General features: G+C 35.9%; 1 protein-coding gene across 1 annotated transcript; it reads right to left on the bottom strand.

The window, feature by feature from the left end:
• Positions 1-32,113: 32,113 nt before the first annotated feature.
• PI15 (peptidase inhibitor 15) lies at positions 32,114-61,244 on the bottom strand. Its single transcript, XM_047074056.1, has 5 exons — positions 60,972-61,244; positions 41,443-41,561; positions 40,283-40,415; positions 40,048-40,163; positions 32,114-36,905 (listed from the first exon to the last, which is right to left on the bottom strand). Exons 1-5 carry the CDS (start codon positions 61,242-61,244, stop codon positions 36,770-36,772), a joined length of 777 nt encoding a protein of 258 aa, XP_046930012.1. The 3' UTR covers positions 32,114-36,769.
• Positions 61,245-72,089: the final 10,845 nt, after the last annotated feature.

Below are 72,089 nucleotides of genomic sequence, written 5' to 3'. Positions count from 1 at the left end.
TGTCTCCACTGTCTTACACAGTGACCTCAACTCCTGGTGCGTTTGCTGCCAATGTCCATGGTCTTGCCACAGCCCCCACTTCTTAGAGCCACATGTTATTCATCTTCCTCTCCCCCAGTGAATGGTCACTTCTTCTCTACTGGCCCTCAAAGCTATTTCCACACCTTGCTCAAAGGGTTTTAGAATTCTCCAGTGTTTTCCCTACACCATAGGCTGAAACTTGTAAGCCCACACTGCAGACACCTCCCACAGACTTACGAACTCTGGCAACCATGTTGAACCCTAGGCTTCTCCATAAAAATCAATAGCGATCTACAAAATAACCCACTTTTCTCTCTTAAACTGGTGGAATTGTTCTTTATTTTTCTCTGATTGAAACAGACTTATTTCTTAAGGATTTATGAGCTCTCATTTGTTCTAGCTATGGAGTTTTTTATAGAAATATTGCATGGCTACTAAAAACACTAAGTTATGTTTCCAGGACAAAATGATTAATTGTTAATTATTGTATTTAGGTCTTATGGATCTATACTTACTTTTCTTTGCTAATCCACTGAGCCAATGTTTTTATTTCAATTTGTGGTATATAGTCTCTCTATACATATATCTATCAATAGATAAATATAGATACAGATACATAACTATTTCAAGTAAACAAATAACTTTCAATTATATCCTTTAGTGGGGATGAGAAGGTCACAGTACACATGAATCTGACAAGTGGAGGCAATGGCAAGCAATGGATATCAACAAAAATGCACTAAGGACTAGGGGCACCTGGATGGCTCAGTCGGTTAAGTGACCAACCTCGATTCAGGACATGATCTCATGGTTCAGGAGTTCAAGCCCCTTGTGGGCCCCTTGTCGGGTCCCATGTTGGACCCCTTGTTGGCCCCATGTTGGGCTCCACGTTGGGCTCCTGGTGGGGCTCTGTGTCAGGCTCCGTGCTGACAGCTTGGAGCCTGGAGCCTGCTTTGGATTCTATGTCTCCCAATCTCCCTTCCCCTCCCCTGCTTGTGCTCTGTCTCTTTCTCTCTCAAAAATAAATGAACATTTTAAAAAATTAAAAAATAAAAAAACCACACCTTTAAAAAATGCACTAAGGGCTGAGACTAATGGTTAAAATTTGGAGGACAGAGTTCACTTTACCGAAGGTCAGCAAGAACAAATGATGGCATACATATCACTCCACTCATGATGATTTCAGGACACATCACGATTCCCCTTATACTCCATGGTGAAGAAAAATAGAAGGATGTTTAGGGGAGAATTCAGAGTTAACTAAGTAGTTACACAAAACAGAGAGTCATAAAAGAGACCATAAAACTTGGTCATAAAGACAATTTTCATTTTTTCAAAGAGTAGAAATAGTATGCATATTCTTCTAACAAAAACAATATATATGTGTGTGTGTATATACATATACATACATATATATATATACATATATATATGGAACTAATAGCAAAATGAGACAAGACATACAATGCACAGCCTTCCACCTGGAAACTTAGAAGAAAATGTTTTCTTAAATAATACATCATTGTGAAAATTTACTAAGTGAAAAGTATATCAAAATATGTATGAAGTTAGACAATAATGAAAATTCTACATATCAAAACCTAGCAGATACAGCATACTAAGATTAAATTAATAGCTTTAATCATTCACATAAACAAGTGAAGCATAAAAATGAATAAAAATTCAACTAAAGGATTGAAAAAAATAACAAAATCAACCCAAAGGACAAAAGACAAAAGTGATGATAAAAATAGAATTATTTAAAAAGCAACAAAAATATAATAATACCAGAGTAGTAGTTGAAAATGCGAAAAATGTTAAAAATGTAGATAATCTAAACAAATGTAGCTACACAAATACACAAAATGCACATGCTGAATGTGTAATCACAGCTCCTCGGGGATGAAACAAAGTACAAAATATTGCTGTTCAAAGTCATGCGGTAACATTTGAAAGTCTAATTAAAGTGAAAATTTTCTACCAAATCTACCTGAGAAGAGCCAGAAAATGGAAAGATATAACAGCTACAGAAAAAGTATTTAAAAATCTGCTCCTCACACACAACATAACAGGCCCAAATGGCAAAGTAGACAATTCCTACCAAAGCTTTATTTACATCATTTCAGAATATTGCAAGAAGGGAAAATGTTCATATTTTCCCATAAATCCCATACAATGTTGGCACGAAAAGCTATTAACATATAGAAAAAGTCAATTTTATTTCATAAAAATTTAGCAAGTTCTGCTTGAAAACAATGCTAAAAAGAACTTCAAAAAATAAACTTGTGAAAAGAGCGATTTTAATAGGTATTCCATACAAAGTGCTAATATATTTGGTAATCAAGAGGATATTCAAATTCAGAAGCAAAAAACCAATAAGCAAATAGAAAAACAGGTAAACATTTGAGATTACTTCAAATTAATGTTAAAAAGCACCCACAATATGAAAAGCACAATTTAATCTGTATTAAGGTATCATTATTTTCTAATCAAATATGCACAAATTGAAAATTACTGATAAAAAATTGTATTTTGACCAGGGTGTGGATGTGAATTAGAGATAAATTAGGCAATATCCATTAAATTTTTTAAAGCCTTTTCTCTTTGACTTAATAATTTTACTTTTATGCATTCAACCTGTAGATAAATGCCCAGCATGCATTTCAAAATACATTTTAGCGTTTTTATAGTAATGAAAATCAGAAACAACTAAAATGTTTATCACGAAGTTAAAGTATGTAAATTCATATAAATGTGTACATTTTATATTCCTTAAAAGCAATCAGTCAGGACTGCGCTATTGGTGGGGACTGATTTCCAAAATATATTAAAAGAGAAAGCAAGGGGCGCCTGGGTGGCGCAGTCGGTTAAGCATCCGACTTCAGCCAGGTCACGATCTCGCGGTCCGTGAGTTCGAGCCCCGCGTCAGGCTCTTGGCTGATGGCTCAGAGCCTGGAGCCTGTTTCGGATTCTGTGTCTCCCTCTCTCTCTGCCCTCCCCCATTCATGCTCTGTCTCTCTCTGTCCCAAAAATAAATTAAAAACGTTGAAAAAAAAAAAAAAGAGAAAGCAAGATGCAGAACAGTCTGTATATGTACTTGCTGGTGCCACAAACGGGTAACACACATACATACATCCTTTCATTTGCCTCTAATGTCTATGGGAGGAAACACAAGTAACTGGCAAGGACAGTTGTCTCCGAGGAATTGCTTTGTATTGATTAATTTTGTTCTTAATGTGTGCATGAATTATCTGTTTAAATAAAGAAAAAAGGAAAGAAAGAAAGAAAGAAAGAAAGAAAGAAAGAAAGAAAGAAAGAAAGAAAGAGGAGGAAGGAAGGAAGGAAGGAAGGAAGGAAGGAAGGAAGGAAGGGAAAAAGTAGCCACTGGAGGAAGGCAATGAGTTAAGTTTTAGACCAGCTAAATATGTGCTATGTGCCACCTCCAGGGATAAATTTTCAGTAAGCAGATGCAATTCCTGTCTAGCGAATGAGAAAGAAGAGAGTTAAAAAAGTAATGATTTTTCAGTGTAGGTGAATTGGGAGGAATAGGTAAGATCATCTTGAGAGAGAATAGAAGTAATACAGGAAACGTGAGAAACACAGCAATTAAAATGCAGGCAGAGGAAGAGAGGCCAATAAATGTCACAGATGAATGGCCAGAGGAAGGGACACTACAGCAAGAGGGATGGAGTTTCAACAGAAAACACACACACTTCCACATGTTTTAATGCCACTGAGAACCATATGCTGTACTGTATGAACAGTGAATGGAACCCAGACCAGAAATTCTTTTGTATATATGTTAAATAAGACTATAGTGGATCCATGCTTATGTGCAGATAGAAAATACTACATTTTGAATTGTATCCCTATTTATGATAGTTATTATTTTTGCTTTGTTAGGAGACTAACAAAGAATCTTACAAAACCTGGCATTGGGTCTCATGAATCAAAGGGTGAATAAATTCACAATGTATGACATATAGGAAGGATATCAAGAGGTAGCTGTTGAGTGAATGTTGAATAGCACAATCACTTTGTCAGTCTCAACATACAAAATTTTCATAGTTCAATAATTATAATATATCCTGTAACCATAAATTAAATCAAGTATCTATTAAATTGACAAGTAATTAGCTATGAGACAGAGTTCCACTTATATCCTTTCCTCTACCTAAATATCGGCAATGAATTTAAGACACATGTCAATTTTCCAGCTGTGTTGCAGGATAGCCTGGGAGGGGGAAAGGGAGATTGGGATTAGGGGAAGGGCTGTTTGTGAATCACTACCATTGTGTCACACATAGATAGTTGCGCAATTCACAAAGAAAGAGTAATCATTTAATTGAACATTTTCAAATTTCCATATTTAAAGTGATTTAAGATGGCATTTAATAAGTAGCTATCATCAAAGAAAGGAGGCACTTTGAAGACATTTTGGCAGATCTTACAGAAGTAAACATATTCTCACCACATGACCCAGTAATCAGTCTGCAAGGTATTTGAATTGAAAACATACATTTACTTAAAAACCTGTGTACAAATGTTTACCGAAGCTTTATTCATAGTTGCCACAACTTGGAAGCAACCAAGAAATCCTTCACTAGGTCACTGAGACAACTTTAACAAGGACTTGAAAGCTGTTCCTTTAAAATGGAATGATTAAGAAAGATAGTGATCAATCAAAATACATTGAATACTTAGAACCTGACATCATTCTTGAGCCTCTAAGTATGAAAAGAACACATTTTTTTCTTTTTACATATTTAGGCAATTTTAAGAAATATTTGTTCTTTTATTTATTAGTTTGTGTTTTGAATAGTTTGATTTTGGACACTTAAGGTACCTTACAACTGACTATATTTCAGGTGGATATGGACACAAATGATTTGTACAAAAATGTTTCTTTTTAGATACTTCCTTTTTGTCACAGTTTTTATTCTTACATGACCAAAATACATCATAGACTGTGAATTCAAACAAGGCCATAGTCCATTTATAGTTCCCCCAACTATGCCCACTGTAAATTACCCAGTAGTTGATTGGCTTTCCAGTTTTAGAACTGGCAATGTTAGGAGAGATCTTGTGCTTTGTGCGGTGGGTGCCGTTGGATGTCAGTGAAACATGACTTCCTCGGAAGGGAAAAGAACTTTTGGCCATGAGATAACCCTTACCAAAGTTTTGATGAGTTAAGTGTAAATGAATCGGAAATGTATCATATTTCCCTTGAAATGTTCAAGGATTTAAAAATTAAGGAGCAAACGGCTTGGTAAAAATGTGTTAGGAGGCTTTGCCAAGCCCAAAACATTAAAAAAAAATGGTCTGGATATTTTCAGAATTCTAACTGCCACCAGTTTTGCCTATAACTGATGTTTATAGTTTGATATTTAATCATGGAATCTAGTGGAATAAGACTGAAAATTTCTGGAGAAAAGTAGGTTTTACTTTTTGCCATTTATTCAGCATTGTGTTTTCTTATAACTAGTTTCTAATACATTTTAAATCTACATTCAAAGCAAAAATTTTCTATTCCATCTGGGTTCGCATACTGCCTCCTCCAGTTACTAGCTGTTTGACCTTGAGCAAGTAACCTAACCTCTCTGTGCTTCAGATTCCTTATCTTTAAAATGAACATATTTGTGATGAACTTTCGGTATTCTATGTAAGTGATAAATCACTAAGTTCTTCTCCTGAAACGAATATCACTCTATATGTTAACTAACTGGAATTCAGGTAAAAACTTGAAACAAACAAAAAAAAAAGAAAATGAACATAATTATACAGTATTACTTGTATATATATTTAAGGCTCCTAAGCAGTACCTGGAACATAGTATATGCTCAATAAATATTTTTAGATTGTACAACCACTTTGGTTACCAAAGATAAGCCACTTATAAATAACTTTGCTTCCCTGATCCCTACTGAAATTGGAGGAATTAAATAATCAGATTCTGGTTATGGTATTTGGCTTCTAGCCCCTACCCAGTTTTGTTTATGAACTCTCTAGTTCCTTTTCTCCTCTCTATACTTCTTCTGTGAGGTTGCTCTTGGACATTCCACCTGCAAGAAGGAGTTGTGGCCATTAGATGTGTACGGGCAGTTGGGACCATGTTCCATTTCTCTATTCCTGCTGTTCTGAGATTTATAACATGGCAGTAACTCTAAATCTGGTTCCTTCTGGTGCTCTTTCTGGGGAAGAGAGGTGCCATCATAACACAACCCCCAACTCCTCCATACTCTCCCACCACAACCCTTGACATTGTTAGTAGAAGCACTGATACCAGAAAGTCATAATCTCATCTTGAGGTGATAGCAGTTCCCTGAGATAGTGCTCAGAGCTGATCTTTTGTCATTCATGCATTTATTTATTAAATATAAATACTGAGCATAAATTAGTATTTGATCTATTAGAGGAACTAGATTTTGTGAAAGACAGGCAAGTCAATTTATCCTTGCCATTCAGAAATATGCTGTGTAACTGAAGAGATGATACACCTGTAAATCATGGTGTTATAGACAGACTGAGAAGAACAGCCATGTAACAGAAGACGACAAAGGCTGGGAGCTCTCTGCAAGCTGAAGGGGTCCAGAAAGGCTTGTGGAAAAGGTAGACTTGAAAGCTAAATCTTGGGAAGTCAGACAATTACTAAATAGATTGAGGGAGAAGGCAAGGAGATTCTGAGAACTGAGAAGACACAAACTTGAGATTAAAGGGAGGGAATTCATGTGGGACAATAATAAGGCACAACTGCTGGAAATGGATATGGCATACAGTCTAAGAGTACAGACTGAGGTCTTTGAGGATAGTCTTCTTTGGGGAATACACACAAAATAAATCACACTTGAAGTATACATAGTCCTAACTGAAGCAATTAGCTGGTGTCAAATGACTAAGAACACCCAAGGTTCTGTGTGCACTGAAATTCCTAGACTTGTATCTTTCGTCCTCTGGGTAATGTCCAACAGCTGGTAGAGTCTAACATTATTTTTTTTATTTTTTTAAATGCTTTTATTGATTTTTGAGAGAGAGAGAGAGAGAGAGAAAGAGAGAGACAGAGCATGAGCAGGGAGGGGCAGAGAGAAAGAGGGAGACACAGAATCAGAAGCAGGCTCTAGGCTCTGAGCCGTCAGCAACCCAGTGCGGGGCTCAAACTTGTGAACTGTGATATCATGACCCTAGTGGAAGTCAGACACTCAACAGATCGAGCCACCCAGGCACTCCTGGTGGAGGCTAACTTTAAAGCATGCTGTCTGATCAATGACCGCAAGTAATGTATTTGGGTAGTCTGCAATGACCTGCAAGCTACTTCTCTGCCTGTCCAGCTGCCTTGCTAGTCCGGGATCTGAGTGAAAGCACTTAACCACTGCCGTCTCTTCTCCTTTTAGGCTCTGAAATTCCTTTTTTTCTTTCTTAGTCCATATACTTTGTTTAACAAGAAAAAAAATGGAACTGTAACTTATACTGAAAACTGTGTATCTGAGTTTATCTACCATTATGTTGTGTTGCATGTTCTGCTTTTTAGATCATTGCAAGCAATTTGTACCCCTTCCCCCCATATACAGATCATGCTTAGTGCTGTGAGAAGGAAGAGTGAAGAGACGGACTTAAAACCTCAGTGATTTTGTAATGAGCTCCCATCAACCCTTCAACACACACACACACACACACACACACACACACACACAATTAGTACATATTCATTTCATTCCATTAATACTTATCAGGCACTTAATAGTGCCAGGCACTACTCTAGGCACCAAGAATGTAGCAGTGAACAAAACAAAGAAACTCCTGGAATGTTCATTCTAGAAGGGGAAGGAGAATAGAAACAAACAGGATTAGATCTTTTGTCTTGTGACAATAAGTATTATGAAGAAAACAACCCTGAGAAGGTGGCGTGGGGGGATGATCACCATCATATACTACTCTACTATTACTTTGCTATTCTTTGTTTACAGGATAATTTTTTGTCTCTATTCATCTAAAGGCTTTCATTTCACCCAGAGATAGGACTGCAAAAGATAGATGAGTGACTCATATTCAAACGTTTTCCTTTGTGGATGATAAAACTGTAGCTCATGACAACAAACAAGTATTTCAGATCCATTTGAACTCAGGGATTATATATATATGTATGTATGTATGTGTATATATACATGTATGTATACACACACATACACACACACACACACACACACACACACACACACACACACACATATATATACTTCCTAGTGGAATTAAAATGCTCAAGAGTCTTAATTTTGGTTCTTTGAGAGTCTGAATATTGGCCTCAACTCTCCTGAGATTTTCATCCACAGTACAAGGGTGTTTGTATGTAAATGAAAATCCAAATGACCCCCTTGACACACCAGGTTCCTCAGTTTCAAGGCAGGAATTTCACAAATGTGTGTGATTAAATACAGGGAGGGAGCATGTGACAAAAGTATCTAATGTCAGTTGGGTCTCGTCAACTTTTGTAGGAGAAAAAGATATTTTATTAATGAAGAAGTGACATATACCAATTGATTAATAAAAGTGCTTTTTAAATTCTGGTGACATAAATCTAACTGTAAGAAATGTTAACAAAATTTTACAAAGGTTTACAAAACAGGCCCAGGAAGAATTGTGTTACTAACCAGGAGAATTTGTTCCATAAACTTTTCAAATACACTCCTTGTACATGCTATTTCTTTGGCTTGGGATGCCCTTCCATTTAATTAGTGAAATTCTTACCACTTACAATTCATTTTATGATTTACTTCTGCTTAATTGATATCACCCCTATGTAGATTTCAGTGCAATTCTGTGTTCTCATCAAACACTAAGATTTCGTCTGTTGCTGACTTTTTTTTTTAGTTTTATTTGTTTAGTTTTGTTTTGTTTTGAGAGAGAGAAAGAGAGAGAGAGAAAGAGTGAGCCGGGGATGGGGCAGAGAGAGAGGGAGAGAGGAATCCCAAGCAGGCTCTACACTATCAGCACAGGGACTCGGTCTCATAAACCATATGATCATGACCTGAGCCAAAATCAAGAAGTGCATGCTTAACCAACTGAACCACCCAGGCGTCCCTGTTGCTGAATTTTAAATCAGAAGCATAAGAACTCCAACCTGACTCTCATTTCCATTTTTCGTGGTTGGTGGAAGTTGTCCTGAAATTCATTTGTTTCTCAGTTATATGAAAAGGGAGGCTCATTCAGAAGTCACATCATCCAATGTTTCCAAGCAGATTTGGAAGTTATAGGATCAGAAATTATGATCACCATTGTTAGACTGAGGTATAGGCTGAAAAATAATATGAACCTTAGGTTAAGGTGGCACATTCACTATAGAAGCAATGAATCAAATGGAGATTAATTCATGCATGCATGTGTGCACTCATGCATTCAGACATGATATTAAGCAGAATAAAGAGTTATAATTTCTTAAAAATTATCTAAACACATGATATAGGAAGGCAGAATGGCCTGCCATTAAAGAAGTTGAGCATTTTGGTCAGAATTCTCATGGAAAATCTGAGATCATTGAAATGAGATGAGACATCTACAATAAAAACATAAAATCATATTTTAATGGTTTTCTCAAGATGAAAGAGAAATTGCTCTTCCAGGCTTCTAATAGTTTTGCTCACTGGCAGGATTTTACTAAGAATCTTATAAGTCAGTTTCAATATTTGCCCATAAAGAGAAAGAAATTGAAACTGTGACTTTTAATTTTCATTATTCCCCTCTGAGATATTTGGCTAAAGTTGAACCATATTATTATAAAGTATTTAGCTGTTATTATTATTATTGTTTAATGAAGGTGGCTAAACTGTAAAGTATTGAGATTTAATTTTAATCATATCTAAGACATTGGAGAATCCAACTTGTTGATTTTACCACTTGTATTTAAGATTATAATTCCTTTTCCTTCCTAATGTTGTATAATTACTAATTAAAATTTTGAATTTTTCAAAATTAACTGAAAAGATTCATGAAACAAATTAGGAGGTCTTCTTTTGATAAAACATGAGCATAAATATTACCAAAAACTCTCTGGATTTAAAAGCTCCTGAAAATACACCTTTTTTTTTTTTTTGGTCTGGCTTTTTCCATTCAGTATAATTATTTAGAGATTCATCAGTGTGTGTTTATCATGTGCAGCATATAATTTCACTTACATAAAACTCTAGTAAATTATACACAGAAAGCCAATAGAGGTGCCTGAGATCAAGGGAGGGGCTGAGGAAGACAGCAGAAAACAACATGGGAAACTTGAGGAGTAATAGGGACATTGTGTACCTTATCTTACTGTGCTGGTAGTTTCATAGGAATACACATATGCCAACGCTTATCCAAGTATATAATTTAAATATGAGGAGTTTATTGTATGCCGACTATAGCTCAAAAAAGCTGTCAAAATGTTGTTTAAAACTCATGTATGTTAAGATTTTCACATTCTTTTTTCGTAAGAGAAATCACTCTGATACTTCTTAAAATTCAAGTCCATTAATTCATTATTTATATCATATTTTCAAAAATTTTGCCTCAGAGTCTATGAATACAAGAGAAAACAAAGATTCAAAACTTTCGCTAAACCATACATGAGCACACACACATCTACATGACAAAACTTCAGTCCAATCTATGGCTTATTTTTAAGAACAAATAAAGCTGAAAATAATGACTCATGCCCTTCAAAAGGGCATAATAACCCTCTAAATCGGCAATTCATCATTATGTGGTCAAGTTCTACTCCTTGTAATATTTGGGGCCACCTGGCTCTGTTCAAGTCCCTTCTATGAAAGCGCCGTTGAAATAAAAAACTGAGAGAGACCAATGGTTAACTAACTAGATATTAGAATATTCTCCAAGAATGTCAGTTTTTCTTAAGTATCAGTTTTCTAACACCATCTAAATTAATCAATACATAGCTTAGTTAATCAATAGTTAGCTTATGATGCCTTAACCCCAAATAAACAAAATCTTGGAGTATTTTGACATGCATTGGTATTGCTATTAAAAATATATTTATTGGGGGGCGCCTGGGTGGCGCAGTCGGTTAAGCGTCCGACTTCAGCCAGGTCACGATCTCGCGGTCTGTGAGTTCGAGCCCCGTGTCAGGCTCTGGGCTGATGGCTCAGAGCCTGGAGCCTGTTTCCGATTCTGTGTCTCCCTCTTTCTCTGCCCCTCCCCCGTTCATGCTCTGTCTCTCTCTGTCCCAAAAATAAATAAACGTTGAAAAAAAAAATTAAAAAAAAATATATTTATTGGGACATCTGGGTGGCTCAGTCAGTTAAGCATCTGACTTTGGCTCAGGTCATGATCTCACAGTTTGTGAGTTTGAGCCCCGCGTCGGGCTCTGTGCTAATGACTCGGAGCCCAGAGCCTGCTTTGGATTCTGTGTCTCCCTCTCTCTCTGTCCCTTCCCCACTCGTGCTCTGTCTCCCTCTCTCAAAAATAAATAAATATCAAGTAAATAAATAAATAATAACATTATTTATATATCAATATAAAATTAAAAATATATTTAAGTACACTACTACTAGTAACCCCAATACACTATTGGCATTCCCAATAGTATCTTATGGTAATACTAGTATGTTTTATTGAAAAAATTGTTGTGCAGTCTTAACACATGCATTTTTGGTAGATAGATGCTTCTGGCCAACAGAAGTTCTGGATTATTTGTCATGAAGTGGCTCTCATGCAGCCAACCCTCGCAGCCTCAGCTCCTGCCTCAGCCTCACGGAACCCTTGCTTCAATCTCATTGTTCTCCTTGCAGTCTCTCCGATGTACTGTGCACCTTTCTAGTTGTCTTTCTTTTCCTATGCTGTCCTTTATCTCAAGCCCCAGAGTACATATGGAGAAAACAGGTTTCAAGCACCAGATTTAAATGTCGAATGAAATAAGTTAAATAAGAAACAAACAGTGTCCAGAGGCTCTATGCACTGTGTGATAAATGGTAGTTAAGTAATATTTTTAACTGTACTTTCTTGGCTTTTGAATAGCAATGGAATTATCATAATATACTTAGCAATGTGTTTTATTATCTTTTTGGTGTATTTCAAAAAATTTTAATATTTATTTATTTTTGAGAGACAGAGCATGGGCAGGGGAGGGGCAGAGAGAGCAGGAGACACAGAATCTGAAGCAGGCTCCAGGCTCTGAGCTGTCAGCACAGAGTCTGACGCAGGGCTCAAGCTCACAAGCCATGAGATCATGACCTGAGCCAAAGTCGGCCGCTTAACCAACTGAGCCACACAGGTGCCCCTCTTTTTGATGTATTTAACAACTCTATTAGACTCTATCCTTGTGAAGTGTAGGGACAGACTGCATCTTACTCACCTGTATCCTTGACAGCTCACTGCATTATGCCTGCTCTGAGGCACTTAATAAATATTAACTGAATCAAGTTGACATTTAAAAAAGGGTTTGAAGATATAAAGTGACTCCTAGAGCATATAATCTTGGTGGAATATAAAATACAAAATCATCTACTCTAGCTTGTCTCTTTTGTTACAAGCAGGTAATTAACCCAAGAACAAGAGTATGAAGACGCTGAGATGCATTTGCCCACTTGGAGAAGAACATGCATCACTTATAGTCTGGCTTCATCAGTCCCAAGTTTTCTTGGGTCAGGTGTAGAATTTGCCAACTGATCATATTTTAGACAATGCCTTAAGTACACTGCAATGTGATATCAAGTTTCAGTTCCAGCTCACATATAACAAAGTTAGAGTTTAGATTTCAGAAAGATCAATAAGACTATAAAATACTGAATCAGTGTAGGGTTATTTGGGGGGAAAAACAGGTGAAACATCCTGAGGATTTTCTGAACATCTTCATTTCTCCAATTTTCCTCAAAGAAGCAAGTGTAACGTGGATGTTCTGTTTTGAAATTTCTGATGGTCTTGTAATATTTCAATATTTATTCAGTACTTATCAATATCTCTTGAATCTATTGTTCTATGTAAAACTTGGTCCCCACTCTCATTAAATTTGCTATCCAATGGAGGAAAGAGACCAAAAAGTTAATTATCAAATTGATGAAATAGGAATAAAGTAAACTGTGAGGAAAAAATAAAGACCAGAGATAGAAAACAATGAGGTAAAACTTTAGACAGCATAGCCAGGGACAGCGTCTTTTAAAGAGGTACCATTTAAGTGGTGCTATGAATGATGAAAGGTAATTTATGTAAAAGTCTGGGGAAGAGAGTTGCAGGCAGAGGAGAATAGGTCTAGAACTGAGGATGGAAAGCCCCAAAATAACTTTCTGGACTATTGTTAGCTTAGGCTGTGCTGTGAGATGGGTAGATCTACCCAAGAAATTGCTACGTTTTCTTCAAGATCAAAGACCATATAAAATAGCCAACATTTCTTGAGAGATGTCTCCAGATCAGGCACTGTTTCGAGTCCTTTACATATAACTTTCTTAATTATCCCAATAATCCTATGAGGTTGTTTTTATCCCCATTTTATAGATGAGAAAACTGAGACACAATAAGGATGAGCAAATTCCTCAAGACTCAAAGCCAGATTCAAACAAGTCTTTTGTCTCCAGAGTCTATGCCATTATGCTATTCTGCCTTTTTTGTGTTCTGTAGCTTTTAGGAAGCTAGTATGGAAATAAAATCAAGCTTGCTTGGATAGTAGTGGAATAGACCAGAGAGGATATGGTGAGATGAAGTAAAATCTACAAAGGAATCTCTCTCACACACACTCCTCTTCTCTCCTGATTTTCCTCCAGGACTGAAAGAAAAAAAAAGGGGGGGGGCATGAGGCTTAGTCCATTAGTCCACAGGATATAAATCTGAAAGGAGATCTAAAGTGGGGATAGTAATTAAAAGAGGAAAAGACATGTGTACACAAACTGTTAGTAAGTCATTTCACATTCTGGTACCCAAAAGTTCATTTATCTAGCAGTGGTGGATTGAACCAAAAAGGCAGAGCCAAACTCAGGGTTTCAAGTTTAATTGGATATGCATGGTTTCACAGAATTTTTCCAATTGATAATGGCTGAGTAATGACAAGATGACTGGAGTTGAGAGGTGGAACTTTATTCAATGGGAGAACTAAATTTTTTTTTTTTACATTTATTTATTTTTGAGAGACAGAGTGAGACAGAGCACGAGTGGAGGAGGGGCAGAGAGAGAAGGGGACAGAATCCAAAGCAATCTCCAGGCTCTGAGTAAGCATTCAGCACAGAGCCTGATGAGGGGCTCGAACCCATGAACCATGAGACCATGACCTGAGCTAAAGTCAGACACTTAACCGACTGAGTCACCCAAGAACCCCTCAATGGGAGAATTAGAAGGACAAATTAGGAACTGAGTCAAAAGAGACCTGAGGGTGAAAAGGGAGACCCAGGAGAAAAGATGAGCTCTAAAGAACTGGGATACCAAGGCCCTAGAATATCTAGTAGTGTGAATGGAAGTTAACCTATACTGATCTAAGTTCCTTTATGGTCTTCTTGCTTAGATAGAAGGTACCAGACCCTCACTGTTACTCTGTATGTCTCCTGACCCAATCTGAGAGTCATGACACTTGAAGACTGAAAGGACAGTTGACATCACAGGCTATCCAATCCACACATCTGTTCTGAGACCCACCATGTGCCCACTAATGGGTGCTCCCTTTGTAGCTGTCTCTCCAGACAAGCCAGTGGAGAGACAAAGGCACCCCTTGGACTTTCTTTGGCTCTCTTCCCCAAGCTGGATCCTTACAAATAGGAGAAGTAGGCACAGTAAATAAATACTAGACTAAAATGATCATTGCACACAATGTGTACCTCTGCCAACTAGATGTTCCTGAATGGATCGGAGCCAAAATTTGGGGAATACAGAGCAATAAGAGAAGCCAGCAGCCCAAGAGCATTAGAGACTGCCAGGACAGGGGGATATCACAGTGTCACAATATCTTACTCTTAACTCATCCCAACTCACTTTCCAGAAATCTGCAGTCTGTTCTTCCATCACCTTGGCCTGCCACAGGTGTTGAATCTATGTAAAGGAAGTGCAAAGTATTCAAGAACATACCTTTTCCCACCTATTCTCCTGGACAAAGTAACTGTGACAGACTTCACTGGAAAAACCTCTCCAGCTCTCTTTATCCATGACATCCAAAGGAGCTATTTTTTGCGTTGCTGTGAGCTGAGACTGCAGAAATCTCCACAAAAGTGTCCCCAAGACAATTGTGTGTGCACAAAGACAGAATATAACGGCAGGAGTATTCTGTAGTGCGTGGAAAATCTCATATACTTCTTGGAAACTGTACCAGTATGGACAACAATACCAAATGAGAAAAGGCAGATGGGATAATTAAAACAATACACAGTGCCGAAGCAAAGCCTAAGCATTGTGTTTAAACTTAGAAACGGTACAAATCATCTAGTCACTGAAACACTTTTCCAATCACCGTTTCAATAAAGTAAATAGCTCCTTAAAGAACATGAAGAGCTAATACAACTTCAGAGAGCGGAAGCTGTCCAGTTTTCCATTCAATGTGGTGGAGAGAGTGCAGAGAGGGGGAACTAGTATATTAAAATCAGGTGAGCCCATAGACTGTAATTGGAAGATTGAGGGCGAATCCCCAGCTGTTTAAATCCTCAAAGAAATAATGGGCTAATATCCTGTATGCACAGATATGTTATATGTAGGTCAAAGAGAGGGTAAACTTTTTTCCAAAGCTTCCCCTAAGCCAGAAGCTAGCTCTCTACCTTTTGAAACAGTGTTGTGTACAAGCAGGCACTGAGATCTCTGCTCAAGAACCAGCCAAACTGCCGGCCGTGGTTAGTGGAAATGCTTATTTGTTCTGGGAAGCAAAACTAGTGGGAGAAAAAAGGCAACTTTTGAACAAAACCCTAAAAAGAAACAGATCTGAGGAATCTGGTGAAATTGAAACTTTTAATCCAAGGAAGATAATAATGACTGAATGGAAAATAATCTTCGTACCCTCATATTTTGATTTCAAACATTGGAAATTATTTTACGGTCTAGAGTTGCTGCCATCACAGTGGATAATTGTGCTTGATCCGCAGTTGCTTATTGGAATTATTTCTTCTCTTAACCTCAGGTTAACTGACGGCAGCAAAAGAGTTAGTTGGGGAAATTACTTTAAAGATAACTGTTTCAAGTGAAAGCCTGAAAACTAATTTTAGTCTCCTCCTTTAGCTTCCACTGGAAGAGTGATCACATTGTAAATGAGGAAAAGAACTATACATAGGCATGGCTAGTTTCTACATGGAGCAGCTAGCTCTCTTCACCAGGATCTCTTCCAGGTACTCACATGATCTTATTCATGAACAGACTGGCTTACATTTTGGGGAAATATCAGTGTAGATATTTGTCCATTCATAGTCCATGTCCAAATGTGCCATGCCCCTTTTGGCAAATGCAGGTGGGGAAAAGATAGGTGCCACAAATTAGAACAGAAAAAAGCGCCTTTCCATTTATTGGTCATATTGAGCAAGGTGCATACTCTGTTTTTAGTTTAATGAGCTTTTCTTCCCCCCATTGGATATAATTTCTTGTTTAAATATTTTTAGCAGGAATTTAAATTTTTCTCTAAAATCCTCTTAATCCAATTCTCCATGGAAATATATCTTCTGTCTCTATCTATCTATCTATCTATCTATCTATCTATCTATCATGTGAAGACCTTAAGTGGAAGTGTAGTGAAAATTGTATCCACTTTTTTTAATGAATTAATTTTTTAATAAAATGAACTGATAGCAGTAAAGATATCTTGTGTTCACTCCTTACATTGTTTCTCATATCATTCACTCTATCAAAGTGTTTGTTTGAATTATTCATTTATACAAAATGTAGTGCCTTTAAGGCAAGCCTCAGATTCAGATCTTTCTTTAAGTAACTGTGAACCTGAGATAGCCAGTAGAAAAATTCTATTTCATGATGAACGAAAAAGTAGTCTAGAGAAAATGTGAATCCATCTGGCAGAGAAGGAGCTAACATTAGTTTTCTTTTCTTTTCTTTTTTTTTTTGTCATTATAAAAATGTTAACCTTGCATATTCTTTGACTTCTAGTTAATGTTCCCCAACTCTCAGTCTACCCTTTGTCCAATCTAGATGTCCAGTTAGTCTTCTGGAGTAACAATATAGCATTTAGTCAAAAATCTAAACCTATGTAAATTTTATTGCATTGTGCTTAAATTACATATTATTCCTATTTTTATATTCCTATTGGAATCTGGTTAGTTCCAGCAATGGATGGGAAGCTATTCCTACTCTTGAAATTTTAGAATGGAAAAAGGTATTCAAAACAACTAAAATCAAGTTCCAGTTAAGTGCTAAAGTCTTTTTAACTGTACTTAAATGTGAATGCACTTTCATTATCATGTTAAAACATTATGTTTGGGATTGTTTCTCAACCATCTGTTCATGAAAATTCAGATTACTGGAACATATTCTCTTTTAAACTTGTAGGGGAAAGGTCTGTTTGACAAGAATATTAGAAATTTGATGAAATCTCTAAAAGGGAAAAATTTTAAGGGGAAATTACCTACTAATATTTCAACGGAGAATGTGGGTAAACTAGTAGTTTCATAAATGTTTTACAAAATTAAATCTGCAAAAATGAAAGATTTATTTTGATTTGGGAGGAGGAAAGTCAAAATGTAAAAAATGTTTTATTTTACAAATGATATGATTATACCAGAAATTGAATTACACAGAGCAAAACTCTTGACTTCAGAAGAGGATCAAAAATATTAATGAAAAACTGTTTGATGATTTAGAGTCAAATAGTGGATCCAAAGGCCAGCTCAATTTTCTTGATGTGATTATGGGTAAACACAGCAACACATGGAGAATATTTGTAAGACATGGTTTTTTGTTTTTCTTTACGACAACTATTTTCGCTTCTATAATCACTTGGGTGTTACTATCTATGATAACAATAGTCATTATTTACAACCAATTATTCGATGTTTAACTAGGGGCAATGTCATTATTCAATATTTATCTACTTTTTACTAATTTACTAGTCTTTCTGTCAAGAAATCTACCTATGAAATTGAGTAATGGTTTAACAACACAGTCTGGAATTAATTTGCCTAGGTTCAAATCCTGACTCTGCCACTTACTAGCTAAAGATTCTCAAGGATTCTTTCAAATCCTATTTGAGAGGGGAGGAATCTGAAGAATGTGATAACCAAAGAGGAAACAGGTGGGCAGTGGGCAGTTTCCTAGGGGACTTTACATAAAGCTGGCCCCCATCAGTGTAAGAGAAGATGAGAAATAAACCCACCACACAGGAGGGGACAGCTTGAAAACTTGCCTGACTTCATCTTGGCACTAGGTGGTAAGAAAATACAATCGTCCTTGAGAATTGCAACCACAAACAAGCCCTTATTCGACAAACGTTTCAGGTCCAACTCTACTCTGTCTTTGTGGTCTGAAAAATCTGAATCAAGGAACTTAATTTAAGGTAGTTCAAGATTCGTAGTGTCCTAGGAGACTAACTGAGCAAAGGAAGCTCCTATTGGAGGAAGTTGGCTTGAACCCAGGCCCCAAATAATCTACAGATAACATTCCTGGTTGTATGCATGACGTGGAGGAGAGAATCAGCAGATACAGAGTATAAAATAACTACACTTAATTCCTGCAAGAAATAAATGAAGCCTAAAATACCCATAAAAGGAATAAGATGCTTCAAATAATAACCAAGAAATTTTGAGTAAATGCCAATTGTATCTTTGAAAATAAAAACTCAAATGTTTTGTTACTTACAATTATGCCTTTTTTTATACTGATTTACTTAATAGTTCTGTATACAAAAACTTCTAGAAGTGCACTCTAAACTGTTTCTACCAATTCATGCTTTGCCTTTTTATTCTCTTGATACCATCTTTTGATAAGCAGGTCTTAATTGTAATGAAGTTCCATTTATCAATCTATTCTTTTAGTTTTATTGCTTATTTTGTTCTGCCGAAAATGTCTATCCCAGGGTTATGAAGATAGTCTCTTTTCTTCTGGAAATATGATTGTTTTACTTTTTGCTTATATGTCTATCAATCTATCCCAAGTTAATTTTTGCATATACTAATTTCTGATTTGTTTATCCTTGTACCACTGTGACCTAACTCTACTAATTGTAAAATGTTAGTACTGGAATTTTAAGAGGGATATCATTGAATTTGTAGATCAATTTGGAGGGTATTGATGTCTTTTTTTTTTTAATTTTTTTTTAACGTTTATTTATTTTTGAGACAGAGAGAGACAGAGCATGAACGGGAGAGGGTCAGAGAGAGAGGGAGACACAGAATCTGAAACAGGCTCCAGGCTCTCAGCAGTCAGCACAGAGCCCGACGCGGGGCTCAAACTCATGGACCACGAGATCATGACCTGAGCCGAAGTCAGACGCTTAACCGACTGAGCCACCCAGATGATGTCTTAAAAATATTGGGTATTTTGGGGTGCCTGGATGGCTCAGTTGGTTAGGTGTTGGACTTTTGATTTCAGCTCAGGTCATATTCTCATAGCTTCATGGGTTCTAGCCCCACATCAAGTTCTCCACTGGCAGTGTGGAGTCTGCTTGGGATTCTCTCTCTCCCTTTCTCTGCCCCTGGTGCTGTCTCTGTCTCTCTAAAAATAAATAAGCTTAAAAAATTATATGTTGGGTTTTCCAATGCATGAGAAAATATGTACATTTTAATTGACAAACTCTTACAATTTCTCTCAGCATTTTTTATGCATTTTAAATTGAAGTCTAACGAACATGCCGTGTTATATTAGCTTCAGGTGTACAGTATGATTCAACAATTTGATCTACATCTTAGTGCTTATCAAGATAAGTGTACTCCTAATCCCTTTTATCTGTTTCACTCCTCCCTCATTTTTTGGATTTTTTAATAGTAAAAATAGTAAATTTTTTATCTTGCATATATTTCTTTAAAGACTAGACATTTGGTATTTTGGTACGATTGTAAATGAATTTTTCTTTTAATTTTTTTATGTTTATTTATTATTGAGAGAAAGTGAGAGGGAGCACAAGTTGGGGAGGGGCAGAGAAAGAGGGAGACACGGAATCTGAAGCGGGCTCCAGGATCTGAGCTGTCAACACAGAGCCTGATGCGGGGCTCGAACCCACAGGCTGTGAGATCATGACAGCCTGTCATGAGAGTCGAAGTTGAACGCTTAACTGACTGAACCACCCAGGTGCCCCTGTAAATGAATTTTTAAATTTTTATTTACTTTTGTTGCTAATAAGAAGAAATTCAAATGGACATCTATGTGAATAGTGACTTTTTATTAATTCTAATTATTTGTAAGTTCCTTTGGCTTTTCTAGGCACGCAAGCATGTCTTGCATTAATAATGACAGTTTTGGGGTGCCTGGGTGGCACAACCACTGGGTGGTTGAGTGCCTAACTCTTAGTTGGGCTCAGGTCAGCTCATATAATAATCTCAGGATTGCTGAGATGAAGCCCCTCTTCTGGCTCCCTGCTGACAGCACAGAGCCTGCTTGGATTCTCTCCCCTCTCTCTCTGCCCCTCCCTCTGCTCATGCTCTCTCTTACTTGCAAAATAAATAAGTAAACATTTAAAAAAACAGTGACTGTGAAAAGATTCTTTTCTATTCTTTTTATCTTTTATTTCCTTGTCATTTTACACTGGGTAAGACTCAAGTACAACATTGAATAGAAGTGATGGTAATGTACATCATTGTTTTATTCTTAGTAGAAAATTGTTCAATATTTAAGCAGCTTAAATATGATGATAGCAGTAAAACATTTGTCAATAGCTTTTATCATATTAAGGGAAGTTCCCTTCTTTTCCAAACCAATGAGAAGTGTTTTGATTTTTGTTTTTTATAATAGTGTGCTAATTGTTATCAATGATCTTTGCGCCTCTATTCAGGTGATATATGAATTTTCTTTTATTTTAATGATAATAAGAATTATACTGATTGATTTCTGAGTGGTAAATAAACTTTAAACTGTAAAACTTAATACCTATTGGTCATAATGTCCACATATACTGTCTTTTACATATGTTACTGGATTCTAGTGTTTTTAGTGTTTTGTTTCTTGAGAGGTATTGTCCTGTAGTTACTCTTTCATGTAATGTCCTTGATTACCTTCATGTATCAAAGGTTATACTGGCCACATAAAACAAACTGGAAAGTGTCCCTCATTTTACAACTTTTTGGAAGAGTCTTTGCAATTTTACTATTATTTCTTTTTCAAATGTTTAGCATAATTCACTTGGGAAATCATCTAGTCCTGAAGAATCCTTTGAAAGAATGTTTCAAAGGAGCATTAATTGAATTAAATGTTTAATTACAGATTCAATCCATTTAATAAATATGCTGCTATGCAACTTTTTCATTTCTTCTTATGGTAGCTTTGTTGATTTTTTTCAAGTTTTTTCAAGTAATTTGCCTATTTTACTAGAATTTTCAAATACATTGGCATAAAGCCATTTATAACATATTTTATTATTTTTTAATACTTATAAGATTTATAGTGGGTTCTAGTTTTTCATTCTTGATATATCTTGTTAAGGATATATCACATTTATTAATATTTGCAAAGAAAATTCTTTTTGATTTATCTGTGTTTCCTATCATACACCTGTTTTTCTTTTCATCGATTTCTGCTCTTACATTTACTTTTTTTTTCCTTCTACAATCTTTGAGTTTACTTTGCTGTTTTTATTAGCTTCTTGTGATAGAAGCTTAAGTCATTAAAGTTTGACTTCTCTTCTGCTACATGCATTTAGAGCTGTAATTTTATAGTTAAACACTTTTTTGGTTTTTGTTGCAGCACCCAAGTTTTTATGTCATTGTTTCATTATCATTCAGTTTTAAAAAATCCTATAATTTCCATGTGATTTAGTCTTTGACCCATGATGAACTCCTTAATTTCCAAACATTCGGGATTGTTCTCTTTATATTTATCTTTTTTTTCCCCCTAGTTTAATTCCCTTGAGACAAACGGACATACTCTGTGTTATTTCAGTCTTTTGAGATTTGCTAATTCTTGCTTTCTTGCTCAGCATATGGTCCAATTTGGTAAATGGTCACACGTACAAAACATTATTCTGCAGTTGTTGGATGAAATCTTCTGTATGTAGCAAATAAGTAATCTTGGTTGATCAGAACTTCTATGTCCTTCCTAATTTTTGTGTGCTGATTCTGTCACTTGAGACATGTGTTAAGCCCTCCCTCCCCCCATGATTCCTGAATTATCTACTTTTTCTGTTAATTCTATCATCTCTTGATATTGAAGCTATGTTATTTGGTGCAAAAAAAATATAATTCTTATATCTTTCTATAGGATCAAGAATAATGAGTCTTTAATGTAATTAAAGACTGAGATAATTGGATTTTAAAATAAGCATGTAGCTGTTTATTTCCTATTTGTCCAACTTTTCTTTGTTGAATTCCTCCTTTCTTGACCTCCTTCAATTAATCACTGTCTTTCCATTTTCCTTTTCTGTTGGGCTCTTATTTTTATAATCTTTTATCATTCCTTAAATGATTGCTCTAGAGTTTAAAATATGATTTCATAATTCATTACTTAAATTAATACTGCTATCATTTCCTCATGATACTGCTTACATTTCCTCAATGCAAGAAACTTAGGACAGTTTAATTCCATCTATCCCTGAAGGGGAACAGAATACACCACATCCAAATATACCATTTCGTATATTGATTATTTTGAATAAAAGCTACTTAAGCAAAATCCAGGGCAAGAAAGACACTGTGACCCTCCTTTGTCTTCCTGAAACTAGTAAATAAATGTCCTTGTGAAAGGTCCCTTCCCTGTCTCAGGAGGAAGAGACACCCTTATGATCAAGGATAGCGAATTTAGGGCTAAGAAGGCTGTAAGCCTTGTTACTTCTTACTAATTTATTACTCCAAGCCCAAACCCTTCTGTCTTGTCAGTTCTTCACAAATTTATTGTTTCTTTCTTTAAATGATATGAAAGCTGCCTACTTCGGCCACGTTTTTTTATTTCCATATTTTAATGAGCTCCCCTATGTATGAAATTAAATTTGTTTTTCTCCTGTCAATCTGTCTGGTGTCAATTTAATTATTAGACCAACCAAAGAACCAAGAATGGAAGAAAGGAAAGTTTTCCTTCCCTAGACTATTTGCATTATTACATTATTGTCGCATATATATTATTGTATATATTATAAACTACATGAGACATTATTATTGTATTTTAAACAGTTAACATTCATTTACATTTATTCCAATATTTACTTCTCTGACACTTTTTATTTCTTCATGTAGTTTTATTTTCCAGCCAGGATTACCTTCTTGTACTGTATTTAAAGAACTCCCGTTAGTATTTTTGAAAATACAGGTATTCAACAATAATTCTCTCAACTTTGTTGTCTTTTAATCTGCAATTTTGTTCATTTCATCTTCATTTTTGAAGGATATTTTCTATAGGTATAGAATTCTAAGTTAGAGGTTTTCTACTTCTAATACAATACTTTAAAGACAATATTCCTTTGCATTCCATGTTCTAGAGTTTCTGTTGGAAAGTCACCCATCTGTCTTATTGTTGCTCTATTAATGACAATGGGCCTTTGCTTCCTGTTGCTTTTAAGATCTTTTATTGTCTTTAACTTTTAGCAATTTGACTATGATGTCCTTAAGGTAATATATATATATATACACACATATATATATATATATATATAGTATATAGACACATATATATATACACACATACATATATATATCACATATTATATGAATGATATAGGTAATGTATATATGATACATATATGATATGTATTGAGGTTCTTTAATCTCTTGGTAAATGTCTCATATCGCTTTGGGAAAAATCTCAGTAAATCAGAGGAATGTAAAACCTGCATTATGATTATGGATCAGAGAACAGGGGTATAGGGAAAGAGGACTTAATTCAGATATCAGATCTTTTAGAAAGTCTTTGGACAGTCCCATACCTACTCATAAACCCTATGTCTCCCCTAGGTGTTATTTCCTAGAATGTTGCATTATAACACATTTAATAACGTACTGTGCCTGTCTATTTCTTTCACTAGAAATGAGCAGAATGCAAATAATATGGACCTTTTTTTCCCAATATGCACAAATGTGTGTGTATGCAAACATATGAAAAATAATTTTTATTAATCATATAATCATATTCATAAAAATAACTTTATTATGCCATTATTTATTTGTTTTTTGTTTGTGTGTTTTTGCTTGTTTAAAAATTTTTAAAACTAGACGATTGAATACGTGCTTTAAAATGCCCTGAATAGGGGAGCCTGATTGGCTCAGTCATCTAAGCGTTTGACTTCGGCTCAAGACATGATCTTGTGGTTTGTGGGTTTGTGCTGACAACTCAGAGCCTGGAGCCTGCTTCAGATTCTGTCTCCCTTTCTCTCTGACCCTCCCCCACTCTCTCTCTCTCTCTCTCAAAAATAAATAAATATTTTTAAAAACTATTTAAAAATAAATAAATAAAATAAAAAAGTTAAATGCCCTGAATAGTATTTACAATTAAGAGCTACTTATTAAAATTGTAAAGTTATGTTTTCCCCCATATCATTGAATTTACTGGATAAGGAGATCAATGCTTACATTGTAATTGATTTCTAAATTTTTAGTAAGTATAAAATGCCTACAGTAGATTCACCTTTGAAATTACTTTTAATTAAGCATAAAGTATAACACTAACCCATTATTTAATATTTACAACTCTATATCAATTATTCAAACTCTTAGTGTTTCTCTTCAACTACAACGTCAAATATCTTCAAGAATATCACCATCCACTTGCTTGTCCACCTGTGGAATGAATTACATTATTTTGTCAATGGCTGGGAATCTTAAAATCATTTGCATATTCTTGGCATAGATTTTATTAACATGTATTGATCATTGCTTCTATATTTAATATAAGTAACAGAAGAGAAATACTAAATGTCCTATGATTAAATTCTTCTAAGTTGCTGTGAGTTTTTTAACAGAAGTATGCTCCTACAGATAGTTACAAGAGTGGCATCTGTAGGTTACTCATGTATATCTGCAGATATGGGACTATAGCAAAAATAATGTAGCACCTTAACCACAGTCTTACATAAAAAGCGTTAATTATCTAAGTAGTGAAAGGCTATTCTGTGCTAATACTTTGTGATACAAAGATGACCCTACCATAGGCCTTGTAGCATAATAAAATAAGAGTTTTGGAATATTTTTGAATATGCAATAAGGGAGGCTAAGAGGTAATTGCAGTATTGAGATGCAGTTCAGTGCTATTGGTGCTTAAAGAGAACAAGCTTGTAAGGACAAGCTTGAATCCTAAGATTGCCAGAGGAGGTATTAAAGCTATGTGAGAAGGACGTATGTCATGGAGGGCACACACATACATACACACACACAAGCATCCAGGAAATGTTAACGATACAAGACTAGACAGAGATGTTGAGAAGTTTAGGTTAGTTCATCTATAGGACATGTGTATGAAGCACAGCAGGAAAAAGCTATCAACAAAAACTGTCATCTCCGCATAGGGGAGGTCAACTGTAAGGAAATGTTTGCATTTATTCTATGGGGGCAAGAAGCAAAGGAAAGTATGTGAACAGGGATGTTACGTGTCAGGGTTGGCCTCAGAAAGACTGATTTAGCAATAAGATGTGCCATAAATTCAGTTCCACATCATATTTAAGAACCTACTTATTCCTCACTTGAACCACAAAAAAGCACCAAAGACAATAGAGGTCAAAGAGAGTACAGAACCCAAGCAGAAGAATTAAAAACAAAGAAATAAAAACAAAACAGAATGAAGAGTGCCTTGAACCTAACAGAGTGAAGAAAATAAGTACTCGCTCTTTTCAATAAATAGATCACAGATCTTCCCAGTCAGTTCCAATTTCACCTCTTCAGGGAGACCTTTTTTGACTGCCACCATCTAAATAAAGTACCCTGTAACAGTTGGGGAGAGGGGCAGAGGAGCAGAGGGAGAGAGAAATCTTTAAGAGAGAGAATCTTTAAGCAGGCTCCATGCTCAGTGTGGATCCAAGCAGGGGGCTCAATCCCAGGACACTGGGATCATGACTTAAGCCAAAATCAAGAGTTGGTGGCTCAACCAACCGAACCACCCAGGAGCCGATACTTTTGATACTTTTGTTTTTTTTTTTTTCTATTTGAACGTGTTTCTTCTTCAAATTGGTTTTATGGCTTCAGTTCATGAATCCAGTCAAAATAGAATTCTCACTATCTCGGTGTTTTGTGTACAAGAACTCCCTAAGTGCTTTGGGGAAAAGACCCAGGTTTCACACACAATTAATTCTGTTATTTCCAGATTGTTCTATTTGATTCACATGGCATTACTGAGCAAATGCAGATGTTGACATACTTCTTTTTACTTATTGCTTCTTTCTCTTTTTCTGTAGCCTACTCTCATTTTTAAGTACAAATAGTGCAGGAAAAAGCTGAAGAATTTGGTGCTGTTCTCTCAGAACTAGCATTCTTTGCCTCATTCTTTCCCATATAAGGGTGAAATCAGGGGTAAACATAAAAATGTTTCTCTAGGCAATCTCTATCATAAGTTGACTATTCATACTACATGGACATGTTCCCAAAAGGATATTAATTTAATTCTGATTTCAGCTACAGATTAAAAAAAAAGGTAACTTAGATGAAAGATATTGGTTTTCTGGAAAAACAGGCTTGGGTAACTGGTTCTGTGGTAAATTAATTCTGTTAGCAGAGATTCTCTAAGGATATAGATCCCATAAAGCACAAACTTACATTTATGTTGGTTTAAAAATGTTTGCTAATCATAAAGCTTCGCTGTCACCAGCTAATATATCAAGGCAAATATTCATTATTAATGAATATTTAATAGCATCATCACCATTCCAAGTAGGTTTGGAAAATTTTAATTCTTTGGCCAGTCTGCCATGTGTGATTGGATCATCAATATTTTTACATCATTGTGCAGTTGACAGAAAGCCTATTATCATAAGCGTGGTAGTTACAACAGTTGAACTTCCTTAGGGTTAACTTGGGCTTTCATTAGTAAATGATTCTGAATATTGGTTCTGCAGGAATTTTCCAAGAACATTTATTAATGTTCAGTAAAAGTTAGATCTCAAAATTAGATAATTCTCTACCTGACTCACGAAAATACACTGAAAGGCCCTGAGAGCAAATAGCCAGATAAGGAGCATGGCAATGCTGCCTTGGACAGCTCCTTATTCCTTCAGGTCACCCCACTTTCCTCAGAAGACATGCAATCCTTATATGTGTGGACCTGGGTAGGGGGATGCTGTCTACCCCATTAGCCTGTAGAAAATCTTAACAATATTTTTTTTCCTAGGTAAAATTAAATACAAATAGAAGTTCTTGATAGAAGTTCTTGTGTTTTTTAAGTACTTTTCTAAATGGTTCTTCTTGTGCACACTCTGGGAGCACAAACCCCACACTGGACACCATTAATCTATGTGAGAAACTATGGCGACTTGGATTAGGTCAATGAAAGTTGAGCTGATGCCAAGCATTACGTCTAGTGGTGAATGGTGTCAGAGACAACAATCTGTGCAGCAAATGGCACTTATTGTTATTGGATTGCCATATAGCATCTAGGGCTTTTTACCATTCAAAACTAAAAATATATTAATTTTCAAAAAGAAGATGCCTTGAGTTAATAATTCATATTTAATATTTCAAATTCTTATTTAACATTTTAGTGTTTCTTAACTTTTTGGAAAGTATACTTCTTTTCTCTTACATTGAAAAACTGAAAAAAAAGTACCCTAATTCCTTATTTGCATTTTTCTCCCTCAGTTTCCCACTAATACTACTATGGATGGACTACTGAATAAAGTTAAGTGCTTCTTTGCAGCTCTGTCTTTACAATATATTCTGCCAAAGATATACACTCATTGTGGGGTTCCTGGGTTGCTTAGTCTGTTAAGCGTCCAACTTTGGCTCAGGTCATGATCTCATGATTCGTGAGTTTGAGCCCCACGTCAGGGCTCTGTGCTGACAGCTCAGAGCCTGGAGCCTAGTTCAGATTCTGTGTCTCCCTCTCTCTTTGCCCCTCCCCCCTTCCTCCCCCCCCCCCGCCCCGCTGTCTGTCTGTCTGTCTCTCTCTCTCAAAAATGAATAAATATTTAAAAAATTAAAAAAAGATACATGCTTATTGTGTTTCAAAGTTATTTGATGTTTTTGTCCTCTCTGTCCTGTTCCCTTCTTATTCCCATAGGTAATCATTTTTATTCTTCTTAATTTATAATTCTACCTCCATTTTTGCAAATAAGAACAAATGTATATTATAACTGCATGTGTATTTAAGTGTATTGTTTCTGCTAATATTTCTTACAAGGGCAACATTCTAGTTTTATAATTGTGTACCATGCCTTTTCATTTAGTATCATATCCTGGAAGACAACTCTCTACCAGTATACAGAGATTTTTCTCGTTCTGTTTTTTATTTGCATAGTATTCCCTTATGTGGACGTACTATTCAGCCATGTAACTTTCCAAATATGTGGATGGGAAACTGGAGGCTTAAAAGATGAGAGAGTGAAGTAAACAGTCAGGACCAGCAGGAGAAAGAAAAGCAATTGACAGAAAGCCACAAGACTCCTGGGGAGACCCTCTGAAAAGGCTTAGGTTAGTGAGGCTTTCTTGTCTTGGGTGAATTATGGTAAATTGGTTGTAGTACCAATGCCAATGTATGTGTGTTAGGGGGTAGGAGGCTTCCCATACATCACCAGTCAATTCTCAGGCACCGGCAGGGTATCCAGGAATTCAACTCAATTCTGACACTGTCTAGCAGGAGGTAGCATCGGATCCCACAGGTGAAGGTTCAGTCCTACAAAATTGCCACCCCCCCCCCCCACTTCAGATGCCAGCTGGGAGCCCTGTGCTTCCAACCCACCCAGCTATAGACTGGGATTCCCATGACTCCCTCCTTGTAGTTCAGATGCCAGTGCAAGTCCAGGTTATTACCTGCACTTCTAAGCAACTGGCTATAAAAAAGAGGTTCCCACCACTTCCTCCTTGTGCTCAATTAATTTGCTAGAGCAGTTCATAGAACTCAGAGAAATTTACTTACTAGATTACCAGTTTATTATAAAAGTATGATAAGAGAAGATAGGACTCAGTAGGCAGAGAAGGAAAGATTAGGGACTGAGGTCCCTGGGTGGGGAAAAATGCCAATTTTGGAACAATGCTGGGAGTGTCTGACCACAGCAAACCCCCCCAAGGCATAAGGTTTCTCTTAAGAATGTAACAGATCCTACCTATTCCCCCTCAGGTTTCCCCTCAGGAATTTTACAAAAGACTTAAGTCTGGCCATAGACCACCCCTCATACAATGGAAATAACCCAGGGCCTAGAGCTGTCAAGCCAATAAGGGTAGAACCTGAGAAGGAACACGGAGGAAGGGATGGGGGAGGGCTGACCAGAGCCTTATAAAACAGTGACCCTTGCTTATAGTCCTTAGGCATTCATTTTCCAATGTCCCCTCTCTGTGGAGAGAGCTTTCCTACCATTCTTCCTTTCTAATTTTATACTCTAATAAATTTTTTCCTGCTGCTCATTTTGTAACCACCTCTTCATTCTTTTGAAGCTGCGAGAAGCTTGTGGTAAAAAGTCCTGCAACAAAAGGATATAACTCAGGAACAGACAGATGGATGAGATGCATAGGGCAAGGAATGTGGAAAGGGCAAAAACTTCCATTCTTCCATTCCCTCTCTTGGTGTGCCACTCTCCTAGCACCTCCACGTGTTCACCAACCTGAAAGTTTCTCAGAATCCTGGTGTTTTTGTTTTTTGTTTTTTGTCTTTTTGTTTTTCTGGAGGCTACAGCAGATAGGCATGGTTAATTACATCATTGACCATTGGCTGTTGATTCAACTTACAGTCCCCCTCTCCACAAAGGTCAAAGAGTGGGACCAAAGTTTCCCACCCTCTAATCACATGGTTGGCTCCATTCATAACCAGTGCCCATTCTTAAGTGTTTTCCAAATGTAACTTCATTAACATAACAAAACACACCTTTGTCACTCTCCTTCAACAGTTAGGAAATTCCAAGGATTTGGCAGATGTGAACCAAAAACCAGAGGAAGACCAAATATGTATTTCTTATAATAAATCACAATATCACACATGGTAAGGAGAAATTTGAAGTCTTAGATTCAAACCCTTCTCAGTGAACTGGCCTATTGGATTTACATCTCACCAGAGTGAAAGAATCACCCTTCTACAAGGCAGAGCCACCCTGGGAATCACTATTCTTGGGCCAGCTAGTGGCCTGAGGTGTGCCTTTCTGGAACATCTATGGTTTCTCTTCAGGCCTTCTGTGTGGGGAGCATAAAAATATCTATGTTCAATTGCTGCAATTTCCCTCAGCCAGAACTTCTTGATATATTGTTCTTTTCTTCTCCCTCCATGGAAATGTCTTTTGTATTTTAATTCCAACTATTTTTTGGAAAAAAAGGAAAAGAAAGGAAGAAGGAAAGAACTAAGCAGGGAAAAGAAGAAAGGGGAAAAAAGGAAAATAGAAGATTTTTGGTGTATTTCAGTGATGCATTAAAGGTATAATCATTGTTGCTTTAGAAAAGTAGTTCCTAATACCTTACCAAAATTATCATGCCATCTAGTTCTAGATTTAGTTTATTTTTTTAATTTTTTTTTCAACGTTTTTAATTTATTTTTGGGACAGAGAGAGACAGAGCATGAACGGGGGAGGGGCAGAGAGAGAGGGAGACACAGAATCAGAAACAGGCTCCAGGCTCCGAGCCATCAGCCCAAAGCCCGACGTGGGGCTCGAACTCACGGACCGCGAGATCGTGACCTGGCTGAAGTCGGACGCTTAACCGACTGCGCCACCCAGGCGCCCCTAGATTTATTTTAAAAACTCTATTGAAAATAAAAGAATTAGATATGCTTTTAAAACAAAATTATTAATTATAATATTTTATTGAAAGAATAAAAGTACAGCAGAGCTCACAAAGCTACAGTTGTTATGCTTTATAAGAACAGAGGTTTACACAGGTTTTATGTATGCACACATTCATGACATTATATCACAACATCAGAGCACCTTTCACTGCCACAGTGTTAGGAAGTGAATAAAACATCCAAATTAATCTTTTAAAAAATTTAAAACGATATAGTATATTTTAGGATTTATGTACATGTTTGAAACATTTAGATGCTTTAAAAATGCATTATTTTCATATGTGCACCACAATTGTCTCCAATTCTCAAACTACTATGATACCAAAATTCTGTTTGTCAAATAACAAAACACAAGATCCCATGATCTATATCCAAGCACCAGTTAAAGTCAGCATTTAATTCTTCATCAAACCAGAAACTTCTAACATGTGCAAAGTGAAGTGGGTATTTAAAAGAATCATTGAAATAATTAAGTGCCTCAAATTTTTTCTTGCTTTAATTAACTGATTATATTAGAGGAAAATGGGTGGGGGGGAATTGGATATTTTAGATTCATGTTTTTCTAACTGATGGAATCCTAGGCCTCTCAGAAGAAACTTCCCAGGCACTGGGGAAGGCTTGGGTATAAGCAGGTTCATTTTATGTGTAGCATATGTTAGAGTTTTATATATAATTGAGATCATAAAAAGTATTCTCTTGCTTTAAAATAAGTTTGAAAATACTAACATGGAAAACTGCTTCAAAATATATCTCATTTGGTTGTACTAACATAGTTTAAGAAATATTTCCGTCAAAACAGATCATCACAATTATGTGATACACACATATAATGTCAATGACACCTCAACCAGAAGTTTACCTAAGAATTTTGTCTTCATTAATTATATCAGGTGATAAACTTCTAAGCTTTTATGTATATTTGTTAGACTACAAGGACTTTGAAGGGAATAATACAATTTTATCATTAGCTAAATACTATGACCAAAGAACACTATCAAATTTTAGACCAACAAGTAAAAATGGAGAGATAATCTAATTATTTTAACACATCTCCTTTCAATCTTATGTACTATGCCAAATAAAAATAAACACCTCTGAAATGAGACAACTTATAATTTTGTTAATTTTAATTCTAATTGTATTTATGATGTAAACTAAATGAAAAATATACTTTAGCAGTACTTAGTTAAAAAAAAAAAACACTTCGATAAGCACCTCAGAACTAAAATATCAGTAAAAAACATTATTTAGGAAAGTGAATGCCAAGATATATTCTCTCTTTTATCCTCTTAGAAAATTATGTCAATAAAGGCAAGAATTTTCAAATGCTGTCAGATTTAAGAAGTATCCAAGAATTCTAATACTGTGCAACTTCAAATTTTTTTGAACAAAACACTGGCTTTTTCTTGCAGGCCAAGCAGCCATCAAAATTTATTTTCATAATCACCAGAGGGCGCCAGTGCCTACAGCATGGTTGATGTAGGTGTGATCTAACCTTCAGGTGGTATTTGGACTTGGATGTGGCCAAGCTAAAAAAGGCCTTAAAAAGAAAATTGATAACCTCTAAAGATATGTATTTAAATTCTGTAAAATCTAAATAATGTTGGACTGTCAGACAAAAAAGAGTTCACTGGCCTATTTATGGGTAACAGGATTTTATTAATATATCTGAATCAGGAATTAAATGGATAATACTTTTAACAATGAATAAAAAGAGCATTACTGAAGCTATTAACACTAACAATTCATTTAGCACCATATATTTAGCACCAGAATCGATATTGCTAGTTCACACTTAATAAAAACTTTAACTAAAAAGAAATCTCAAAATTGTAGTAAGGATATGGTGGTTTAACAGATTTTCAGCACCATTAATGAGTGAATTGTTAAACTTCCTAAGGTTTTGATTGACTTCTCATAAGTCAAAATTATATCATGACATAACTTTTAAAAAGTCATTTTGCATGGGTTTAAATATGCCTTTCCCCACACATATAATGACGATACAAAAAAAAATATATATATATATATAGTCAAATATACTGTTAGACATTGATAGAAATCTAACTTTACTCTCCCTAAACACTTTGGTAGGTAAAGGCTTCCATTTATGTCTAGATTTGCATCCTATGATACTGAGGAACATAAGGAATGATGTTATACAAGGGGGAGAACATATACCACAGGCTGAGCATTACTTTCCTTCCTGGACACATTCAAATGATCTGTTTAGCTTCTATATTCATTTCATAAGCATTTCACAAAACACTTCAACTGGCCTAACTGTGTATTAGATTTGCTTAGGTGAATGTTATAAGTTGATTTAACACATGTGTTAATGAGAAAAATGCATGTTGTTTCAATTCAAATAGTCGGAATAAATTGTAGTAGTTGAACTTGCCTTAGTGTTTGGTCAGCTCTGTGCTGAAGTTGCACGGAGCTTCCAAAGGAACATTTCCACAAAGGTTTCAAGGGAACATTATGGCGCCACAGCCAAACGAAGCCAGTAGGGATCCCCTCAAGGACCACAGAAGTCCCAATGCTTAGGCTACTGAACAGAAACAAAAATGATAATAATAAAAACTGTTCCCACCACATTTGAAAAGCAGATTGAAAAGGTGATCTGTCCTCACCAGGGACATAAAGACTGTGCCTACACAAGTCCTCAAATACAACTCTATAAAGAAATCCATCAGAGTAACATCTAAAATTGTCATTTTCCAGTCTTCTGATGACATGAAAGCCAAAAAAAAATCTATACTGTGACAGAAATTTTTTACTTTTTTACTGAATAAAGGGTGATAAAAAATCTATACCATAGAGGATCAGAAGAATATGTAGAATATTGTAGAATATGTAGGATGCGACTTCTTTTGAATGAAATAATTTGAAATGAAAACCTCAATATTGACTATTTAAAGCTGCTCTTAAGAAATATCTTCTACCCAGACTCTTTCTGCCCCTGGGAATTACAGCGAGAAATAGCTCTCTTAGCACCATGGTTGAATGCTGTGAAAAATATGACACATGGTGTTGACACCAGCAAATTTTCATTTGCTTTAGCCTGGAAAATGAAACATTTCACATGGCTACTTTATATTACTAACTTTAAAAAGTACAGATAGCATAACAAAAATACCCGTTATATTTTCAGCTGAGTAGTTAAATTATAAATAAATGTCTAGCTCTAGTTGTGATTTGGAAAGGACTGTGGTATGAGTTATACATGCAGAGACCCTAATCTTCATCTGGTATGTTTGATGATTTATCTGGATTTTTGATGCATTCAGAGCTTTGTATTTAAGACATTTTTTTTTGTTTTAATAAAACATGGAAAGGTGGGACTCCTCTACACTGTTGCAATTCTAGACTTTTTAGTTAATTCTAAAAATATATTTGTAGACACATTCATTAAACACTTACTGTATTATAGCCACTATATAAGAAACTGGGATGAACACAAAGAATCAGACAAAATTTCTGCCAAAGAGAAGCTCATAAGACTTAATTTTATCCCAAATAAGTTTCATAATGTTAATGATGCTTTTCATATTCATTAATTTCTATTAATATGGTAATTTTAGCCTCCTAGGAATCTCTGTGAAATGTGTAGCAAATATCATTATTCTTTTTCAGAACTGAGAAACCAAGCCACACAAGTAGTCCAGCAACAGAACTGGAACTAAGAACAGTCATCTTTGTTTAATAGTACTTTTGCTACTTCCGTAGAACTAATATAGGAAAATGAAGGATGGAAATACTTTCTAGATAAACCAAGTAAACATCCCACTAATTACTTTTTGCTCCAGTTGCCCTTAGTTAGATAAAAGTTAGACTGGGGGCCGAGTCTTACAACTACTTCTGTTCTCCATTTTAGTCTCCAAACATATTTATGTTTAGTAAAGTCTGTATATGTGCCCACAAAAGCAGAATATTATGATATGAAAACATTTGGTCACCACATTCAATTTGTAAAAGGAATCAGGCCAATTGTTTGTCATCATGTAAACCTAAACTCCAGATGGTGGATTTTTCCCTCATTGAATGGATTTAATTAACTCATCTTTCAGTGCATCCACCCTAAGAAACTGCAAATGTGTAGAGAATTTTAAACAAGTAGCTTCCTTCTGTTATTTGCACTCTGGAACTAACGCTGTTTGCTTACTCTGTAACTCTATGGAAGCTTTACATAACTTGAATCTCTCTCTCCCTGTCTCTCTCACTCACTCACCCCCACCACACACATGAAATTAATATAAGTGTCTTGACCCAGATGTTGACTTTTTCTCTCTAAAGCGGTTTCCTGAATGAGGAAACACCGCATTTCCAAAATCTTATGAGTGAAATTTTCATAGTGACTTTGATTGGACTTCCACAATCAAACTTAATGGAGGACTGAAAATTATTCTTCTTCACAGACATAGAAATAAGATTTGGTAAGTAGTCCTTAGCGAACCATCTGAAGAGGGCTACTCTGCAAAGCCATAACTATGGTGTGCGTGCAGGATCTTTAATGTGATGCTCAAAGGCTCATGGTGATTGGATTGATTCTCACCAAATAATGACATAAAGAGACAGAAGTGTCCTGGCATCTCTCCAGTTTTTGTTTTTGTTTTTGTTTTTGTTTTTTTTTCTGGCATCCTTTACCCTCTGCTGACGGGCCTCAAGATATGCTACACTCTCAGGATAGGCCCTTCTGAAGCTCTCCGCCTATATTTTTTTGTGCAGTAACTGTATTTCTGTGACTTTTCATACCTTAATTCTCTTGGGCTTTCTCAGAATTTTTTTCGCGTTTTGTTTTCTGTCTTCCAAAGTCACAACTATTTACTCTAATACAGTAATCCCTGGGCAGTTAATTCTTGTCCTGCCTCTTTTAGTTCCAAGCATTGTAGCTACATTTTCATGCTAATCAGAAGCCTCACATATTATAGAGGGTGTCTTATCACCTATTCCCCCAACAGGTGAGCATGGTGGCATCTACTTCCTCAAACTTACATTAAAATCAATTTTTAAAAAAACTGTAAATTTATAGCAAAATCATTAAACTGCATTATTTTCTGAATATTTTTGTGAGCTTCTTGAAGGCAGGAACTGTATCTCGTTATCTTTGCATTTTCAGAACATAACGAGCAGAGTGCCTTGCACACAGTAAGCACTCGACACATGATTACTGATTCAATAAAAGTGATTAAACAAAAAGCATGATTTGACACTTACATAAGTTGAGCATATCCAAATAAGACAAAATATACCTCCAGAATGAAATCTTGGGTGATCAATTAAATTATTATGTCCAGATATCACTGAGTATTATTTGCAATTTATCACTTTGTAGGAATTATAGAAATGGGTGCTGAAGATGTCCCACCACCTCATATATATTTCAGAATAGTGTTTTTAAAAATTTCCCTCAAGTTAACTACTGAATCACGTTATTGTCTGCGTTACATAATCTATTATATGTGTGTGCATGTATATAAATATACATATGTGTATATATGTATCTATATACACGCACACATATAAGTCAAGTATATATTTTATTCCTTACAAACATAACATAATTCCTTTGGAAAGCAAGTTTTGGGATTGGATGCATCAACTATGTCAATACTATATCTACAATATTTTAATTTGGGCTTAGAGATCAGAAGATAGAAATGGATGTTTTGGTTACTTCAAGATGAAGCAAACATACTAGACAAACACAAATTTATACAATGAATAATAAAAGGAAAACAAGATTATTATAAAATATGTATACTATGTGCAAAACTCAATATATATATATGCCTATTCCCAGAAACCATTCTATTTCCTGAAGGAAAAGATAAGCTTATTTAAACCAGTATAGGTAGTTTGATGTTACTCCTGGAAAACAAAGATTGTCAGTACAAGATCCTCCATAACTTGGAGGGCAAGCTGAACATGGTACCCCTACTTTATATGGTGCTTCTCCAATCCAATTGCCCCTAGAAAGAAGAAAAAAAACATATAAGTGCTATATTAATGCCCATTTAGAACAATTTGATTGTCCTTAAGCACATGATCACATGTATTGACATGTAATGATCTTTTTTGAGAAGTTTAATCAGTTTGGGAAGGCACTGAAAATTGTATCCATTTCTTATTTATACAGCAATGTATTATTCTCTAAATCTCACTTTTTAAATCTTTCTCTCTGCAAAAATTAATATTATCTTAATTTACAGACTAGAAGTAAAGCACTACAATGAATAGTGACATAATTAATGTCAAGCAAGGCTCGATGCTTATTCAGTCACCACATCTGTCTCTGTCCTATAACTAACTGCCTTCTAGAGCACATTGGCAGGACATACTCCCATTTTTAAAACTCCCACTAATGTTAAGGATGATAATATATACATGTACTTAGTATTTTCTGGGAGGCTTAGAAATGATGAGGTGAGCATGAAGTTGTCATAAGCACAAAAAATAGAGGTTCACAAGATTCGTTTCTAAAGTTGTAAAACATTTTAAGTTCTCAACATTTATAAAATGAGATACAGAAAACTCCATTCTCATGGTAAGAGATTAAGGGCTCAGAGAAGCAATTAAAGGTGATTTCAAAACCTTTTGTCATGTGTAAACTCATAGCTTTCGTTCTTAGTAATACAGCTTGTTTTTTGATAAGGCTAAACAGACTAAATTGTTTTGTGTTATCAATATTTTTATCTGTATTGATAGCCATGATAATAGTAATACATTAAAGTCATCACTCATGGCAGTTAAAAATAGCCATAATGCCTTACTGTTCATTTATGAAGAAAATAATAGATTTATTTTCAGTAGCATGGTACCTAGAGTACTAAGAAATAGCAAGATAGCCAGCAATTTGAAGGAAATTGAATGGTCAGGAGAAAATTTGGTTGCCTGTCAATAGTAAAAATCAGGGTTAAATATAAGACAACAGTAGGTAAGAGGCTAAAATATGAAACAGGAGGTTCTCATCTTCTTTAAGACCTAAAGAAGACCAAGCAGTGACCCTTAAAGTGTACCTACATAAACTATCTGCTGAAATCAGTCATTTAAAAATTCAGGCTTTGATCTATAAAATATTTATAGAGGGAAATTTATCGATAAATATAAAAAACATGCTGATTAGCTATTCATATTACAGAATGTCATCAGATTCCAAGAGTGTCCACCACTGTTTAGTTCTTTCTATACTCTGCCCTCTGGATAAGCTTCCTCGAGTATAATTTTGACAATGTCACATGCTTACCCAGAAACACTCAAGAAGCTCGTGCTCTTATGAGTGTAGCTCACCCTTCTATCCTAATCTCTCCTATTTTATATTCATAATCTTATTTCCCTCTGTATCTTTACCCAAAGCTATAAATGTATATGGACCAAGCATATGCTATTTTGATTTCATATCTTTCTCTTTATTATACATACCTTTTGGAAATTATATAGCACATATTTTTGGTAACATAAACTTAGAAATATAATTATATTGCATGTAAAAAGTATTACATATTACATTACAAACTTTTATATAAATCACAGATTTTTACCAAATAGAGGATAATTACATTCAATAGTAAATCAGTCAACTAATAAACGTATATTATTCATCCTTTTATTTTTTGTTTCCTATTCCATCTAATTAAATTCTCCCTCCCTGTCTCCTTCTCTCACTCCAAATCTCTCTCCCTCCCTCTCTCCCTCTCTCTCTCTCTCTCTCTCTTTCCCCTACCCCCCAAAAACAGGCATGAGATAACTTTATATTGGCATTGGAAAATTCACACTCAAATATTAGGAATTTACAACTTTCTTCATTGCCTAGGTTTCAAAATAGTGGTTCTTATTTATAACAAAGCATATTAACACAATATATTAATCTCTTGTACCCATAAAACAATCAGATATCTCATCAGTAATACTAGAAAATTCTAAAAACAGAACAGTCAAACAATGGAAACAGAAATCTCTTTTACCATATGAGCACTACTTGGCCTATTTATGTCAGGAAGAAGGGTAAAGGATTAATAGGAAAATATAAAGTGTGAAACTGAAAATATCCAGCAAATGCACAATTTTAATGCTTTTGGTAATGCAGACACATTTTACTTTCCAAACCTTATTATTCTAATAATTGTGAAGGGGGACCATGGGGAAAATCACTATTTTTCTAACTTTGCAAAAACACTGCAACTGGCATACTACCATATAAATGAGTAATGCAGTTATTTGTGAAACGTTTTCTCATTCCCTCCCCATATTGGCAAAGTCAGAGAAAATCTTTGTTTGGAACTTACTTTGGAAGACACCAAGAGTGTCATAAATCCTTTGCACATTTTGGTATTTACTCCAAATGGGAACAGACTCATGTATAAATACTGGAACATTTTATCATCTGAAGAATTATTGTTATCAAGAAGGCATTTTATCAAATGTTAACAAAGGCTTATTTATTCTCATCTTGTAAAGAATATTTATAAATATGACTATATTTTATAATCCTTGATCAATTTTCACAATACATTTTTATGTATTCCATAAGATAGAACTAATGAAAAAATTTTAAACTTTCAATATTGAAACTTATCATGACAAAGCTTTCATTTAAAAAGAAGTCATAGCATTTAAATTTTCCCTTCCAGTAACAAATGACTCCTTATCCATCTACAAAATTAGTAAACCGTAACTTTTAGTTTTATTCTTAAAAGAAAGAAGGAAGAAGGGCTTTCTTTTGCTTTCCCAGTTAAAAAAATAAGCCAACATTCTAGTACTGATAGATGGGAATATTGCAGTGTTGATAAAGTCCCTATGAGATTCTTTTCTGATAACTTTTATAGAGCTATCGAAAGCCTGGAAGTACAGTGTCATCACTAAAAAAAGATGGTGAAGGGAATTTAGTGAATCTCCATACCTCAAATTACTTTGCCTACAATTTTAGCCCCAAATACCAGTCTTTGTGAAAAATAATCGTTCATCTCAGTATTTTTCAGATATACTGGGGTGAAGGGAGATTTGAGAATTAGAGGCTATTGTAGTTAAGTCTTATTCATATTAAAACAATTATCTGACTGGAGATATTTAACATCATTAAAGGTTCCAGGAAATAGAATCCAGCCTAGTACTCACTTTGGGGCATAGTTGCACACCAGGTAAACTGCGCGTCGCCATACAGCTCCCCAAACATTCATGTTTTGGCAAGTATGAATTGCACATCCTATCCGATTGGAGGTGGCCCAGACCATCTGCAAAAATAAACCAATATGTCATTACTGAAGTTAAAGATAAGAAAAGGCATATTCCCCAAAACAGCAAGAGCGTTTTTAAACTATGAATCAAAACTTAACAAGACAATTGAAATAACCTGCGTATAATGTGTGCACATGGGGCCAAAACATCTCATAGGACATCTGGGGTTGCAATCCTGAGGATATGGAAAAGCATAATCTTTCACTTCATCATACCATGGCTTGACCAGCTGGAGAATAGAGCGATATCTAGATATCAAGAAAAACAATGACAACTTAGAATACAGTAGTGGTAATATATAGTGGACTCATGTTAAATTATAAGTTAATTATTTGTTTTTACTGATTATTCATGCTGAGTGAAGAGGAAATCCATGCCTCATAATTACCATCACCACCTAGCAGAATCCTCTATTCCTCCAAGTAGGGCCAAGCATGAAAATACCCGGGACCAAAGCAGGTGAGCCCATACTCACTTAAGAGTATGTCTGGTTGTTTCAAAAAACGAAGTACAAATATTTCAAGAATCTTCACCTTTATCTTGTTTTATCTATATCAAAAATTTCTCCCACCAGAATCATATATATAATTAAAAATTAGATATGCAAATGTAGTTGTGATACTAGAACTTAGTGTGGTTTTTTTTTCCCTTAAACTTGAATTACTTTCATTGTAATAATAGCACACCTGATTTTTCTCCTCTATATGGAAGAGAATGGGTCTTTGAAATGTTGGATGATGGCATTCCACAGTGGTGGAAAAGTTATCCTCTCATTGGGGACAGCCTTTCTCATAGCTGCACATACTTGCATGTATATATATATATATATATATATATATATATATATATATACACACACATGTAAATATAAATATTTTGTATAACACACACAGGCATACACATACAGATATATGCAATCATGGGAAAGTTGCATAAACACAAAAATGGCTTCTGCCACAGTCAAAACTTTTCTTGAGGATATAGGATATAGCACACATCTAATCCTTTCAAAGACTGTGTGAGGTAAGTGAAGAATACAGCCAAGGAATGGTGTTCCAAAGGTGAAATAGGAAACTGGTCTCATTAGGCCCTTTAAACCAAATAAATAATCCTTGAAGACATCTGAAACAGTCATAGGCCAAGCATCATTGCTTGACACATAATGAGCACTCAATAAATATTTGCTGATATTACTTGAAATTGGTGTCACTACCCCTTGGGATTCATAAGTAATAAACCATGTGGATGAACTGTATCAGTGAAACTGCTTCCTACCTTCCAGTTCGTACCGACAGATTTTGGCCCAAAAATCTCAGTAAGTAAGAAGGTCCATGGTCCCAAATGCAAGTAGCTGCCCAAGCCTCTGCAGATTTTGCAAGATTTTCATCCCAAACCTGTGAAGGGGAAAAAAAAAAAACCTTCCATTTTACCAGTTTTGCTAGTAACTGACAAAAAGTAAAAGGAAGAAGTGGTACTACTACCTCCTAAAGTCCTTTCAATTCTGGTTCTTTAGACTATTTTAAATAAAAGGAAGCAAATTGAGGCCATTGATATTCAAAATTCTGTAATGCAATATAATCATATAATGGCATCCTCCAAATCCTAAGTACAAACATCAGTTTTAGTAAAGGATAGGTGAACAAAAATACCCTATCTGGTTGTAACTGGGGACACTTCATACTGACTACCAAAATTGTAGTCCACCATAGTCCATTGATTTTCCTAGAGGTCATCTTCACAGCAACAAGGAGCCATGTGATTAATATACCTTAAAAGCTAATATCATCCAATTATTTATTCAAATCAATTTACCAAAATTAATAATGTCTAATATTTTACTGTAATTTTTAAGGGTCAAACCATATGATAGTGTAATAATTCCCAAGGAGCCTTCATATTTTATATCATTTGAGTCTTTGGTAGTAGAAATAATATAATAATATGAGAAGTAAATTTTAGTTGGTATGAACTGGAAACAAACTATGATAAAAAAATAATTTGACTATGCTACATAGGACTGCTATGAAAATATAGCATATGATGGTCCAATGAAATAAATTAAGAAAAAAGTAATTTTTCTCAAAAAATGAAGGTGTTTAAATTGATGATGAGGATGTTTTGATGTATAGCTTATTCTTTGAAAAGAATTGTGGGATAAAATTTAAATAAGCCTTAGATTTAATATACATTTATATTAGTTACCATATAGATTGATATTTTCATCTTTAAAGCTGTATGGGGAAGTTAAGCCAAGCATCTGTGGACCTGCCAATGATAAATCAACTCTAAAATGATAATACATATCTTTGTGAGAGAGTGTGTGCACACGAGTGGGGAAGGGACAGAGAGGGAGAGAGAGAGTCTTAGCTGGCTCCACATCCAGCAGGGAGCCCAACACGGGGCTCATCTCACCTCCGTGAGATCATGACCTGAGCCGAAATCAAGAGTGAGCCATAGACTCTATGAGGTGGAGTCATAGACTCTCTCTATATGAGATGGAGCCCTGTGTCAGGCTCTGCAATGGCAGCGGGGAGCCTTCTTGGTATTCTCTCTCTCTCTCTCTCTCTCTCTCTCTCTCTCTCTCTGCCCCCCCCCCACTCTTGCTTGCTCTCTTGCACACTCTAAAAAATAAATAAACTTAAAAAAAATAAATAAAGAGTTGGACACTCAACCAACTTAGCCACTCAGGCATCCCTGAAATGGTAATCTGTTTTATAACAAGTTACAAGGTACAAAAACAGAAAAAGAGGACATTTGTAATTCTTATAAATCAATATAGAGAAAAAATGCTTTCAAAATTTTTCCCTAGTGAAATGTCATTTAGTGAAGTGTTTTTCCTTTGTAATGAATGATTTTAATTGAATTTTATAGTTTGTATCATGACATTATTTCCTAAATCATTTAAATATTTACATATTATTCTATCTGAAAAAAAAAGTTATTCAAATTGTGACTAGTGAGTGGTTAGTAGTATATTTTAGAAGGTTAGAAATTACACAAAAAGTGACAATTTTATAATTACTCAAATTCACACGGAACTCCCCATATGAAAGTGTATTGATGTCCCGCTGATCGCTGTGCTCCTATTTTTCATAGTCTCCTTTATTTTATCATTCTTTTGGTGACTTTCTCCTCTATCAGGTTGGACGGAGCTAATCAAGACTCACCTACATTAGGGTTGATGGCCATGAGTTCACTGTGAGTTATAAAGCTTTTAAGCAAACTCACAAATCTGCTAAACTTATAACACTGAAAGCCTAAATTTTCCACAAGGGTAATGGGATACATATATTTATTTAATATAACAATGTATTTAAGTGAAGAGAAATTATTTTAGTGACTTTGAAATAAAACATGCAAAAATTAAAATAATGGATGAACTCTTCTAGAAATACTTTTGTCCCATGAGGCCATGGCAGTCACCTTCAACAGAAATTTGTTGGTTCTCAAAAGATGTTTTAAATTAGGAAAACAAAGCCATCTTACATAAACTCATCTAGAATTACGTTAAAATAAACTTACAAAGTTTGTATAAAATCAGAATTATTTAGAAAGGATCTGGAGTAGTTCTGTGGTGGCAACAGCCACATCTCCTTTGTCCGTATAAAGGAAAGATTACTGAAGGAGTTATAGCAAGATACACTTTCCTCAGTTATCCAGACTACATCTGCCAATTTTGAGGATTAAATTAAATGTGGCAAAACATTACACAATGCCATTTAATCAGTCAGTATTCAATGTTACATACAGTATCAAAAATGGAAGCCACTCTTTCTATCATGAGATTTTGCACTACTGTTTTCAGTTACTTAGCTCAGACATAAATATTATAAATTATTACTTCAAACTTCTCCTTTGTTTTATCTGTAAAAATCTGGACAAAGTGTATCAACAATACGAAATACATTTATAATGAAAGTCTTAATATTCTAGGACTGAAATGAACTTTTAAAAGCCATTTGTTTGACTGATAATGGATTTATCTAGTATTTATTCTTTTCATGTTTTTTTCAATGAAATATGGATTTATTAAATATGGATTACAGTTCACTGAAATACATAATAGCATAATTAATTTACAAAGGAATTCCAGATGGAATAGCACCAAAAAATTATGTCCCCTGATGGGTTCCTAATTAATTGTAATCACTTGGGAAAACAATGCATCTAAATATTATTTACATTTTGAACTACAATGTGCACTCAGATCAATAACTGCTAAAAACACTGAATTATAGTCTTGTCCTAAAATATCAGCCCAGCATGGCACAAATAACACTGACCTGAAAATCAAAAATCTTTTATTCTAATCCCAATTCTACTGCTAAGATCGTCTGTGACTGAAGACATGTCAATTATTCTTTCTCCCGCTTAACTCATTTGTGAAATAAGATTGGATGGGGTCATTTCTAGGGTACCTTTCATCTTCTCTTCTCATGATTTAATATACCTAAGTAGCCTCAGCATCAAAGTGGCCTACCGCTTGCTCAATTCTAACCTGTTCTGTTCCACAGAGAGAATAAAACTAGATTCCTTTCAAAATAACCAAAATATTTAAGGCTGTTACAAATTTAAAAGTAATTTAGCATATATAATTCTATCTTTATGCTCATTAATATACTTTAAAACTTAAAATTGTGTATGTCAAAAAGATAAACCAAAAAGTCATGCCTGAAAAATATCTTACATGAACATACTTTGTTAACCATGATAAAGGATTTTGATAAGAAGACAATGTATTTAGCATTACTGATGTCTACATTTTTATGCATGACTTTCTATGTACAAATATTACAATGAAAATTTTGGAGAAGATAGTTAATGGAGGAGGGATAGTCACTTTCTTTCTCTCTGTGTGTTTACTTTTAAGGAACTGATGGGAGGGATTTCTGCCTGTCTCTATATTCCTGAAGGAAGATGCTAGAGGGCATGTTGGGCATGGGCTAGGTCCCCCACAGAAAGCTGGTCATTTTGACTTCCTGTGGGAGACATGGTCCACTGTCCCTTTGATACCTACTGCAGGGGAAGTCAAAGGTGCTATATACTCTTTCTTGCCTCTTTGTCCTCAGGCAAGACTCACAGCCATCCCATAGAGAAGGGGAAGATCCAGCTTGAGTAGGGAGCTCTGAAATTTAGGAATTACATCAGTCACATCTGTGGGAAAGTTAAGATCTGCATTTGCCATCTGCCTTTCTCCACTGGTTACAACTTCCAGGAGAAAATGGGTATATTATTTATCCCCTTAATATCCAGTAGTATTTAAATTTGTTAATATGATGAGAGGTCTAGGAGGTTTGAAAATAGCAAGCAATGATAACTTTACTTAATAACAATAGGAAATTTCAACAAAAAGTTGGGGGCTATAGGGAGTGGTCCAATATGATCTATTTTTCCTATCCAGAAGCTCTAAATTGCAATGAATGTGCAATGTGCAATGTGGCCAGTGTAACCATGTGAAAGAAACAAAAGTTCAGGAAATGAACATGTAAATTACTTAAGCATTTAACTTAACATAGCTTTCTGGATGCTTGACGGACAATCTATCTTCTGACTTTTTCTGAGTATGTGTAGCATTTATTTGAAATAATTTTAATATTATATCCTACAAATACAGCAACAGAAAAGGGCACACATGTGCACTTACTTAACACCCTATGGAATGCCTAGTAAATATGCAGCATACTACTTGTTACCTTTATGGAAAAGCTAAATATCTGATACTTAGCTCTTATTCAATGAGCTTGAACATTCTGTATTTCTAGTTTTTGTCCTTCTTAAATAGGTAAGATGCAGTCACAGAAAATTTAGCTGTAAACACGTACAATTTGATCTTGCCTCCTAAACGTGAGGCAAAAATTAGGCCTATTACGCATGGACACCCAAAAACATTTACAAGACCCAGTAGAACTTAGATATTGACTCAATTAGATAGTTCACAAAATAAAGATTGCTTAAAACACACATATGCTTGTAGGTATGCCCCAGTGCCCCAAATAGTATTCTTCCATTTCTTGTTGTTAGAGCTATTTAGTTGGCCGGCTTATAAATGGATTGATTTACTTTGTACTAAAATGTTCACCATGAGGTACTCTACTTGTAAATATTAGCATCCTGTCTGTGGAAATCGTAGTTGGACTAAGCTATGAGAGATATCCAAAATTCAACCTGATGTCATTTAAATATCTAGAAGAGTTGTGGCTCCAAGAAATAGAAGTGGTGTGAAAAGAATGCAGATTCTCATCAAGTTCGGTGGTCTTTAGAGCCTGAGCTGAAGAAATACAAAATCAAATCAAAGAATGTTTCTGTGTGGGAGAAGTTTGCTGACTTTCATAAGCAGACAGAATTGAAGAGTGATGTGGTTCAGTCCAAGGATGAGGTTGTTTTGCCAGCTATTTCTGTAAGTTTTGGTATCCATAGCACAGTGACAGCCAGAGTCAGGAAGCACACTGACATCTGAAGCACCCATCTTAAATCCCAGTCAATAGCTTGGACAACAAGAAATGTCGTCCGAATGGAAGGCAACCCTAGAAATTACTTGGGAATACATCCCCAACATTGTTTGGGATGACATAGTGCTTTTTTTTTGATGGGTAATATCTTTTAATTCCACACATAAGATTTAAATATAGAAGTGTTTGAAAGAATCAAATTAAAGTGTTAGAAAAGAATTTCTGATTAAGGAACCTATGTGAACTTAATATTATTAGTGGTGGTGAAGAAAATGTGCTCATTAAAACAAGAGGTTAGCTTTGTAATTGCAACATTAAATATATAAATGAGTAATTACTTTTGTGATTTTGAGTTGGAAATTATAAAAAAATCTTGTTAAATTTTTAAAGGAGTATTGCAAAATATAGAGCTGAAGAGTCACTTTATTTTAGACTTTGAAGACACTTCAGTATATGAAAATTATTTTCAATAAAACAACTGAAATACTTTTAAAAGTCAAATATATTAAATGTGTAAGTGCAGTTTAGGAAATTTAGTTAATTAAATCTGTTTGTAATAAACATTAAACAAATGTTGTAAAAATGCTAGATTTATGAATAGAACAAAAGATTTATAAATTGCAGTTAAATTAAGGAGGAACCAGGAATATTAATTTTGAAAACAAAAGTGACCTCTTGAAAAATCTATCCTGCTTATGGAAACCATCTTCAAAGACATAAAATGCTAAAAATAAAAATATCACACTTTGAGTTTTTAGAGATACATTTCTAAGTTGGCTATTGTCATGGATGCTGTGATAACAATGCCATTGGAGACAGTTTGACATGTCCCTTGGACATGTATTTTTTAGAGCATTGTGTGGCCATTTCTTGTATATTCTGATACAAAGTAAAGTCCATTTAGATAGACAAGTGTTGAGGTTTCAAAAAGATAAGTTAGCTAGGACTGTTTGGTCTTCTCCTGAGTTAGTCAAATTGGAAAAGGAGTACTGACTTACAAAAGTGAGAAAGAACCATTAAAAAGACATTAAGTGATGACAAAATTATTTCCTCCAAGGGCAGCCAAAAGCTTTTAAAACACTTCATGGGCTTTTGAAATTGGTGGGTTTATCTCTATTAGGTAGAAATGCCTGATGAAATGGCCAGTTAAGGAAACCAGGAGCTGAACACATAAGGCCCAGGGTTAAACCAGACAGGAGGGTAGGAATTTGTTTTGGTAAGGCTGGAGAGGGATGGGATGTTTGGGGAGGGGTAGGCCACAGGAAGAGAAAAGGCTTTCCTATGGGAAATTTTTGGCATTAGACTAATGAAATAATACAAAACTGATTCTACTTTATAGGAGAAATAGATAGTTAAAGGAACATGATAAAAAAAATCCCCTCAAGCCTCAAAAATAACTACAAAATATGGGAACACATTATATCACAAAATATCAAAGTGAGGTCCTAAGCATTTTTTCAGTGCTTAAAAGAAGATAATGAAGATTTTCCTCAGGTAAGGTGAGTGCTACCTTTCATGTAGGTGGGAAAGGAAAATTTATATAAGATGATGATGTAAAGTGCACTGGTTTTTAATGGGAATCATTGCCAATGGCATACATTTCTTAACAACAAACAAAAAGGCCTCTTTTGACCCCTTTTCATCTTCCAATTACTGCATCATTCTCTCCTTCCTTTTACAGTGAAATTCCCTGTCTTAACTGAGAATTACCAATTTTTCTCCCACCCTTCTCTCTTGAGTTCACACAGGCAGACTCCCCACCCCACATCCACACCACCCTGCTCTTATCAGTGTCATTAGTGGTCATTTCCTGGTCACCATCTTACTTTCTTTATTCGTAGCTTTTGACATGACTGACACCTGCTCTTCCTGGACACACCTCCATCTCTTGGTTTCATGACCCCACACTTGCCTCTGTTGCTGCCTCTCCATATGTTTGCTGATTCTTCCTCATCTCTCCAACCTCTACTTACGGGAGGGTTCGTAGGACTCAGGCCTCGTCCATTTCTTTTCTTTTTTCTCCCCCTCCTTTGTTTCATCTATATTCATCATTTAGGTAATCTCATCTAGTTTCACAAATTGAAATACCATTTTTATGCTGGCGGTATTGTTCCAAATTTTATCTCTAGATCATCAGTTGAATTCCAAACTAACAATCCATCTACCCACTTTAAGCCTTCTATTTAGCATATCCCAAACTGAGCTCCAGATATTCACAACCCTACCCCACTCCCTACCCCTAACCAGCTACTCCTGTAGTATTCCTTCTACTAGTGAAAGGCATTGCCCATCTTCTAGTTCAGGGGTCACCAGATCTGTCCCAGAGCCTGTTGATATATTGTCTATGGCTGTTGCTGTGCTACAAAAGTAGAGCTGAGCAGTTGCAACATATGCCATATTTACTATTCATTCCTTCACAGAAGAAATTTACCGACTGCTCTTGTAGTTGCTCAGGCCAAAAAATCTAAGTAGTCATCTCTACTCTTTCTTTGCTTCATTATCTTATCTGCTCCTCCCCAAATCTTGTTGACCCTACCTTCAAAATACTGCATATTCAGAATATAACCACTGATCACCACCACTATTGCCACCACCTCAGTCAAAGCCACTACCATGTGTTATCTAAGTTATTGCAAGAGACTCCTAACTGAGGCAGGCCTTCACAGGTATGAAGCCTTAATATATGCATTAATGAGGGTATGGATAAAAGATATGTATTCAGATTTGAGTAAGAGTACTTAAATATGATTGGTGGTTAGGAAAGAAAGTTTCAGTGCTTTAAATCTATGCATGGCTAAATCTGCACTGTGAAACTGTACTTGACTCAAATGCTTTGAAGACATTAGAGCTCTGTATAAATATAGTCACTCTCAAATGACTGTGTTGGGGGGATGGGCTAATAAGGAAAATGAATAAAGTAGTGTTGGGTATAAGATGGAAAAGTACTGTTGCTGCTGGACCTCTGGATAGTTACATGGGGGGAAAAGAGAGAGAGAAAGACTTAGAAATGAGCAAATTTATCCCATCCAAAGAGGCTACTCCTCTCTAACCAATTGCTGACAAGTATGAAGTGGGCTCAATAACTCTAGAACTTTTCACTCCGCAGGATAATCTAGAAATCCTGATGTATATGTGAAATGTATCAACTTTAACATTTGGCAAATAATTTTTTAAATGTAAAGTTATATACAGTTCAATATCATGCAGAGAAAATATGCTCACTAATTAGAATGGTTGTTGAGACTACAGCTTATGAACTCTGAGTAAGGTATAATTATGTTCACATAGATGTGGCATCTTCCCTCCTAATATCCATGGGCACTGGCAGGGAAGAGTGACCCAGGAGCCACCTTTGCCCCAAAACTCCTACAACAGACTTACCACACAAGGACTGCTATTTTATCCTTAACAATGAAAAATGCAAGAAATACAAATTTCTAGATTAACCAGTAAGATCCTAGGTAATGCATTCATCTAGGCAGCCAGTAAATTAATATTCACTGGGAGGCACTAGGTATTGTGCGTTCAGCAGTCAGCAGGCCTGACATGGACTCTATCTTAAAGTTTAGGGAAGAGACAGGTAACAAAAACACTACCAAATAAATAAATGAATAATTGCAAATTGTAATGCATCACATAAATACATTATTAGGTAATACATTATACATATATGTAATGTATATAATGCATCATACTAAAATGCTCCAAAAGAATCATGTGCTACTTAAAAGTTTGCTTCTTTTAAAGTTTCCTTAGCCAATCAACCATATTCTCAAGTGAACCTTGCTTCATGTTCTAGACCCACAGTGTCCACATGATGTTTGGTTTTGAAAGCAGGTGGTGAATACTTTCAAGTGAAATTTTGCAATAATATAGAATTATACTTAGGATAATTCTTCCTTTTGCTTAGTCTATTAATCCTTTCAATATATAGTTTCTTGACAAATAAGTGGATATTTGAGCCACGTAATGTTTTCTTCAGCTCACTTTTGTGTCCTAAACCATGATTTAAGAAATTTCTCACCTGGGAAATTACTCCAGGATCTCCTGGGGAACTTTTGAGAAGATAGATGCCTACCCCAATCCCGGACCTATCACATCAAAATGTTAAGACCAGGGAGCTTGAATGTGTGCTTGCAAAAATAGTTCTGTTCTCTTCTGGTTAGAAATAATTGTGTAAAGCTTTATCTGGTGGAGAGTCGTTTTTACTGCAGAGAACTCTGGGCCTCCCCTCACCTCTCCCATCCCTACTCACCTCCTTGTCCTGCCATACCACATGGGACTTTCAGTAAGAAAAGGATACTTCTAATGGTTAACATCTGTTAATTGTCACATATAAGCATTTACATCAGTATCCTTCCTCTCAACTCTGCTCTATTACTGATTGAAGTTTAAATAAAATTAAAAATAGCATTTTATCAGAAAAATGTCTCACTGTCACAGACACTGGGTGGTAAACTCTATGAGGATGTTTGTTCTCTGTGTTCACAGAAAACAGAACTATTGGTGAGAGAGGTAGAGATATGGTCGTGTATGTTGCTATACAAATAAGCCAACATCATTCACTCTGAGACTGACAATTTCAGTAGAAAGGAACATGTATTCTATGGCTACACGGATATGAATAACAGAGATAACAGAGGTATTTACACTGCTTATTTAGAAATCATGGAAACTTTAAATGTCTTTATTAACTAAGATATCACAAATAACATATGGGAAAAACATATACAGAACTTTCTGAAAATCCAAAATCTTGAAAAAAAAGATAAAAATTTTAAAAATAAGGCAAACACTTTGCATTATAATGACACTGAATCTGTATTTAAAATATACATCCAACCTACATGCAGTTTATGAGAATACGAGAATATTACACGAATCAGGGGAGAAGGTGCCCACTGATTCTGCCAACCTAACTTTAGGATGCATCCACAGAAGTAGAATAAATGGAGAGTGATTTGTCATTGGTACTCTGCACTTGACAGGTCCCATGAATTCTAGGCATCTAATTATCAGAAGAGCATGCACATACAGGAACTTCTTGCTCAGAGCCACATTGCTTCCATTTCCTGAGACTTTAATGGGCACCATTCATCTGTGTATGTGTGGTAAAAAGTGTGTGGGGAGTACACTGATTTTCCATTTATTTAATAATACAGTATTGTACCTTTTCCAGTATTTTCAGAAAGCAAGTGTCTTTGTACAACCTTCTTGATAAGCTATGTTGGAATACTGTGCATACAAGAGGTACTTAATACAAGGGCTGAAGGCTAAAAATGAGCTGAGTGATTTAAGATCAAGAGTCCCAGACATAAATGTTCACGGCTCTCAAAGACTTGAGGCACTATCATAATACAGAGTTTTCCTATATGGTTGCCAAGGGGAGAGAAAGAATACTGGGAGTAAGATTTGATTCCACATGAAGAAATACTTTCTAATATTCAGTGAGGTCCTCAAATAAAACGCATGTAGGGAAATTCCCCAGCCAACGGTCTCAACAGTGGGAGAGGAACACATGAAAAGGAGTGTGTATCATATGGTCTTTCAAAGCAGGGGCTTTGTTGTCATCTAGAATGGTGTTCACACCATTTTGATTTACCTGCTTTGGGACCTGGGGGAATTTACTCACTGCTTTCCAAGTTCCAAGTCCTGTTTCTAAATGAGAAAAATTGTCCTCATCTCTCAAGACTTTTCTAAGGGTTAGACAGGATTGTGACTGAAGAGTATTGAGCACAGCCCTAGGAGGATAAGGGTGTGCTTAATGGTAAACATTATCATTGGAGGCTCAGGCCCTGGAATGGCTGTGATCTCAAGTTAACTAGAAAGCCACCTAAAACCAGAAGCAGCATGAGGTGCACTTTTGATCATGTTATCTGGCAGCCTAAAGTTTAAGAGACCAAGCTTTAATCTCAACAAAGCAGGCAATCAGATAAAGTGAAAACAGATAGACCCTTAAGCAACTAAATAATCAGAAACAAAATTGTATGTAGATAATGAGTTTGCTTCCAGGGGAAATAACATCAGGCAGTGAAAGATAAAACTTAGAGAACATTTTAGATGTCTTAAAACTTATTAATGCCCCTGTGTAAATCCCTCTCTTACATATGTTCAATCTTTAAATTTTAACATCATTTGTTGATGGATTCTGGCAAGAATTCTCCTTTCCAGGGAAATGTAATACCCATCACCTACCATTTAATACTGGAATTGTGAGCCAGGAAGACATTTTCATGCATGGTTAAGTTTTTTCACCAGCTCAGTGTTACAATAATTTAAAACTGATTTCTTGATTGTTAAACTATCCTGTGATACACATGCAAATCCCAAATCTTGCCATTGCCCACATCGTTAGAAGAATTCAAATGCCTTTCCGCCTACCTACTGCCTGCTGAAAACATGATCTCTCTGGAATTCAGAGACCAATTTGGTAGAATGTTCATATTTAATGAAATTATGAAACGTGAATTTGATGCACTTTTTAGGAGAAAAAATATTGTGTCCTTAAGCAACATTTCTCAAGTGTTTCAGTTTGGAGTATATGGTGTGAAATTTTAAGAGTCATGAAAAGTTTAGTCTAAAACCCCAACTTGTTGGGCATTGTTCCATATTGATGTCAAAAAAAAAAATGCTTGGTACCTGATTTTAGACACTATGGGTAACACAGACTGGAAACATTCAATTCCCATTAATGTACTTTATGCCAAATATTTTCCTTGACCACTTTAAGCTGTTAATCTTGATTTTTCCCTACCCTCTTCCTACAACATTCTTTAGAAATTCTCGTTGGCAATTAAATATCCCAAGTTCATAACTATTTAATGGCCACTGACTATTACATGCCTTTTAGATATGCTAAGTTCAGGACATCAGACCAGTCAGACTAGTCAACTTCTATTTTCCTGAAGTCCTCTGATTAGTTTCCAAAAATATCTTATCCTGAATGTGTCAAAAAGACTAGATGGGCTTGGTGCTACCCAGGCCCCTGAAATGGACTTATATTTGTGTTGATTTAAGCCTCAGTACTTGTTAAAAAAAAAAAAAAAGGTACATGAAACCTTCTTGCAAAAATTCTTGAGTAGATTCCCAGACATAAAATCATCCATCCACGCTGTCTCCATGACACTATCCTACCCCTATTATGCAAAGTAGTCCATGTTGATTACCAAAGCATATTCCTATCCAAACATTTTTATAGTGGAGGAATGTTCCCTCCCATATACTAGCTACTTTTTTCAATCATTATAGATGCATACCTTGGAAAATAAATCTGCAGCCACTTCATAACTACCTGAAATCTGATTTTGATTTTGAGTTCTCCAAAATCCAGAGAAACCCTGTTGTCCTGGTAAAAACCAGAGGTAACCCTCTTCACTGCTTCATCATATACATCTTTAATCTCTCCCATAATGTAAATAACTTACTTCTATTGATTTGATCTCTGAATTCACTTTGTCATATCCCTCTGGGCTTAAATGTCAGTGTTCAGTTATCTCTTATCCAGACTATTAGAACAGCCTCTGGACTATGCACCCTGCCTTTACTTCTGCCTTTTCTAATCCCTTCCTCACCTTGTAGCCAGAAAGACCTTTATGAAATGCAAATTAAGTATATAACTTCCCTGATTAAAACCTTCAATAACTTCCCTTAATTTTAAAATAAAACTAAACAAGTTTTTGCATGCCTTTTCCAGCCTTATCAAACACCACTTTTTCTTTTATACACTATATCCAAGCCACATTGAATTTTTATCCTTGCCTTCAGTGTACCAGTTACCTTCTTAGAGCACCTTACCACACCTACCACACCTTCTCTGCCTCTATACCTCGAGTCCAAGTCAGGGCAAAGTATGTCTCATGTAATCCCAAAGCACCCTGTATTTTTTCTACTTCAGCACTCAACTCGCTGCTTTTCCACTCACTTGTCTGCTCACAGCTCTTCCTATAAAAGAGTGTCTCTTCGCTCCCCATTGAATCTCCTAGCACAGTGCCAGCACATGAGTAAATAAATACTGTGGAATGAGTGACTGAATAATGAATGACTCTTGCCCATCAGATCACCATAGCCATGCATTCTTTACATTGGGTGCCCAGAAAATGTTAAAAGTTGTTCATGAAGTGTGTTAACATTTACATTTGCACTTTAGAGGCTGTATTTAAAATGGTTGCAAAGAAAATGTTCTTAACCTTCAGCTGACTCCATACATGAATAGCTGAACATTCATATATAAGTAACACGAAGTAAGTAATATTAAGCAACATGCACCTTGGAAGAAAATTCCTACAAAATGTGCCCAGTGTCGATTGGAAGCCAAGACACTTAAAAGGCTCTACATCTACGAGAACAGGAATGTGGCGTTCCAAATGTGCTGGAGAAATGCCTTCCTGTCAGCAGTCTTTCTCAGTTCACCGCTGGCTGGCAACGGGTCTCAGGAGGCTTTCTAGTAGTCATAAAAGCAGTCATTGAAAAGATTTAGGTTAGACACATCAAATTTCTCATGTTTATAACAAGAAAATTGAGTTATCCTTCCCAAATGAGAGGAAATGCACCATCTGGGACAATATATGGTTTCATTTAAAAAAAAAAAAAAAGACATGGATAGACATCATAAGTGTTTGGTCAACTATTGAATAAGGAAAAAATAAGGAGTTTAACATTATCTCCATTCTCTTCCCATGAACCCCAAATGAACAAAATCAGCATTTTTCATCATTCCTGAGTCATAAATTATTGTGGGCAAATAGTTTATTGGCTGTTTCAAGGATGGATTAATCTATTCTCCATTCATTCATTGCAGTTATGCTTTCTGATACTTTACTACCTGCTGTGACTTGGTAACTAGTATTTTTCTCTTTTCCAGAAAAGTCTAGGAAGCCTTATTCTCTTAGCTCTGCAGATATTTACAGACACCAAACAAATGAAATGGCCCATATTATCAACATAGTGAAATTATATTACACTTTTTCAGCTTTAAGTTGTTCAGTACATATCCATCGTTGTCTTTTCACTGTCCCTCACCTGCCTTGCCATCACTGTATACTGTCTATGAAGACTGCTATCTCAAGCACCGTGCTTCAGTTAGCTGTTCATACCTGTTGCTCTGCAGGTGCAGGTGTCTGACTTCTCTTCACCTGGCCTAAAGGGATGGCACTCCTAACCCAGTGGTTGCCTATTCCCCAGTCAACTTCACTGGCAGTCTAAACTCCATCAACTGATAGGGCCATCTTTCTAAAATGCACCTCTGACCCTGCTCCAAGACCTCTATAGTCTCTCTAATTACTTTTGTATGAAGAAATGATCAGTCTCTTCTCAAACTCCTCAAAAGTATGGCTAACACATTATACTCTTTTGTTCCTGGTGATTTTGTTCATGTGTTACTTTACCTACTATAACAGCCAAGCCTGCCCCTTCCTGAGCATCTATCTCAAATGTTCCTCCCTCAAGGAGCCTTTTCATGATTTTGCCAACAGGGATTATCACTTCTTTCTTTGATTTCTCCATGGTGTTTTTCTGTACCTCATTTATTACATCAATCTTATGCAGCAGCGTATTACACTGAATTATATACTTAGTGTTTTCTTTCCTGTGTTGTTTTTTTTTATGGTTTTGTTTATATTTTAAAGACAAAGATTCTGTTATCGGTGGATCTTATCCTCTCATGGAGGGACCTCATCATTTTTAAAATCAATTTGTTCAATTGACTTGAATTCAAGGAATATCTTACAAATTTTACTCCATGTGTGAGTCTTGCAATTTCATTCTTTTAGGGATAATTCTTATTCTAAGAAACTAGTGTGGTTTGTGGTTTAGAGTCATGGTTTAAGCTGCCCTTAGAAGAATGAAAAACAGCTGGTGTCCAAGGAGCTCTGGAAATTTGTCAATAAACTAATTGTGGAACAGAGGCCAAGAGTAAAGAAGTTTGACTTGCATATCTTAAGCCCTATCAATATTTTTTTTAAAAAAAAAGATACTATGTTTAGAAAATAAAATTTTTCAATATGTGTTTTTTTTTACTAAAATCTGGCCAAATATCCAAAGAAAATATTATACAACTATAACATGAATGTCAACACTCAGAGTTCAAATTGCTTCTACTTTATTTTGTCAAGGGTACACTGATATAACCAAGTACTTAAAAGATGATAAAATCATTTAATGTTAAGGGGCTTTTTTAAAATTTAGGAAAAACCTTTTATTTAAACTTCAGGTTCATGTGATAAAATATCATATGTGATGAGAATACTTTCATTAAAATATGTAATACCAAAATTGATGCTACTTATAAACATGTAACAATTCATAGACATTTCAACTAAAGTCATCAAATAAATGTTGATCACTGCTATACTCAAGAATTTGCTTAAAACATGGAGATATGAAGGTGAATAAACATGGCCTGAAAGCTTAAAACTAGAAAGTTTGCAAGATCTATACAAATAAGCGTAGACTGAGTTCAATTTTGATGACAGCAGAATAACAGACATGAATGGTTATTTAAAGAAGTTAAAAGAAGGAGAAATCAAATATAGTTGTGAGGGTAATATATATATATAAAAGACACAGCATTCTAAGACTTGAAGGGCAGAGCTGTAGATCATGGAATAACCTAAGGAGGAGATACAGGGAGAGAGGCAGCATGGGAAAAAGGTTCAGAGAAAAAAGTTGTGGGTAAAAGGGACCCAAATCAGGCCACACAGTTAAAGAAAGCCCTGGGCTGGGGCACCTGTGTGGCTTCATTGGGTAAGTGTCTGACTCTGGATTTTGACTCAGGTCATGATCTCACGGTTGGTGAGTTTGAGCCCTGGGTTGGGCTCCCCACTGGCAGTGTGGAACCTGCTTGGGATCCTCTCTCTCTCTCTCTCTCTCTCTCTCTCTCTCTCTCTCTCTCTCTCTCGATCTCCCCTCAAAGTCCCTCCCCATCTTGCACATATGCGCACTCTCTCTCCCAAAGTAAATAAAAAAGAAAAGAAAAAGCCCTGAGCTGAATACCCTCTTCTATGAGGCTCCCATGGCTGCTATCACTCACTGATGAGGATAATCTGAAGACACAGTTGGTGGTCCTAGTGAGCTAAGAATCCTAAATTTTTGAGGTACCTAGTAGAGGTTAGGAACTAAGCTCACTTTCAGACTGCTCACAATCTAAATCAATGTTGAACATGTTAAAATGAAGGTAGTAGTGTTAAACTGAGATCTGTATTTTTCACCTGGCCCAGAGATTAGTCACTTAACAGTTTCTGCTCCCAACTCCAAGCTGCCAATTACATTGTACTTCCCTCAGTGTTTCTCTGAGTCTTCACGAGGGATCCACATGAATTATTTCAATGGTTCAATTTAGTCAAACCATCCTTCTAACCCACAATTTCATTAAATTGAACACATTTTTTTTTCTAACTGAACTAATCAATTTTGTCCTACCTCAGGGCCTTCTCCTTGGCTCTTCCTTCCACCTGGGAAGCTCTTCCCTCACCTATCAGTGTGCCTGACTCCCTTACTTCTTCCAGCCCTTCCCTGGCCACCCTATTCAATTTCACAACCTGCCTACAACCTGCTTTATTTCTCTCCTCAAACTTATCACCTTCTAATGTACCATATAGTTTATTTATTTATCTTCTTTTTTCTCTGGTTTTCCACCCAGGGGAACCAGATACATTTTATTCATGAATGTACCCCAGTGTTTACAATAGTGCCTGACATAGAATAAATGCTCAATAAATATTAATTAAATAAATACATGGGCAAATGAAGTGTATGCAGTATTTACATGACAATTTGAGACAGTCATTTTATTTTATAGGATTTACTGTGCTAATTACTGCTTCTCATTAACTTGACTAAGTGAAAGAGGATTTATAAAGCATCCATCTACTGATACAACCAGCACTGTATCTGGGTCTTACAAAACAAATCATATTATAGCTCCCATATTAGAGAAATATTAATAGAAAAGAATATGCATATTATAAGATTTCAGGTGGTATTTTTAAAGGAGGAAAGATATCCTGACATCTCTAGGAGTTTCCCCCAATGGAACATAAAAACCTAGCAAATGAAAAGAGGCTTCCTAACACAGGCATCAGCTTTGAAATTACACAGATTTAAATTCTAACTCTATTAATACCATTCACTATCAATACCACCTTGGCCTACTCATTAACTTTTCTAGGTCGAAGTGATTTTATTTGTAAAAATAAAGATCACAATCTTAACCTCATAGGGAGAATGTGAGCTATCAAATGAGATCATCTACAAAAACAATTAGCCAACTCGTTGGCATGTAGAAAAAAAAATAAACGCATTCGGAATGAATTAATTCTTGACCAGCGGGGGAAAATATAACCAGAAAAATGTGGCTTTTTTTCAACCATTTATACTGTGTTGTACCCCAATGTTACTCATGATGAGCCCTCTGCCTTCACTATCATTAAAATAGTGAATTGTATTATATATTGGTTGGTTATTATCTATATTATTATTTTTTTATTCAAAATTTTTAATGTTTATTTGTTTTTGAGAGAGAAAGAGAGAGACAGAGCATGAGTAGAGGAGGGGGACAGAGAGGGAGACACAGAATCAGAGGCAGGCCCCAGGCTCTGAGCTGTCAGCACACAGCCCGACGTGGGGCTCGAACTCAAGAACCATGAGACCATGACCTGAGCCGAAGTTACAAGCTTAACTGACTGAGCTACCCAGGTGCCCCGGTTATTATCTACATGATTATTCCCATTTTAAAAATAAGGAAATTGAGTCTCACATTGTGTAACTTGCAGGAAGTCACAAAGTAGGCAGCAGAGTTAGGGTTTGAACTCAGAGGATCTTGCCTCTAAAGCACTTCAGTGGCCTTGGTCCTACTTTGGTCTGCATAGCCATGTGATTGGCAGAGGAAATCTTTCCTAAACTCACAGTCTACATACTAGGCTTTTCTGATCTCACGTAGAATCTCATGCACATTGCTCTCACAATTTATGCTAAATAAAAAAACGTATTTGTTCTTTTTGCTACATCGGTGTATCACCTTCTAGAAAGTGCTAATGTTTATTGAAGTCTATTTCGCTCTAGGCTCTGGTCTAATTGCTCAACCCCTCAACTCATACCTTCCTGATAACAACCCAAAGTGGCAGATACTACATGTATCCTCATATTAAAGGTGATGAAAATGCAATAACAAATTCATGCATGTTATATTTCAGGACTGAGGTGTGAACCTAAGCATTTAGATTCCAAAGCCCATACTCTTAGTCATGAGACTATATTGCCATTCATAACACCAGAACTGATTATATCCTCTTTTCCTCTTCCTTTAAAAAATCCTAAGAAACTGCATTTTCAGGGAGTCTAAATTGTACTTCTATGAACTATGACTCTCTTATATTTGGCAAGTCTTTATTTTTCCTGTAACCGACATCTACAATTAGTCAAACTTAAAAAGCTTGTTTAAATAAAAGGTGAATTTAGAATCTGATAGAAATACTAAATTTTTGGGTGAGCACTTATAAAAGGTTTTTTGTGGTACCACCCCCACCCTCGACCCCAACTGAGAAATACCAGACTGGTGATCTTCATTGCCTTAAACAGTCTCCAAGCTGTGCTCTCAGAAGGTGCTGAACTTTAAACCATAACCTTGCATAATTGGAAACAAAAAATAAAGTAACTTTAAAGAGACATCTATCCTTTCAATACCAACTCAAGGGTTTTGTTTTGTTTTTTACTTCCTAAGCAGGATGATTTAAACACAGCGTGCCTATTTTTAAAAGAGCAAAGAATGTGTTCATGGCAAGTTGGAACAGTGTGCAAGTGTGCTGGTTTCACTGTTATCTGAACAACAAGGCACTAAATCACAAAGAGGAAAAAGTCAGCATGTTCTCTGAAAATACAAATAGATCCGTGTCAGGAAGAGCTTTGTCCAAGAAAGGGAAAAGACACCTACCCAGAGGACAAATCATGGACACAAAACCTGTAATTTAAAAAAGTTAGTTTCAAGAAATGTTTGAGCTTATAAATATGATTGTTAGATAAACAAAGCACAGAAAAATCCCATGTGAGTCTTCTTTAAAAAGTGCACCTTTCAAATGTGGTCAGTCAACATACCCCGCTCTTTATCTTTGTTTCTTATATAAGACCTGATTCATTAGTGGTTATGGGACTCACAAAAGAAAATGAGAACTGCCCCCCACCCCACCTACCTCCTTTAATTCCATGATGGAACAAAACTTAAGCTTACTATGCACATAAGAACCTAAGTTAAAATGTGTACAGGGCTCCATATCCCTTTACACCTAACCACTGTTTAGATTCTTCAACGAACAATCGAAATACAGCGTCCTCACCCAGAACTTAAAGGAAACAAACTCCTCTTACCATATATTCCATGTTCGCAGCTGGTGGGAACACTTTCCCCCGAACTTGATTATGGTAATCAAGAATGGCGATCATGTCATTCTGCGAAATGTAGCGCTTCCGCCTGGCTTTAGGGATATCCGCAGAATCTAGTTGTGCTTTTAGTGCTGCTTCAATATCAGTGAAATTATTGGTTGGCGGGGATGAGTCAGTGGAATTGAGTAAGACGACTGCACTTGCTTCACAGAGAAGGGAGAACAGGAGTGCGCTGCTGACTGCAGAGATTGCTATCATTTTGAGGGGTGGAGAAGAGGCCACCGAGTTTGCTTTAAAGCAGAAAGGTAGAGTTAGGGTCTATGAAAAGAAAAAAAAAAGGGGGGGGTCCAGTGGGTATGAATTTACAAAGCCATCACTTGGGAGCATTTATTTGATTTTCTCTGAAAAATTCAAACAAATGTTGAACTCAAGCCTAGGAAACAACCTATATAGTAGTCGTTATACATTTTACTTGGTGTTATGAGTCAGATACCTAAGAGAAACTGCCTATAGCTAGAGAAAAATAAACAGTGTGACTACAAACCCTACAATGAATGTGAACCACTTGCCCCAAATGCCTGTACCACATAATGCATTACTGCACATATTCAGAGGGAACTCTTTAGGAATTGAGATTACTCTTGAGAGTGAGAAGGAAAAATGCATCACAGTTAACAACAGAGAATGTGCTGATAATGTGTCCCAGACATATATGGACACCAAGTGATAGAATACATACCAAAAAGTTATAATAAGCCAATCTCATTTCTAAAAAATAAAAATAAAAATGTGAGCTAGTATAAAATCAATGCATGCAAAATAAACTTGTCGAGCTAAAGAGCTTACCTCTGCACAATGCCAAAATGAATATACTGTTCTTCCAAAAATTTAAAGTTCTTTGCTAGGTTGTAGCATGAACTCTTGTAAGAGTGTGTCTTATTACAAACTCAGAGAGCAAAACTCTGCAAGGTTTGAATGCTGCTGGCTGCAGGAGCAGCTAACAGCTTTTATATGTCACAGTCTGCAACTTCCAGAAAGGGCAGTCTTTCTTAGGGTCTCTCCTAGCCAAAATCAAAGGGGAGGGGTTTGGGATAGAAAAAACAGTGATTGGGTGGCAACCTTTTTATGTGGGTGGTGAGGAAATTGAGTCACACCCACAGCTTACAAAGTAGAAACCATAAAAGACAAACCCCTTTTTCTCTGGGCTTCTACCTTTTCTGTGAGTGGTTAATTTTCCTCATTTAATGCTTTCTAGTTCCTGGTTCCCATAAAAAAGGAGAGAAAAAAAAATAAAAGAAGACTGAGTTCTTGAAAACAGAGACGGCTGAGTAACAAGCAGTACATTTTTTTTTAAGACAGCAAATGACATGGGAGCTGAAAAGAGCAAGCTGATATTAAATCAAGAGATCAGCTCACATCATTAATCTGGGTGGCCACAAATATGATTCAAGAGGAATGCCAGGCAGATCAGTAGTAGCCAAACTATAGCATATGATATTAGGATAATAGATGCTCAAGTGGTTGTACTTTCTGTCTCCATGTGGCTTTATTCTTCCAGTTTATGTATTTATTCTCTCCCTTTGTTTTGTTTCACCCTCTCTCCCCTTTTTCTTTCCCCAAAGAGTGAGGCAGCAAATTGCCTGCCTTTTACCTGCCTTGTATATAATGCAAATAGAGAAGCTCCTAACAAAATGACAGCAGCCAAGATCACATCTGTTTCAGGTTTAAAAACATATAGTTGAAATCTAAGCAGAGTGGGGTTCAGCCTCTCAGGAAGCATAGTGGAGGGCATAGCACAGAAGCAATGAAGAATTTAACAGCAGCAACTGGCTGACAACAGTTAGAAGTTCCTTCTCAGAAAGATGGCATTGGAGCAAAAGCCGTGTCCAGCAAGACAAGTGCCAAGAATGTGAATGTTAGGGCAATCTGCAATGGAAGGACCCTCAAAAATGCCATGTGTCATGGTATCACTAGTAAAATGTGGACAATTCATAGTCAGTGGCAACAGGAATCCTGGAAAATACACACTATTCAGTTTAGGAACTTACTTAACCTGCACTGACTTGTCCAGTTTGCCAATGTGATTGTCTTCTGCATATTTCGGCAGGAAGAGTACTATGTGAATTTACAGTCATCAGAAATGATGGTCATGTGGTTAGAAACACACCGGACTGGGAGCCAAGTTTCCTGGGCTATATTCCCAGTTGGGTCTTCAGCAGTATGTGTGGCCTGATGCATATTGTTTAACTCTTCATTGGTGCAGCCAAAAATGGGAGGAAAAAAGGTACATATCCTATGGCGAGATTGACGTCATCAAATTCCTGAAGAGAACAGTAAGGCATTTGAAGCCAGAAGTTTCTCTGAATTTCAAAGTACAGTGATGAGATGCAGTCTTAAATGTTAACATGTATCAAAGTTCAAGTTTCACTATATTTTAGCAAGTATTAAGCTCCTACCTAAAGTGAAGTCATTTTAGGAGAGCTTAAGGTGCAATACTGAAAGCTGTAAACAGAAATTAATTAACACTGTAGAATTGAAAAGGCAAGAATATATAAGCACAGGAGGTAAGCAGGAATAATAACAAAAATTAGAGTAGCTTGAGACAATGCATGTGGCTGCTCACAGTTACAGATATCCAACAAATGGAGCTGTCCAGCTAGTGTCTTACCCCTTCAGAAGGTACTCATGCATGGCACCTTGAATGAATCTCAAAGACACAGTGTTAAGGATTCCTGAACTAAATAGGAAGTTGGGCAACATACTCTCTGGGGCCATCCATTCAAAGATCCTAGGACTTTTGAGACTTTAGTGCTAGCACTGATTAACCTATACCTTTCAATATATCTCATATAGCTGTCCAGCATATATAGGACTAAAGGACTCTATTGCCCAAGGAGATGAGCCTTTCTTCAGGATGGCTGAGCTGTTGCTTAGAATCTCATAAAAATCAACCATTGCCTTCAAGGTTACCTCTCTGTCATGTACACAAAAAGGTACTATCTCTTGAAGTTTGACTTGACAGGCTTCCATGGAGATCAAAATGCATTCCTTAAGAAATGTGTCTGAACCATAAATGGGTTTTCTCTAAGAGGAAGTACAGGGATAGAGGAGGAGAAAGAGAGAGAAGGAATTTCTGAGTTGGACCTAAATGGGAGATGACCTCTTAGAGTCCAATTACATGAGGACAGAGCTGATAGTTGCTCAATCCTGAGACCCTGAGGCATGTCGATGATTTCAGATGTCTTTCAACACACATGGATTATATTGTGGAATTTCAGACTATTAAGGAAACCCACAAGGCTATGGAACCATAAAAGAAAAGACCTGTGGGAGGAGAATTAGAAATTCTGCTTCCAAGCAGACGTTATTGCCAGGAGTATTTGAAATGCTTTGGAAGTAATTTTAATTTTAAAATACTTGCAAAATTAAGAGGCATACATCCAAGTTGCCAATAAGAGAACTATTAATGAACAACTAACAATGAGGTGGTTCTTTATGAGATCTCTTCTTGAAAAAGACCACTAACGTGTTGAGAGACCTTTAGGAGAATCCTTGCCAACAGCGACAGAAATGGAATGTAGCTACATTCCTGAAAAACACAAAAACACACATATAATGTATACAATTAGTAGCAATTTTTGTCTGTCTTGAAACCTGTGAGAAAATGATTGTGACTTTTGAAATGAAATAAGATACAAATATCCCAGAATGGCACACCTGCTTAATCAAAGGCACTCCGTGTGTGTCTGTGTGTGTCTTTGTGTCTGTGTGTCTGTACAAATGTATGCGTGGCTTTGGTCTAAATCCTTTCTAATCAAAATTTGTTCTATGGACTAGTAACATAGATATCGCAGGGAGCCTTAAGAAATGCAGAATTTCAGACACTCATCCCCTGAATCAGATTGCATTTTATTAGGATTCTCTGATGATTCATATGCGTTTTAAAGGCTTGAGAAGTACTATCTAAATCACTTTTTTTTCAGAGACCCAACTATATGCCTATTAAATAAGACATTGTAAAAATCCATTCCTCTAGTAACATGGGGAGAATCAAAGACAATATAGGTGTACACAAGTATCTTCGAAATGGGGAACACAAGTCAACTTCTACTTTCTAAGGAAGAAAGGTCACTGGGAAAGGTACCTGCATATAGTATCTCCCAAAGAAATTACTTAGTAGTGTTCAGAGCCTTTTAAGATTGTTATATAAACCTTATTTGTAATTTAATTCATATTAATTTATCACAGATGGTTGAAACAATGGAATGCAGTATACATGAAAGTGCTTTGTAAATTGTGACATGCTATATAAATAGAAAGTATAATTGTATTCTGTCACCCCCAGGACAGAAGTCCAAATCATCCTTTGTGCCCTCACTCTTTCTCACCTTGCTTCATATATACACTAACTTTGTAAAACATGTGCATATATTTTTAATTGAGCATCACTGACACACAGTGTTACATTTGTTTCAGGTGTACAACTTAGTGATTTGACAGATTTATACATTTTGCTACATTCACCACAAGTGTAGTTACCATCTGTCCCATTACATTATCACTCTTACAATATCACTATATTTCTTAGCTGTGACTTTTATTCCCGTGATTTATTCATTCCATAACTAGAAGCCTGTATCTCCCACTCTCCATCACCCAAACCCTTACCCCATCACCCTTGGCCACCATCAGTTGTAGATTTTATCTCTGGAATATCTCACCAATCCACTCCCTTTTAAATACCATTTTTATGACTACTTTTTTTCATTTCTCTACTGTTCAATTTTATTTCTTTAGTTAGTGGTTTTTATTTTAATACAGTTTAACTAACATTCAGTGTTATATTAGTTTCAGATGTACAATATAGTGTTTCAACACTTCCATACATCACCTGGTGATCATCATGACCGCAGGACTCCTTAGTCTCCACACCTGTTTAATCCACCCCCCTGCCCTCCTCACATCTGGTAATCACCAGTTTGTTCTCTATAGTTAAGAGTCTGTTTCTTGGTTTGTCTCTCCCTCTCTCTCTGTCTCTCTCTCTCTCTCTCTCTCTGTCTCTCTCCAAATCATTATTATGATTTCTTAAAGTTAATCCCATTATCTTTTCCTAGGATTTTCCAGTGTCTCTCCTCTCATTCAGCAGGCACGTTGTTTTTGGTTACCTTCTTAAAAAGCAAATAAAATAATGTCACTCATGCACATGTAACTCTCTGTTGGCTGCCCATTGGCCATAGAGTCAAATTCAATTGCTTTCACCTGCCTTGCAAGGGCCTTGAGAATATAAATCAATTTACTTTGTAACCCTTACTTGCTGAAACCATTCCTTTCTATTTCTGTACCCCAGCTTTATATACCCCAACTACAATTAACCACTTTCTTTTTCCTGTTAGAATCAATAAGTTCACAAGCCCATGCGTGGTTCATTATTTAGGTAGGGTAACAGCCTTCTTGTCTTGGATAATGAAATTATTACAGGTAATTTTATGTTATCATAAAAAGAGGTTAGTAAACAGTAAGAAAACATTGCATAAATTGTGTATTAACTTCTCTTTAATAAATTTTTTTCTTGCTTAATGACAAATCTCAATAACATTCTGGGGTCATCAATATTTAAAGATGTCTAGGTGATCTTTGCAAACTTTTTTCACCAATTTAACCATTAATAATTACTAATCAATCTAAAATGTATTTGGGGGCAACTGATGAAGGGTGGAGGCTTTGTAAGAATGATAGAATTTTCGTGTTTAATATGTATGTCCATTTATAATGTCATAGAGGATCATGAATTTATTGGATTCAGAAAATGTGCAGAATAAACCTAAAAAATATTCTCAAAATTTGAGCTCTCTAAATAATACTATATATAGACATAATAATACCAAAATACTACATTTCTAAAATAGTTGATAAATTCTATAAAATATATATAGTTATAATTTATTTAGTTATATTACATGGTATTGTGAAGCCAGATTCAAGTATCTGTATTTCAATTCACCATTATCTCTTTTTTTAATCTTTCTTACAAAAAGTGATTAGGAACTAAATGTATCATAATGATATTTGTGTGATTATTCCAACTTCTGTGTGTTTGTTTTTCTTCAAGTAAAACAAACAAAACCACACCCAAAACAAACAAACAAAAAAAACCTTTTAGATTTTCTGCACTTTAAAAGCATAAAAATTAACAATATTAAATGTGACCAAATTTGAACTTTCTCATTGGAAATAGTTCTGAAAACCAAAGCAGCCCCTTAAGTTCCTGACAAAACTTAATTTTAAAATAAACAAATAGGGGTGCCTGGGAGGCCCAGTCGATTAAGCATCTAACTCTTGGTTTTTGCTCAGGTCATGATCTCACAGTTCGTGAGATTGAGCTATGTGTTCGGCTCCACACTGAGCATGGAAACGCTTAGGATTCTCTCTCTCTCTCTCTCTCTCTCTCTCTCTCTCTCTCTCTCTCTCTCTTCCTCTGCCCCTCCCCTGCTTTCATGCTCTCTCTCTTTCTCAAAATAAATAAACATTAAAAAATAAAATAAATAATACAAAATAATAAAGAAGAATTGTTAAATGAATATTTAATATAAGAGTAGAGCAAAATTGTTTCTTATTCATCTAAGATCTTCAAAATTTGCCATTCATCCAAAAAAGGAGAAGCCATTAAAGAATTTGCTACAAATAAACAAAAGAATAAATAAAAGTATGAGATATGTACTCCAAGAAATTGGTTCTACATGAGAATTAAAAAAAGGAAATTCTCATCATATTGGTGAAGGGAAGTATCAGAACACAAGCTTTATATAATCTGGAGAGCAACCAGTCTAGATTGGAAAAAAACCACAAAAAGCCCCAATAGAGAGTGTTTCCAAGGAAAAATAACTGAAATTGATGGGCTTTATAATACTTTTTAAACATGCTGAGAGTGTGTTTATAAAACACTGTAGGAGGAAAAAGAAGTATAATTATAGAATACTACATGCTATACATAATCCTATGTACTATGGAATGCTGTTTATTTAAAAATAAATTAATTTATTAATAAAAATTAATTTGGTCAACAGTGCAGATTAAATATGTTCACTGAGCTAATAAACACATGACAAAAGAAGAGATTTAGATAAAAGAGAAACCACACTGGGATTGATTCTGTTACAGGAGCTTCTAACTGACAAGAGCCTCTTATCTTAATAACTCAATGACTGCACTCCTAGAACAACCCTGCTGTTTTAGAGGGTCCTTGTCCACCTTTTTTGTCCTACTGAATATGAGGCTATGCTTTCATCTTTCTATATAATTCATGGAGTAAATGAGGCCCTGAATGAACATGTATGTAGCAGTTGTTACCGTGGATATTTCATGTTTCTGGATAAGGGGTGGGCTTTAACTCATCTCAGGGATTCTCTTAATGCTTTAAAACAAAGTGTATGGAACACCATGATCTATGGTTTCTTTAAGGTCAGTAAAAGACAAAGGCACTCTTTCAGTTTTCTGATCAATCCTTAAAACAGGCACATATTTTTCTCTACCTCCCTGAGACATCCTTCAGAAATCTTGGGTAATAATCTCAAGACCAATGTGTCTGGTGGATAAAGGAGAATCTCATAGCTTAACTAGACTTTATAAATTTATGGACTTTGACAGCCCTGAAGGAGGACAAGCATGAAGGAGCTCTTCAAACAGCTAGCGTGTTTGTGTTGGTGTCTGCGAAATAGCCAGCTGGAGACCTGTGTTATTTTCCACTAAGAGGCTTGTAGATACATCAGACTTTAATGGGTATGAAAGATTGTATAGTTAAATTTGTAAACATCTGGCTCCAGGAGATATACAAAAATCACATTCATGGTGAATAGATAAAAGATATAGTTACAGTGGTAAATTCTGGCATGAAATATTAGTTATATCTGGTGAAACACGTGAAGAATCCAAAGTAATTTATAGGCAGATGGTTTGAGTTGGGGTATGTGTGTTGGTTATTTAGTGAAGGGAAAACGGACTCAGATGTTAGGATCATCCAGAAATTGTATGGTTATCCCACAGAGACAAAAAGCCCTCAAGTTCTGTTCTAGTCAATAAAAAAAAAACGTACATCTCCACCCCCTAATGTTTAGGAAGTTGATGCTAGAAACAAAGAACTGTACAATGACCCAAAGATAAGATATTTATTTTCCCAGTGCCAAGAATATATCAAAATAAAATCCAAGAGGTTCATGTTGTGGTCAAGTAGACTGAGAGATTTTAATGCACTTATTCATGGCATAATTTCAGACTTTTCCTATAGTGGGCATTCAAAAGATGTTTGTTAAATTTGATAAATAAACAAATGCAATATAAGCATGGCCTTTTCCTAATCCAAGACCTCAGCACACAGCCAGGAAAAACTTGGGCTTTCCAAAAGCCATCTGCACTCCAGCCAGAGTCATCAATTCTCTTTGGTCCTTTCACTCACTATGAAGAAGGTCTGGATAAACTTTGTGGGAAAGTCTCATTAGCTGCCCAGTAAAAATTTAGAAATGAACATATGGGGTGGTTATATTAGGCTGTGTGGAGTCATTAGTCAGATTATGTATGGCAAAGTACTTCATTTGTCATTCACACAGAACATGATTAGAAACGTGCAGTTGGGCAGCTCTAGTGAAGGGTGACAGGAAAAGAATTAAATATGTACCATTTGAGACATTTGATAGTAACCTCCGACTATCTGGTAATCAACAGTTATGACAAATTATGCTGAGTAAAATTATACATAATGGGTTAATATTCCAAAAATGATAAGCTGAAATAACTATTATTCTTCCCTCAAATCATGTTCCCACAAAGCCTGCCTGCCACTATGGCTCCAAGGAAAGGAACAGGTTAATGATATATCAAGCATGAGGAGGCTAGCACATAAGAGAAGTATTTTATAGACAGAAAAGGAATAAAAAGAAAGCATTTCTTATTCCAGAGAACAGAAGAAGGGAAACAGGAAGATAAGCACTACAGTTATAAATCCAGGTTGCAATCCTTGGAGATAAAGCATGGATGGAAAAAGGTAGATACTTCATACAGAGCAGGAGGCCAAATGTAGAAAGGCTTTGACTCACTTCTAATATGGGCTTTTACAAGGAAAGTACATTGCAGAGTGCCCCGTACCAGTATGCCATTCCCACTGAATGGAGTAGTGGCATGGATAGAACGGCATATTTGCCAGAGAGAAGAGCAAATATGGTAGATGGCTAATCTCCCTCTGATCACAAGTATCACAGAAAGCAATTTCCTGCATGTCCAGGGGTGGAGAGTTTGGGGAACAGAAGAGGGACAACAAAGAATGAGGTAACCTTGTAACAGAGGCCTCAGGTGGAGATGTAAAACCCAAACCAAGAGTGTGAAAGAACAACCAGATTGAAATTCTGAGGACCAATGAGAGCTGAAATGAGAGCAAAACATCAAGGGAGGGCCACTGGACTCCATTCTAAGTGATAGGCTCAAGTTTCACTACAATTTTAAGAGCAGATGTTAACATAAGGCCTAGCTACCAGGCAGTGCAGGGAACTTTGACACTAATTTGACTTTGACTAATTAGCATCCAGAGGACATAAAAACAGACACAGAATTAAAAAGCTCTATAGATTTCATCTACCCCCAGTGTCCTCGTGGCTAGAAGAATGGAGGAGAAACCCTGAACTAAGTAGTACTTACCCCAAAAAGATTGAGTTAATCTGTGTGTCTGAAATTCCTCCTTCTGGCAAATTTAAGGATATATTTGCCCCTAAATCCGACAACCTAGCAGTGAGGGCTTTGGGAGAAGATTAGGGAAAAGAATAGAGCTAAATTATTTTTGGAACAATCTTGCACTGTGATGTGTAAACTTTCAAATACTTTATAGATGTTTACATAGGGTTGTTTGGAGAACCTATCTGGATCGTCTAGATGTTATCTCTGGATTAAGCTAAATGTTAACAGAGAGCCACACTTTTGGACTACATTTCTTTCAGCCTGCTGCAATGATGCTTAACCTGACCTGAGCATTGGGACTATGTCTCAAGTGTAAGAATGCTAACTTCAAGAGGAATGGTGCCATCTCAGTAATTCCAGGGATATTGTGAAGTGTGTTGTCAGTCACATCATTTAGTGTTTCCACCAGAAGTCTCAGCATGAAAAATTTATTTCTTATACATAATAGGAAAAACTTTATTTCTCCACCAGACTTTGTAAGTTTTTCCTTTATGTCCATTTCAAACCTTGTAATTGATTGTGTTTCCGTTTCTGCTATGGTTAACAGAAACTGACAGTCCATTTCAGCGCCCATTGTTGGCCCTAGGATTGTATATCTACGTATTCATGTGGTTTTATATTCCTGGTCTGTTTGTATTTTTGCCAGCCATCATTTTAAATTATTATCTTTATTTTATTTACTTTTTAAATTTTTTAAATCTTTATTTATTTTTGAGAGAGAGGGAGACAGAGCGTGAGCAGGGGGGGAACAGAGAGAGAAGGAGACACAGAATCCGAAGCAGGCTCCAGGCTCTGAGGTGTCAGCACAGAGCCCAACATGGGGCTCGAACCCATGAACTGTCAGATCATGAGCTGAGCTGAAGACGGACACTTAACCGACTGAGCCACCCTGGCACCCCACAAAGCTACATCTTTCTGAGGGCAAAGTCTGATCTCTCGGTTGCTATAGTATGCCATCATTTTGGAGGAAAGTGAGGTTTATATAAATAAATTATCAATTATTAAACAATTATGAATTGTTTACTCAATTTTTAATCCTCTGTTGAGCACTAAAGTTCACAACAGAAATAATAATAAGAAATCAATCACCCTGCATTCTTAGGGTCTTATATATGTTATGGGAAAATTGCAGAAGATAACTTGTAATTAAATACATTCATGCACAACATCACTCATCATCAGAGAACTACAAATTAAAACTACAATGAGATATCACCTCATACCTGTCAGAGTGGCTGAAGTTACCAACATAGGAAACAACAGATGTTGGCAAGGATGGAGAGAAAGGAGAACCCTGTCCATGGGAATGCAAACTAGTGCAGCCACTCTGGAAAATAATATGGAGGTTCCTCAAAAAGTTAGAAATTGAACTACCACTAATAGAAA

Source organism: Lynx rufus, unplaced genomic scaffold, assembly GCF_022079265.1.
Source record: "Lynx rufus isolate CCGP_SWC_20201006 ecotype Redwood Valley unplaced genomic scaffold, mLynRuf1.p SCAF_12, whole genome shotgun sequence".
Taxonomy (NCBI): domain Eukaryota; kingdom Metazoa; phylum Chordata; class Mammalia; order Carnivora; family Felidae; genus Lynx; species Lynx rufus.
This window is presented reverse-complemented; position numbering and strand designations above follow the sequence as displayed.

What these genes read in the sequence shown, in the direction of transcription:
- PI15 (XM_047074056.1), bottom strand. Translation starts at nt 61,244, where the DNA reads ATGATAGCAATCTCTGCAGTCAGCAGCGCACTCCTGTTCTCCCTTCTC. An exon ending in CTGCGAACATGGAATATATG is followed by an intron (nt 41,562 to 60,971) that starts GTAAGAGGAGTT and finishes TCCCCTTCACAG; the next exon opens with GTTTGGGATGAAAATCTTGC. An exon ending in TGTGCACACATTATACGCAG is followed by an intron (nt 40,164 to 40,282) that starts GTTATTTCAATT and finishes TTATTTTTGCAG; the next exon opens with ATGGTCTGGGCCACCTCCAA.